The sequence below is a fragment of the Lygodium microphyllum genome, chromosome 12 (genome assembly GCF_053477565.2).
Source record: "Lygodium microphyllum isolate KBCC chromosome 12, Lygodium_microphyllum_v1.1.10, whole genome shotgun sequence".
NCBI classification, from domain to species: Eukaryota; Viridiplantae; Streptophyta; class Polypodiopsida; order Schizaeales; family Lygodiaceae; genus Lygodium; species Lygodium microphyllum.
The window spans coordinates 61190329-61262417 of record NC_141146.1 but is presented as its reverse complement, the minus strand read 5'-3'; the positions used below and the strand labels follow the sequence as shown (position 1 = coordinate 61262417).

General features: G+C 40.1%; 1 protein-coding gene across 3 annotated transcripts; it reads right to left on the bottom strand.

Annotated features, from left to right (window-relative positions):
* Positions 1-37470: 37470 nt before the first annotated feature.
* Positions 37471-60126, bottom strand: LOC148027816 (uncharacterized). Of its 3 annotated transcripts, XM_087689521.1 has the most exons (6): positions 59938-60126; positions 58798-59677; positions 57759-58037; positions 39672-39761; positions 38538-39258; positions 38306-38444 (listed from the first exon to the last, which is right to left on the bottom strand). In XM_087689521.1, coding segments are annotated over exons 1-6 (2088 nt in total). In that variant the 5' UTR covers positions 60054-60126; the 3' UTR covers positions 38306-38442. The 3 variants fall into 3 exon arrangements, with proteins under 3 accessions (XP_087545645.1, XP_087545646.1, XP_087545647.1); XM_087689519.1 differs by having other exon boundaries at positions 37471-39258; positions 59938-60125; XM_087689520.1 differs by having other exon boundaries at positions 37471-39258; positions 58798-59703; positions 59938-60077.
* Positions 60127-72089: the final 11963 nt, after the last annotated feature.

Below are 72089 nucleotides of genomic sequence, written 5' to 3'. Positions count from 1 at the left end.
TTTGCTTTGGTCACTAATGGAACAACAATCCTTGTACTCATCATTAGAGCCATCTTCATCTAGCTGCTCGTCATCTCCCAAGGCTTGATACAGCTCCTCCTTTTTGTTGGTGACTAAGGCCCAATTGTACATCAAGTTTAATTCGTGCACTCTGGTTCATCGCCACTTAGTTTTATCCAAGAGATCTACGAGAGGTTTAAGGTTAGCGGCCAGGTTGCCTACTAGCTTGTTGGTCAAATGCTCTAGGAACTCAAGGAGTTCTCACTTGTTGCTAGGGATATGAAATTTGACAAGGTGTGACCATTCATTTGAGCTCTTAGCCATCATGCAAATTGGCACTAAAGGTTTATCTCTGGGCTTACCAATTGCCTTAAAAGCCTGCTCATACTCCTCACCATCCGAGAATGGCAAATTGATAATGGCTAGCACATGCATCCAATCTTGCCCATCTTCTGGACAAGGGATATACTTAGTCAACATCCCATAATATTTTCTAATCTGGGCATTAGCTTTTAGCATGGTTGAGATGGCATTTAGGTCGACTCGTGTTGTCTTCCAAGTGTCCATCTCTACCCTCACTGCTTCTATTCTATTGATTAAGAAGATTAAACACTATATTAGGAAATTTAGGAATTTTCATGCACTTTGGGAACCCTCAATACCTTTATTATTTGACCACATGGTCAAATATTGTTGCCTTACTTAAAGGTGGAGTCTACCCTAAATATCATATAAGCTATCTTTCCAAATCCCACTTTCAAATATGAATCAAGATTTAGCCACGTGGTCAATTATTTATCGCTTATTTGAAATTGGGACTTGAAAATTTCCCAAAATATCTAATATGGTGTTATTAGACCATTACCCCAGTCCTCTATGACCCGTGCATTGCCCATCCAGGGCCAACCTAGCAGGATGTCATAGTCCATCCCCTTCATGACTATAAAGTCAACAAAGAATTGACTCTTGCAATCTTCAAGGGCCAGTTCTTTTAGTACTCCAAATGGCCTCACCTTCATTCCGTTAGCTAGTGTGATATTAAACCTAGCATTCCCAACATGTGGGTTACCCTAGTCCTGGAGCACTATGTGGCTTAGCACACTAACTCTTGCTTCCATATCCACAATTCCCTTTCTTGTGGTGTCCCCTAGAGCTAGGACTGGCAAGACTGTATGCATTTTGATGCCTTCCCAAAAATCATTGACGTGCAAGGACTTAGGCACTGAGTGTAGTGTCAAACTAGGTATCTAAGTTACCATATCATAATCGTGTAGATCAGTTGCCCCTAGCTCTATTGGTCCTTCAACACATTGCTTCAGCTCTTGCCATAGCGTCAGATGTTGCCTAAGAAAGTCCCCTAGGATTAGAGTCACTAGGGTGGTCACTAGTGTGGTGAGGAGGTCATTATCTGCTTACCTCTCTCCTAACTCTGGATTTCTTGGCCAATGGTCTCAATTGGTTTGCTAGCCTGTAGCTTGTAGACTCTATTGAGGCACTAGTTGTGGCACAACCGCGTCCCTCAACTTTGGTCATGGAGGCAAGGCTTGTGTGCTTACACTTGAGAGATCCTCGATCTCATCTTCCAATATGGGATCAACATCCTTCGGGTGCTCCTGGGCTTCTTTCACCTACTCCTTGACCTTTCCGATGGCCTCAAGTTGGTGTTTCGGTTTGGGGTACTCCTTGACCTTCGCACTCCCCTTCTCGACTGTCTTTGGAGCTGACGTTTTTACCTTTGCATCTGTCAACTTTTTGCGAGTAGGTAGTGTCATGGCATTCTCTATTTTTAGCGTCCTTTGCGTCAGCTTTCTTTATCCTTCACCTATACAGTTTTTCTTTTCAATTGAGACTACATCTAAGTTGTTGGGTCCAGGCAGCACTGATATGCCGGTCAACTTTGTCTAAGTGCAGGTTATGACATACAACAGGATTGTTGTGTCCTCTCCTTTAAATGTCTCAAGTCCAAACATCCCCAATGGTATAGATGCCTCGTTTACTACACTAGAGGGTGGTCTTCATCTCGAGCATTCGGCAAACATGTGAGTGATTCCACACTCCGGGCATCTAAGATCGTGTAATGTTTCCATAACTTTGTTTATTTTAATGTGCGTATACATTCCAAAGAAATTTGATTTATGTTGTACATTTTTTAAAAAACTAGCTCTCTAATTATGAAACAAACTCTCATTATAAATACTATTATTATTATTAATGATGTATTATATGCCAATTCACATGGTATCAGAGCCATCTCTAATCTCCTTAGCTTCCCTCAACCTCAGCTATCACTAAGTGCACATGAGCCTTTATCTCTTTCATCTTATCCCTCTTTCCTCCATAGCTGCCTGCAACCTACCTCCATTGGAGGACTTGGGGAGGACAAAGGAGGCCATATCTCCTTCTGGTTTCTTCTAGGAACTTCTTCCCTATCCCAGGGCGACTGAGCTTGGCGCAACAGAGGCGGACATTAGTCGACGTAGGAGCTGACATTACGTGTTTTCCAGATTTGGCACAAATTTTGCACGCGACTGGTTCGAGCTGAAGCACGTTTGATACAAGGCACATTAATGTTGGCTCATGGAAGAAAGACTTAGGAGACCCTCCCAAGACTAGCTTATTAAAACTATGTTTGTAGTATAAAACAACAAAAAGAGCTAGCCCAGTGAATAGTCACTTGGTAGTTAAGTGCACTTGTGTGACGACACTGCCGAGATGGGTGACCTCCTAGGAAGATTTTGCTACAAGCTTGTGGGAGCTTCTCGTGCACAACCAACGGCGCCAATGAAGCCTTCGTAGCCCGTTTCCAAGTATGCCAAGGTCTATGCCTTGGTCACCGCCTTAGTCATAAGCCTTAGAATGACGGCCGCCCAACGACGCACCACACAGTGCTCACCCATAGATTCGTAAATTTTTATTTTCGTGCTACAAAAATGGAGCTCCCTCTTTGATGTCATCAATAATGTCATCAGAAGCGCCAAAAGAAAGTGTTCTCTCTTTGTCATCGATGATGTCATCAAAAAACACTAAAAAGCAACATCCTCTCTTTTATCCCCCCTGCAAAACTATAAATTGAGGGCTTGGAGATGACCAGAAAAGAGGAGGCAGCAAGACCAATCTTGACAAGGACGAGACACTCATCGAGAAGGAGGAGACTCTATTCTGTGAGACAAAGAGACATCATTCCATTCAACCCAAAGAAGGGGATACGCTGAAGGCCTCTCATCCTCTTCTACTCTAATCCAAGAAGAGAAGACACTAAAGAACTTTATCCTATTCTATCAATCGGGTTAGAAGTCATACCTCTACTCTCGTCCCTATTATGACTACTAGAGAGAGAGAAGTATTGCTCTCCGTGAGGCAAGAAGAACCATCCACAAGGCAGCCTACATCATTGAATCCCGCAATAACCATCATCATCATCGACAACCTTACACCCTTGCCAACCGATATTACTACTGTGTTCTTCTTCTTCTACGAATCATATTTATGTCATGGCCCCAAAGAAAAAGAATTCAAAACCAAAAATCACAAATGAAACCTATTAACGTGGAAGCAACAACTGGAGTTACGAGCACGAGAGACACTAACAAAGTCATGGGCGTGGATAACAACCCTTTACCAATTTTGATACCACATGTTTTTTCTAAAAATTTATATCTGAATTCAATAGAAATAAGATAAGTCTCTTAAGAAATGTTATGATCTTAGAGTATTCACTTGGTAAATTATTAGCACATCTTATAGGTTAGAAACTCTTAGGGAAACTACGAAATTCTCGAACTCGAGAGAAATCATGAGGGATTTTTCAAGATGGAATTATTAAGAACAAACCCAGAAGAAATTAGTCAAGGATATAGTTTAATCTAGAAGCTTTGACACAAGATTTTAAGACCGAAAATATCTCTAAGTTGAAGAAAGAGACTTAAAGCCAAGAAACTTGGTTATAAGAATGTAATTATAAACCTTAAACTGAGAGGTTAGAGACCCCAAAAATATAGATACCCTAGGGAAAGAGCTCATTGTGTGAATTTCAAAGATCGATTGCTACAAGATTAATCATCACTTGAAAGTTGCATGAGTATTTGAAGTCGTAATTGCTTGAATATATCAATTTTATTTGTGATTTTCTATATTAGATCCTAATTGAATTAAGTATTGGAACATATAGAAATTGAGAATCCATATCCCTCCCCCAAGGATAGGTGTTAAATCCCCATACCAAGAGGGGATGTTTTTACCGCTGCGAAAGCATGGACCGACTTCGATGGCGAGAGGTCTCCCAATAGAGATCGTATTAAGTAGGAGGTGGTTAAGGTGCCAGGGGGCTCTAGCTAATAAATCCTTTACATACCTAGGAACTAGTTGGTCTCCTGTATGACCCAAGTTCTACTTGGGACACCTAAAAATACTAGTTATAGGTGGATTTGATCTTAGTGATGGGCAGATGCATCAGATAAGGCACCACTTGAAATTGTAATTTTTCTCCTATATGGGCAAGAGAACACACATTATGAAACATAATCAATGAATTTATTTTGCTATGATTGTATATCCATGAGTAAATTACGCAAACAAATAACTGTGCATAAAAGGATTCTTTTTAATTAATGAAGCTGTTTTTATATGTTTCACATTATGTGGTAGGTAACTAGATAACTAAGAACTTCGATAGAGAGAAGCGGGTGGATAGATTCTCGACGAATCCAGTCCTATGGAAGGGTGGTCTTGGTTAGCTTAGAGGTTTCCCCAAAAACAAACGCTTGGAAGAAACTCTAGGAAGGGCTAATTTGCTGACTTACCTAGGGTTTGGTCTCAGAACCTGAATTGTAAATTATCTTAGGGGAAAGGTACAGTGGCTATGCCAGAGCACTACGAGGAATTTCATAAGTCCTTAGTCTGCTACTAGAAAAAGGCATTGTACTTCATGAACCAGGGATAATGGCAATTGCTCCTTCCAAACAAGAAGGCTCTCGAATGACACCTCTGGATGTGAGCTAGTTGTTGATAGGTTACTGTTAGGTCAATTAGGAACCTTCAGGTTGATCCTCCATGGGTAACGGCAAGATGCTTTCCCTGCAAGGTAGACCTAGGGTTAACTGGGCAAAATCCAATCATTCTGGTTAGACTACGGATGGCGATGGCTGGAAGGTAAACTCTAGGCAACTACTAAAATGTTATCCATCATATAATCAAGGGCGGGTATGTTATAAATGGTATCAGAGCCAAAAGAAATCAAAAAACTTGGTAATTGTAGCGTAAGATATGAGTTGTTTTTCCCTTTTCCTTGCTAATATTTTTTAAATCTTACCCAGAGAGACCAAGATTGGGAGGAATTCCTAGTCTTTTGAGCAATGTTTACATCAACAATGCATTCTACGGATTATGGATGGAGAATTTAAGCAATGCAGATTCTGGATTGCATCTACGATCCTTCTCCGCTATACTGGGAAAGATGTTGGATCATAAGTGGTGGATATTGTTATATCAACACAAATTGTCTTGCCTTTCTTCATACCAATTTGAAGAGGATAAGATGGATGGAAAACCTTCAAGTCATAACGGTTTATTTATTCCATGAAGCCAGAGTGAATTCAACTTTATTCACTAGAGGCCGGGAGGTTAAACTAAAGCGATATATTTACAAGTGACAAAGGTCATCCCAATGGACTGAATTATAGTTGTTGGTCGCTCTAAACGCCATAACTATGTCAAAGATGGACTTCTTGATCTTCTTTTAAAGTATCTATTCTTAGATATCCATTCTTCAAAGCCCGATTATTACCCAATGGATGTATCCAAATGACATGCTTAGATTGTATTAAGGAAATTTCTCTTCCAAATAACCAGCCATCCCAAAATAAACCCTGTATTTTTTCCCTTCAACAAAAGAAATTATTTTGTCTATCCATTGAATATGAAATTGGTTACCATTCTAGCAATTAAGAATTATGAGTCAATAGATATATCTGAAACCCATGGTTGGATTCCTTAATTCAATTTAGAAAACTCTATCATGATGAAACCTTCTTTGAAAATTTAATATAAAGTATTTCTAACCTTTTGAAATGGTTTCTCTTTTTGAAAAGATACAAGTAAATTGTATAATAGCATTCGTAGAGCTGACTAGAGAAAATCTTACTATACCACAGAAAGTTGTTCCTACCCTTAATGCTACTGAGACCCAAGAAAAGAAGTTCCTACTTAAGCAGATCAAACCACCTAAGTTTGATGGCTAAGGCAAAAATGTCGAGGTTGAAGCAGAAATATGGGTCGAGTCCATGGAAGATTATTTCATTGCTGTTGGATTTACCCCAACTAATCAAGCAATGATCGACAAGTTAAAGGTAACAGGAGAAGCCCAAATTTGCTAGAAATAATGGTGTAAAGACCAAGGAATCTCCGAAGCGTCTGTTAGTTGGGACATATTAAAGGATGCAATGCGAGGTCGGTATCTTCCACCAGCATATTGCACGCAAAAGATGAATGAACTCTTTGATCTAGAGTAACTTTGAATGACATTGGAAGCCTGTTACTCAAAGTTTTGCAACACTTCTCAAGTATGCATCGTCTATGGATATTGTGTAGCAAGTATCCAAGTTTTGCCATGGATTGGATGATCCCTTGAACACATGGTTTGAAGCAATTTGTCCATCCGACCTCCACAACGCATTGAGCAAGACTGATTGTACAAGAACTCCAGTCCAAACTAAGAAACAATAAGCCTTGGAATGATTAGTTCCAAAACAAAAATATAACTAGGGGCTATGCAAAAACAGCCCAAGGTCAATTCCAATCTGCTAATAGCAAGAAGGCTAAGAAGTCGGTGGTGGAGAACTTTACTGATGGTAATAAGGATACTTTTAGGTGCTATTATTGTAACAAACCTACCCACATCCAAAGGTGATGCCCAAAACTCAAACAGAATGAATGCCAAAGCAAGTTCCATAATGACCAGAGTTGGAAAACCACAGCTAGAGGAAGAGTTGCCGTCATAACCCTCAAGGAAGTAGAAGATGATGAATGTCCCACTTTGGAAATCGACATGGAGAGAGCAAGAATTCACACCTCTCTCAACAAGAAGGGACCAAATCGACAGTTCTCAGTTATTCAAATGCCATCAATCTAGAATGGTAAACCCTTTAAAATTTTGATTAATTGTGAAAGCACAATTTCATTCATATCACCAAGGTGTGCTAAAAAACTAGGCATAGACACAATGCATGCACCTAGGCTGATAGCTGAGTTAGCTTATGGAAAAGAAGTTTCCTCAACACAACGAACCAATTAGGTGGAGTTTAATCTGGGTGGCAATCAGACCCAACATGCAATTCAAAGTGATGAACCTAGGAACCTATTAGTGCATGTTAGGAATGGACTAGTTAATTCCCAATGACGCTCATATTCATTATGAAAAGGGACAAGTCACATTCTTGAATCTTGTAGGACAACAAGTGACCACACAAGGAGAAGCAGGGAAACCAAAGATTCAATTAGTGAAAGCTTCTCGAATCGCTAAAGGTTTAAGAAAATGATCATTTGTATACCTAATCAAATTAAATAAGATTGAACAAGATAAAGAAGCCAAAGATGAACCGTCGTGGTTTAGGGAATATGCTGATGTATTTCTTGAAGAATTAACTAAACTTCCACCACCAACAGAAGTTGACAACGAAATCAAGCTAGTACCAGGAGTTGCACCAATTGCAAAGCAACCATATCGAATGTCCATTGCGGAAGCCATAAAACTAAAGTAACAACTCAGACAACTCTTAGATTAGGGATACATTAGACCCAGTAACTCACCATAGGGAGCTCCGGTGTTATTTTAGAAAAAGAAGGATGGGACTCTCCATCTCTACATTGATTATCAAAGGCTAAATCGGGTAACGCTGATCAAGAAGAAGGAGATTCTATTATGCAAAAGACGAAGAGACATCATTTCATTCAACCCAAGGAAGGGGATGCGCTAAAGGTCTCTCATTCTCTTCTACTCTAATCCGAGAAGAGAAGATACTGAAGAACTTTATCCTATTCTATCAATCCGGTTAGAAGTCATACCTCTACTCTTGTCCCTATTCCGTCTACTAGAGAGAGAGAAGTATTGCTCTCCACGAGGCAAGAACAACCATCCACGAGGCCTACATCATTGAATCCTGCAATAACCATCATCATTATCAAGAGTCTTACACCCTTGCCAACTGGTATTACTTCCGTGTTCTTCTTCTTCTACGAATCATATTTCTGTCATGGCCCCGAAGAAAAAGAATTCAAAAGTAAAAATCATGAATGACCCTACTAACATGGAAGCAACAATTAGAGTTGCGAGCACGGGAGTCACTAACGGAGTCACAGCGGGGATAACAACCCTTTACCAACTTCGATACCATAGGTTTTTTCTAAAAATTTCTATCCGAATTCAATAGAAATAAGATAAGTCTCTTAAGAAATACTACGATCGTAGAGAATTCACTTGGTAAATTATTAGAACATCTTATAGATACAAACTCTTAGGAAAACTACCAAATTCTAGAACTCAAGAGAAATCATGAGGAATTTTTCAAGACGGATTTATTCAGAACCAACCCTGAAGAAATTAGTCAAGGATATAGTTTAATCTAGAAGCTTTGATAGAAGATTTTAAGACCGAAAATATCTCGAAGTTGAAGAAACAGACTTAAGGCCAAGAAACTTGGTTACAAGAATGTCATTATAAACCTTAAACTAAGAGTTTAGAGACCCCAAAATCTAGATACCCTAGGGAAAGAGCTCACTGCATGAATTTCAAAGGTCGATTGCCACGAGATTAATCATCACTTGAAAGTTGCACGAGTGTTTAAAGTCATAATTGCTTGAAGACATCAATCTTGTTTGTGATTTTCTAGATTAGATCTTGATTGAATTAAGTATTGGAATAGATAAAAATTGAGGAGCCATATACCTCCCCCAAGAATAGGCGTTGAATCCCGATACCATGAGGGGACGTTTTTACCGCTGCGAAAGCATCGACCAACTCCGATGGTGAGATGTCTCCTAGCAGGGATCGTATCAAGAAGGCGGTAGTTAAGGTGCCAAGGGGACTCTAGCTAGTAAATCCTTTATGCACCTAGGAACTACTTGATCCCCTGTATGGCCCAAGTTCTACTTGGGACACCTAAAAATGCTAGCTATAGGTGGATTTGATATTGGTGACGTGCAGATGCACTGGTTGAGGCAGCATGTGAAATTGTAATTTTTTTCTGATATAGATGGGAGAACACATACATTATGGAACATAATCAATGAATTTGTTTCACTCTAATTGTATGCCTATGGCTAAATTACGCAAATGAACAACTCTACATAAAAGGGTTCTTTTTAATTAATAAAGGTGTTTTTATATGTTTCACGTAATGTGGTAGGTAATTATATAACTAAGAACTTCCATAGAGGGAAGCAAGTGGATGGATTCCCAACGAATCCAGTCCAATGGCAAGGTGGTCTTAGTTAGCTGAGAGGTTTCCCACTTTATTCCGGTCAAAACCAGCTACGAAGCCTCAGATATTGCCAAGTTAATTTTCAAAGAAATCTTTAGACTTCATGGAGTGCCAAAAAGAATAATTAGCAAATCGTGATTAGAGATTCACTTCACATTTTTAATTAATGAAGCTGTTTTTATATGTTTAACAAAAAGTGGTAGGTAATTATATAACTAAGAACTTCCATAGAGGACAGTGGGTGGATGGATTCCCAACGAATCCAGTCCTATGGCAGGCTGGTCTTGGTTAGCCGAGAGGTTTTCCACCTTATTCTGATCAAAACCAGCTACAAAGCCTCAAATATTGCCAAGTTATTTTTCAAAGAAATCTTTTGACTTCATGGAGTGCCAAAAAGAATAATCAGCAAATCGTGATTCTCTATTCACTTCATATTTTTGGAAGGGATTATTTGAAACTCTCGGTACACAGATTTGTTTTAGTAGACCTTATCACCCTCAAACTGATAGGCAGACAAAGTGTGTAAATCAGATCATTGAAGACATACTTAGGGCATATTGTTGCAAAGATCCTAGACGGTGGATACACTATCTACCTTTGGTGGAATTTTCATACAATGTGTCCTATCATCAGAGCATTTAGATGACCCCATTTCAAGCTCTATATAGCAAGAATGCCTGACTCCGCTAGACTTCTCCGACCCTACCTTGAAGGTTGAAGCTTCTAAGAAGATGCTTGAAGAGATGAACAAACAAGTCAAAACTATCAAGCAAGATATACAAGCTTCCCAGGATCAATAGAGAGCTATGCTGACCTAGGGAGAAAAGAGTGAATCTTCTAAGAAGGGGACAAGGTTTTTATGCCCAAAAAGGAGTTCTTTATCCTTGGGAAAATTCTAGAAGCTAAGCCCAAGATACTGTGGACCTTACAAAGTCAAAGACTCTTTGATCTAATTAAAAAGAGAGAGGGAGACATGCGCAACAGAGAGTGGACGGCATGGGATATGGAGGCTCAACCATTTTTCATGTTCATCTTCTTCTTTCTCTTTGTTCTTCCATTCTCGTAGTCTACTACAAGTGGTATATCCTCAAAGTGATAGATACCCTCAACTTAAGGACACTTTACATATGCTTCTACTTTAGATACATACAACCATAGGATATGACTAAGGATATGTCATATTTATCAACACTTCCCCTCAAGCTCAGAATGAGCTTACACACATGAGACTCCAAGTGCGCTCTTGAAGTACTCAAACTTATCTTTACCTAATGATTTGGTAAAGATATCAGCAACTTGATCATTTGTTTTCATATGGACCAAGTCAATCTCTCCATCAATGACTTTTTTCTCTAATGAAGTGATAGTGCACTTCTATGTATTTTGTCCTTGCATGGTAGACTGGCTTCTTTGCCAACATAATGCTGCTAACATTGTCACAATACATAATGACTACACCATCAATCTCTATCCCCATGTCAAATAAGATCAATCTCAGCCATGTCTGCTCACATGCTACCAATGCAATGCCTCTATACACTACTTTAGTGCTTGATAGAGAAACTGTAGGTTGCTTCTTATTGCTCCAACTAACCATGGCTAAACCAAATAAGAATTCATAGCCACTAATAAATCTTCTATCCATAGAGCTACCTTCCCTGTTTGCATTTGAGTATCTAAACAATGTAGGCTTGATTCCTTTTTCATAAAACAAGCCATAGCCAACTGTCTTCTTCACATACCTAAGAACCCTTCTCACTACATCCAAATGTGATTTGCATGGTCTCTACATAAACTGACTTATCAATCCAATAGCATAACTCAAGTTTGGTCTTGTAATGGTCAAGTAGATAAGACTACCAACCATCTTTCTAAACATAGTGGCATCCTCAACATAAGGTCCATCATCCATCAACTTAACATTTTGAACCAATGGTGTATCAACCGGTTTGCATCCTGTCATGCCATATTTTTCCAACATCTCCAATGCATATTGCCTTTGTATCAGCCATATACCATGAGGTGTGTCAATAACCTCAATACCCAAGAAGTATCTCAACAAACCAAGGTCCTCTGTATCAAGCTCTTTATGTAACCCATGCTTGACTTTAAGTGTACCTGTAATAATGAGATCATCAACGTAGATGATAGCAACAACTGTACCATCTTGTGTATGCCTCACATAAAGTGAATAATCAACTTTGCTCTGTTGAAGTCCCATACTGCATAAGAATTTGTTGATTCTATTGCACCATGCTCTTGGTGCTTGCTTCAGTCCATATAAAGCCTTCTTCAACTTGCATACATAATGTGGATACTTTGGATCTACATAGCCCTCTGGCTGATCCATGTACACTTCCTCTTCTAGGTTTCCATTCAAAAATGCATTTTTCACATCCATTTGATAAAGCTTCCAACTGTAAATCGAAGCTAAGGCCGATCTCATTATCATCATTTTAGCTACTGGATTGAATGTTTCTTCATAGTCCAAACCATAAGTTTGTGCATATCCTTTTGCAACCAGCCTTGCTTTATACCTCTCAAGGGAACCATCCGCCTTACATTTGACCTTATAAACCCATTTACATCCAATGGATTTCTTGCCATGAGGTAATTTCACCAAATCCCAAGTCTTATTTTTCCTTCGTGCATCCATCTCTCCATCCATTGCTTGTCTCCACTCTTTGCTCTCTACTGCTTCTTCAAAGCAAGTAGGCTCCACATGTTGTACATAAGAAACCATGTATGCATGATGCATCTTCATGAACCCATTATAAGTCAATCTATCAACTAGATACCTTACCCTTTCTGACCTTCTACATTGAGGTGCACTACCATGTACATTGAGATGCACTACCATGTATCTCAATTGATCTAGTGCGTGGTGAAACATACTTTCCTGCACTTCTAGTGCCAAGTGTTTTAGCATGTGGAATTCCATACTCATCATCTATAGATTCATCTTCTGAACTTTCAGCCATAGGTCTCTTTCCTTTCGCAACTTCTGCACTCCTTTGTTCACTTCTCAACCTACAACTCCATGGATTGTAACTGCCAATGCTTTCCACATTCTCTTGAGGTCCTGAAGCATCTTCCACATGCCGATTTTCAACCTTGTTGTTTGCTGAAATTTTCCTTCCATAGCCATCATCATCATTGCTTTCATAGGAATAAACATCCATTGCAATTTTGGGCTTGTACCATGATTCATATTCAATGAATTTGACATCCCTGCTTATGTATATACTTCCTTACTCACTAGATCGTAGCATATGTATCCCTTCTTCTCATCAAGATATCCAAGGAAAATGCATTTTATAGCCTTTGGTTCCATCTTCTTTATCAAATCATCCGGAACATGAACATAACAAACACATCCAAAGACTCTAAAGTATGCAACAATGGGTGACTTGCCATACATTTTCTCATATGGTGACATATTATGAGTTAAGGCTGTAGGTGTTCTATTCATAATGTGAACTGCAGTATGCACTACTTCTGCCCAATATGACAATGGCATGTCCATTTGGTTCATCGTTGCCCTTGCAACCTCTGCAATGATTTGATTCTTCCTTTCAGTCACACCATTTTGCTGAGGTGTGTACTTGCATGTTAATTGCCTTTTGATACCATGATCTCTCAAAAAGTCACAAAACTCATATGACATGTACTCTCCACCATTAATTGACCTCAAACATTTTATGTAGCATCCAAACTGCTTTTCATTCAAAAAACTTTTCAAATGCTTCACTTTTATGATGCATAAAGTACACCCAAGTCATTCGACTAAAATTATCAATGAAAGTGATATAGAATCTACATCTTCCACTCTTGGAAACATTCTGACATGGACCCCAAATATCTAAGTGTACCATTTCCAAAGGATAGCTGCTTATTCTCCCCCTCTTTGAAAATGGCAATCTAGACTGCTTGCCAAATTGACAAGCCTCACATACATGATCAAAATTCATATATCCAAAATGCGATAGACCACTGACTATCTATCTTGATTGCATTTGCTTCAACCTTTGCAAATCGACATAACCAATCCTTCTATGCCATAATTACACATCCTTACTTTGCCCATGTCCTCTCTCAACATACATAAAGTTTTGAATCAGTGGAGTACCTGCATCCAAAGAAAATAATCTCCCTTTCTTTCTACCACAAGCAATCACCCTACTAGGTCTTCCATTATGGAACTCCTCATTAAAACATCCAAACTTATTGAATCTCATCTGCAATCCTTGATCTATCATTTGACCAACCGATCCTAAGTTCTTAGTTATTATGGGCACATGAAGTACATCACCAAGCTTATTCTCAATCCCATCTTTAGTAACAAGTGGCACACTACCAATATGAGTTATTTTATGTAAAGTATCATCACCAATGGCAACATATTCCTCATTCTGCATCTACTCCTTGCTATCAAACCACTCAGCGTGATGAGTCATGTGGTTTGTAGCTCCTGAATCCAAAAACCAATCATTCTCACGAGAAGGGTGAGTCATGATAGTAGTCATTTGGGTCCTTCCACGAGCCCTATACATGGCATTCTGTTTGTGATAAAAATCCCTCTCAAAATGACAAAACTTCCCACATAATGACAAGTGCCATCTCTTTACGAAGGATTAAGACCGTCCTCTACCTCTAGGGAAAGATCTCCCCCTGCCTCTATGCATGAAGTCACCACGACCAAAGTTACCTCTTCCACAAGCAAAACGATCATTACCACAACCAAATGAAGAGCCTCTAGCTCTAGATGAGCTGCCATGACCTCTTTGGTGATAGAGCACAGTGTCTCCACCTGCATTTTTGCCACTGCTAGATGCATTCAATCCCAACTTGATTTAATTTGCAACAAGTAGCAATCCAATAAGATCCTCAAAGTCAGGCATAGAGTCTCCTCTAACTGAAATAGAGGTATCCAAAGATTTGAAAGTTGGTCCAAGTCCATTTAGTATCACTAACACTATATCATCATCATCAACAGGTGCATTAATGGATGCAAGGTCTTCTACAATTTGCTTGATTTCTGCCACATAGTCACTGATATTGCAATTGCCTCTCGATGCACCATGTAATCTCTGCTTGAGTTGTATCTTACGAGCCTCTGTCCATGTTCCATACATTTTTTCTACGATTTCCCATGCCTCCTTACAAGTACTTGCCTTTTTTATATGAGGAATCAAGGTTTCTGAAATACATATGGAGATCCAATGTAAAACCTTCTTGTTCTTCCATGTCCAATCCTTGTACACTTTCTTTTGCTCTTCAGTTGGATGTTCAGGAACTTCTAAACATTCATCATCACCTATTATGAGGTCCCATAGACCTCTATCCCATCAAAAAGTTATCCATCCTTTAAGACCAAACACTATAATTGCCTTTGGTCAATTTGTGTCTCCCACAATCTGAGTGATCTATGTTTTGTCAGACATTACGGCTCCTGCAAATTTAGAAAAAACAGCAATACAAATTGTCCACAAATGGTATTCAGCAGCATGCCCCAACCTGGAACATCAATGGTCCAATCTGAGACCAAAAAGCATCAAAAATAGCCCAAAAATGCATGTAAAAATAGCTTCCAAAAATATGATTGTCATACATGTGTCCAAAAACTGTCATATGCATCCATCCATGATGCTCACATGTCATACATTCAGTTCCCAACAAGAAACATCCAAATCAAATCCCAAACGATGTCCATATGACCCAAAATGCATCAAAACACGAGCTTAAAATCAACCAATTTTGTTGTTGTTTTTCTTTAATTTTTGTGCTAGGAATGAAGTCCCACTCAAACTGAAGCTACACAAATTTTTTTGGAACTTTTTTGCAATTTTTTTGCCTCCAAAATGATACTCGTAAGTTACATAGAAACCCACCTTTTCGACCCTCAAATATCCAATTCAGTTCTACAGCAATGTGAAATCTCTAACTCTGAACCAGTTTAGAGAATACCTAGGTCATGGACACTCCAATGTGAATGTAGCTCCTCCTAAAAATAACCAGTTTTGAATGTCCAATGTGAACACGGTAATTATTAATTATAAGCCTTAGTTTTTAAGGATTACTAAAGCTTATCCAAAAGGAAAAGGAAATCAGCATGAGCTGACGGTGACCATTCATGGCATCGATTTTTTGAATTAGTCCGTGTTGTTGCTTTTCTCTTCGTGAATTGAGCAATGACAATGTCATCTACCACCCAACTTGTTTATGCATACAGGTTTGAACCTCATGATTCACTGTTTTATGGGATTGTGAGGGGTTTGGTTTGCCGAGCTCTTCGTCACCTCCAGCTTCATCAGCTTTAGCTCCTCCTAGCCAGTCAATTGCTGCCCATATAGGCCTGCAGTACCACCAATTGTTGTTGCTCCCATAACTAGTGCTACATCTTGGACTAGTCACAACCCCACCACCAACCGTTGTTGCTTCCACCACCAGCATTGGCTCTATTCGTTGGTTGCAATGTCGCTTGCAGGGTCACTCATGCCACCAGTCGCGTGGCCCAATTGCATGCTAGCGCCACCTGTCTTTGCCTCCATTGTCGCCTTGCAAACCCCTGCCTGACTTTTCAGGGTCTTGCCAATCCTTCTTCTCCCACAATTTTGTCTATGACTCTTCCATATAGCTCCACACAGATGCAAAATAAGTAGGCATTTGCATCATGGGGTTTGAGCAACTCGATGTAGACCTCGATTCGAAGTGCTCCTCGCTCCAATCTTGAGCTCCTGCACTCGTGCTCTGATGCCAACTAAAAGAGAGTGGGAGAGATGTGCAATGGAGAGTGGATGGCATGGGATATGGAGGCTCAACCATTTTTCATGTTCATCTTCTTCTTTCTCTTCATTCTTTCATTCTCATAGTCTACTACAAGTGGTATATACTCAAAGTGATAGACACCCTCAACTTAAGGACCCTTTACTTATACTTCTACTTTAGATACATACAACCATAGGACTTAGGATATGTCATATTTATCAACACGAATGCTTATAAGTTGCAACTTCCTAAAACCCTAAAAGTTCATGATCTATTCCATGTAAGTCTCTTGAAGCCTTATGTACCCAATCTTGATCTAATTCTTGATGATCAACAAGTTGTAATGTCGAGCCAAGGTTTACTTGAACTTCAACCTGATAGAATATTGGATATAAAAGAAAGAATCCTTAGGAATAGGACCCTTAGATAATATCTCATCTAGTGGAAGGATTATCCTGAATAGGATGCCACTCGGGTCGATGAGGTAACCCTTATGAAAGAATACTCCCAGTTTCACTCAAGATGAGGACATCTCGATTTCTCTAAGGAGGGAAGAATGTAATGTCCCCATTACTTAGTTTATTTCAATGTGCGTATACAATTCGAAGAAATTCGATTTATGTTACACATTTTTTTTAAACAACTAGATCTATATATGAAATCAACTCTTGTTATGAATATAATTATTATTATTAATGAGGTATTATATGCCAATTCATAGAAGAAAGACATGGGAGACCCTCCCAAGACTAGCTTATTAAAACTATGCTTGTAGTATAGAATAACAAAAATAACTAGCCTATTGGATAGTAACTTGGCAGTTAAGTGCACTTAGGTGATGACACTGCACATGATGGGTGACCTCCCATGAACATTTTCCTACAAGCTAATGGGAGCTTCTCGCGTGCAACCAACGGCGCCAATGAAGCCTTCATAGCCCATCGCCAAGTATGCCAAGGCCAAGATGCCAAGGTCTATGCATTAGTCGTTGCCTTAGTTGTAATCCTTAGAGTGATGGCCACCTGACGACGCACCACGCGGTCCTCACCCATAGATTCGTAAATTTTTATCTTTGCGCTACAAAAATTGAGCTCCCTCTCTAAGGTCATCAATAATGTCATCAAAAGCGCTAAAAGAAAGTGTTCTCTCCTTGTCATGGATGATGTCATCAAAAAATGCTCAAAACCAAGCGTCCTCTCCTTTATCTCCCCTTGCCAAACTATAAATAGAGGGCTTGGGGATGACCACAAAAAAGGGGACAATAGCAATCTTGACAAAGACGAGACGTTGATCGAGAAGGAGGAGACTCTATTCTGCGAGACGAAGAGACATCATTCCATTCAACCCAAGGAAGGAGATACACTGAAGGTCTCTCATCCTCTTCTACCCTAATCCGAGAAGAAAAGACACTGAAGAACTTTATCCTATTCTATCAATCTGGTTAGAAGCCATACCTCTACTCTCGTCCCTATTCTGTCTACTAGAGAGAGAGAGAGGTATTGCTCTCCATGAGGCAAGAACAACCATTTGCAAGGCCTACATCATTGAGTCCCACAATAACCCTCATCATCATCGAGAGTCTTACATCCTTGCCAACCGGTATTATTTCCGTGTTCTTCTTGTTCTATGAATCATATTTCCATCATGGCCCCAAAGAAAAAGAATTCAAAAGTGGAAATCGCGAATAACCCTACTAACACGGAAGCAACAGTTGGAGTTGCAAGCACAGGAGTCACTAACAGAGTCACAGGTGCGGATAACAACCCTTTACCAACTTCGATACCACAGGTCTTTTCTAAACATTTCTATCCGAATTCAATAGAAATAAGATAAGTCTCTTAAGAAATACTGCGAACTTATAGTATTCACTTGGTAAATTATTAGAACATCTTATAGGTTAGAAACTCTTAGGGAAACTACGACGTTCTAGAACTCAAGAGAAATCATGAGGAATTTTTCAGCATGGATTTATTAAAAATGAACCTTGAAGAAATTAGTCAAGGATATAGTTTACTCTAGAATCTTTGATAGAAGATTTTAAGATCGAAAATATCTCTAAGTTGAAGAAACGAACTTAAGGCCAAGAAACTTGGTTATAAGAATGTGATTCTAAACCTTGAACTAAGAGGTTAGAGACCCCAAAATCAACATACCCTAGGGAAAGAACTCACTGCATGAATTTCAAAGATCGATTGCCACGAGATTAATCATCACTTGAAAGTTGCATGAGTATTTGAAGTCATAATTACTTGAAGACATCAATCTTGATTGTGATTTTCTAGATTAGATCCTAATTGAATTAAGTATTTGAACAGATAAAAATTGAGGAGCCCTATAGCTCCCCCAAGGATAGATGTTAAATCCCCATACCAAGAGGGGACATTTTTACCACCACGGAAGCATGGACCGACTCCGATGGCGAGAGGTCTCCCAGTAGGGATCGTATCAAGTAGGAGGTGGTTAAGGTGCCAGGGGGGCTCTGGTTTGTAAATCCTTTATGCACCTAGGAACTCCTTGGTCCCCTATATGGCCCAAGTTATACTTAGGACACCTAAAAATACTAGCTATAGGTGGATTTGATATTGGTGACGTGTAGATACGCCGATTGAGGCAACATGTAAAATTATAATTTTCTCTTGTATGGGCAAAGAACACACATTATGGAACATAATCCATGAATTTGTTTTACTCTAATTGTATGTCCAAGAGTAAATTATGCAAATGAACAGCTCTGCATAAAAGGATTCTTTTTAATTAATGAAGGTATTTTTATATGTTTCACGTAATGTGGTAGGTAAATAGATAACTAAGAACTTCCATAGAGGGAAGTGGATGGATGGATTCCTGACGAATCCAGTGCTATGACGACAGGGTGATCTTGGTGAGCCAAGAGGTTTCCCACCTTATTCCGGTCAAAACCAGCTACAAAGCCTCAAATATTGCCAGGTTATTTATCAAATAAATCTTTAGACTTCATGGACTGCCAAAAAGAATTATCAGCGATCATGATTCTCTATCATCAGAGCATTCAGATGACCCCATTTCAAACTCTATATGGGTAAGAATGCCTAACTCCCATAAAATTCTCCGAAACCCTACCTAGAAGGTTGAAGCTCCTAATAAGATGCTTGAAGACATCGACGAACAAGTCAAAACCATCAAGCAAGATATACAAGCTACCAAGGATCAACAGAAAGCCTATGCTGACCTAGGGACAAAAGAGTGAATCTTCCAAGAAGGGGACACAATTTTTATCCGTGTACGCCTAGAAAGCAGTTCTTTATCCTTGGGAAAATTGAAGGAGCTAAGCCCAAGATACTGTGGACCTAACAAAGTCATAAAGACTCTTTGACCTAACGCTTATAAGATGAAACTTCGTGAAACTAAAAGTTCATGATGTATTCCATGTAAGTCTCTTGAAGCCCTATGTACCTAATCCTAATCATATTCTTGATGATCCACAAGTTGTAATGTCGAGCCAAGGTTTACTTGAACTTCAACCTGATAGAATCTAGCATATAAAAGAAAGAATCCTTAAGAATAGGACCCCTAGAGAATATCTCATCCAATGGAAGGATTATCTTTAGGAGGATGCCACTTGGGTCAATGAGGTAACCCTTATGAAAGAATACCCCCAGTTTCACTCGAGATGAGGACATCTCGATTTCTCTAAGGAGGGAAGAATGTAACGTCTCCATTACTTAGTCTATTTTAATGTGCCTATATAGTTCCAAGAAGATTGATTTATATTGCACAATTCTTTAAAAAATAACTAGCTCTAATTATGAAACTGACTCTCATTATGAAGATAATTATTATTATTAATGAGATATTATATGCCAAGTCATGGAAGAAAGACTTGGGAGACCCTCCCAAGACTAGCTTATTAACACTATGTTTGTAGTATAGAACAACAAAAAGAACTAGCCTAGTGGATAGTCACTTGGCACTTAAGTGCACTTGGGTGACGACATTGCTCCGATGGGTAACCTCTCAGGAAGATTTTGCTACAAGCTAGTGGGAGCTTCTTGCACGCAGCCAACAGCACCAATGAAGCCTTCCTAGCCCGTTGCCAAGTATGCCAAGGCCAAGACTCCAAGGTCTATGCCTTGGTCGTCACCTTACTCATAAGCCTTGAAATGACGGCCGCCCTACGACGCGCCACGCAATGCTCGCCCAAAGATTCGTAAATTTTTATCTTTACGCTACAAAAATAGAGCTCCCTCTTTGAGGTCATCAATAATGTCATCAAAAGCGCTAAAAAGAAAGTGTTCTCTCTTTGTCATCGATGATTTCATCGAAAAATGCTAAAAAGCAAGTGTCCTCCCTTTTATCCCCGTGCAAAACTATAAATTGAGCGCTTGGCGATGACTTGAGAAAAGGGGACAAGAGCAATCTTGATGAGGAGGAGATGTTGATCGAGAAGGAGGAGACTCTATTCCACGACACAAAGAGACATCATTACATTCAACCCAAGGAAGGGGATACGCTAAAGGTTTCTCATCCTCTTCTACTCTAATTCAAGAAGAGAAGACACTGAAGAACTTTATCCTATTCTATAAATCTGGTTCAAAGCCATACCTCTACTCTCATCCCTATTCCGTCTACTAGAGAGAGAGAAGTATTACTCTCGACAAGGCAAAAACAACTATCTGCGAGGCCTACATCATTGAATCCCACAATAACCATCATCATCATCAAGAGTCTTACACCCTTACCAACAAGTATTACTGCCATGTTTTTCTTCTTCTACGAATCATATTTCCATCATGGCCCCAAAGAAAAAGAATTCAAAATCAGAAATCACAAATGATCCTACTAACCTGGAAGCAACAGTTGGAGTTGTGACATGAGAGTCACTAACGGTGTTACAGGTGCGGATGACAACCCTTTACCAACTTCGATATCACAAGTTTTTTCTAAAAATTTCTATCCGAATTCAATAATACAAATAAGATAAATCTATTAAAAAATACTACGATCTTAGAGTATTCACTTGGTAAATTATTAGAACATCTTATAAGCTAGAAACTCTTAGGAAAACTATGAAATTCTAGAACTCAAGAGAAATCGTGAGGAATTTTTCAACACGGATTTATTAAGAATGAACTCTGAATAAATTAGTCAAGGATATAGTTTAATCTAAAAACTTTGATAGAAGATTTTAAGATTGGAAATAGCTCTAAATTGAAGAAACGAACTTAATGCCAAGAAACTTGGTTACAAGAATGTCATTATAAATCTTAAACTGAGATGTTAGAGACCCCAAAATCTAGATACCCTAAGGGAAGAGCTCACTACATGAATTTCAAAGATTGATTGCTACGAGATTAATCATCACTTGAAATTTGCATGAGTGTTTGAAGTCATAATTGCTTAAAGACATCAATCTTGTTTGCAACTTTCTAGATTAAATCTTGATTGAATTAAGCATTGGAATAAATAAAATTTGAGGAGCCCTATACCTCCCCCAAGGATAGGTGTTGAATCCCCATACCATCATGAGGGGACATTTTAACGCCGCTGAAGCATGGACACACTCCAATGGCGAGATGTCTCCTAGCAGGGATCATATCAAGAAGGAAGTGGTTAAGCTGCCAGGGGGGCTCTAGCTAGTAAATCCTTTATGCACCTATGAACTACTTGGTCCCCTATTATACGGCCCAATTTCTACTTGGGACACCTAAAAATACTAGCTATAGGTGGATTTGATCTTGGTGACATGTAGATACGCCTGTTGAGGTAGCATGTGAAATTGTAATTTTTCTCCTGTATGGGCAAAAGAACACACATTATGGAACATAATCAATGAATTTGTTTTACTCTGATTGTATGTCCGTGAGTAAATTACACAAATGAACAGCTCTGCATAAAAGGATTCTTTTTAATTAATGAAGGTGTTTTTATATGTTTCATGTAATGTGGTAGGTAATTAGATAACTAAGAACTTCCATAGAGAGAAGCGAATGGATGGATTCCCAATGAATCTAGTCTTATGACGACAGGGTGATCTTAGTCAGCCAAGAGGTTTTTCACCTTATTTCGATCAAACAAAGCCTCAAATATTGCCAGGTTATTTGTCAAAGAAATCTTTAGATTTCATGGACTGCCAAAAAGAATTATCAGCAATCGTGATTCTCTATCATCAAAGCATTCAGATGACCCCATTTCAAGCTCGATATGGATAAGAATGCCTAACTCCCGTAAACTTCTCGGACACCCTACCTTGAAGGTTGAAGCTTCTAACAAGATGCTTGAAGACATCGACGAACAAGTCAAAACCATCAAGCAAAATATACAAGCTGCCAAGGATCGACAAAAAGTCTATGCTAACCTAGGGACAAAAGAGTGAATCTTCCAAGAAGGGGACACGATTTTTATCCGTGTATGCCTAGAAAGGAGTTCTTTATCCTTGGAAACATTGAAGGAGCAATGCCCAAAATATTGTGGACCTTACAAAGTCATAAAGATTCTTTGACCTAATGCTTATAAGCTGAAACTTCCTGAAACTAAAAGTTCATGATGTATTCCATGTAAGTCTCTTGAAGCCCTATGTACCTAATCCTAATCATATTCTTGATTATCAACAAGTTGTAATGCCGAGTCAAGGTTTACTTGAACTTCAACCTGATAAAATCTTGGATATAAAAGAAAGAATCCTTAGGAATAGGATCCTTAGATAATATCTCATCCACTATAAGGATTATCTTGAACAGGATGCCACTTGGGTCGATGAGGTAACCCTTATGAAAGAATACCCCCAGTTTCACTCAAGATGAGGACATCTCGCTCTCTAAGGAGGGAAGATTGTAATGTCTCCATTACTTAGTTTATTTCAATGTGCCTATACAGTTCGAAGAAAATTGATTTATGTTGCACATTTTTAAAAAAACAACTAGCTCTAATTATGAAACTCTCTTTTTATGAAGATAATTATTATTATTATTGAGGTATTATATGCCAATTCATGGAAGAAAGACTTGGGAGACCCTCCCAAGACTAGCTCATTAAAACTATGTTTGTAGTATAGAACAACAAAAAGAACTAGCCTAGTGGATAGTCACTTGGTAGTTAAGTACACTTGGGTGACGACAATGCCTGGATGGGTGACCTCTCGCGAAGATTTTGCTACAAGCTAGTGGGAGCTTCTTGCACGCAGCCAATGGCACCAATGAAGCCTTTGTAGCTCATTGCCAAGTATGCCAAGGCCAAGATTCCAAGGTATATGCCTTAGTCGCCGCCTTACTCGTACGCCTTGGAATGATGGCCGCCAGACGACGCGCCACGTAGTGCTCGCCCAAAGATTCGTAAATTTTTATCCTTACGCTACAAAAATGGAGGTCCCTCTTTGAGGTCATCAATAATGTCATCAAAATCACTAAAAAGAAAGCATTCTCTCTTTATCGTCGATGATGTCATCGAAAAATGCTAAAAAGCAAACGTCCTCTCTTTTATCCCCGTGCAAATCTATAAATTGAGCACTTGGGGATGACTAGATAAAAGGGGACAAGAGCAATCTTGACAAGGAGGAGACGTTGATTGAGAAGGAGGAGACTCTATTCCACGAGACAAAGAGACATCATTCCATTCAACCCAAGGAAGGGGATACGCTAAAGGTCTCTCATCCTCTTCTACTTTAATTCAAGAAGAGAAGACACTGAAGAACTTTATCCTATTCTTTCAATCCGGTTCGAAGCCATACCTCTACTCTCAACCCTATTCTGTCTACTAGAGAGAGAGAAGTATTACTCTCAATGAGGAAGAACAACTATCTGCGAGGCCTACATCATTGAATCCCACAATAACCATCATCATCATCGAGAGTCTTACACCCTTACCAACCGGTATTACTGTCGTATTCTTCTTCTTATACGAATCATATTTCTATCATGGCCCCAAAGAAAAAGAATTCAAAATCAAAAATCGCAATGACTCTACTAACATGGAAGCAACAGTTGGAGTTGCGAGCACGAGAGTCACTAACGGTGTCACGGGCACGGATAACAACCCTTTACCAACTTCGATACCACAAGTTTTTTCTAAAATTTTCTATCCGAATTCAATCATGCAAATAAGATAAATCTCTTAAGAAATACTAGAATCTTAGAGTATTCACTTAGTAAATTATTAGAACATCTTATGGGCTAGAAACTCTTAGAAAAACTACCAAATTCTCGAACTCAAGAAAAATCATGAGGAATTTTTCAACACAAATTTATTAAAAATGAACCCCGAATAAATTAGTCAAGGATATAGTTTAATCTAGAAGCTTTGATAGAAGATTTTAAGATTGGAAATATCTCTAAGTTGAAGAAACGGACTTAAGGCCAAGAAACTTGGTTACAAGAATGTCATTATAAACCTTAAACTAAGAGGTTAGAGACCCCAAAATCTAGATACCCTAGGGGAAGAGCTCACTGCGTGAATTTCAAAGGTTGATTGCTACAAGATTAATCATCACTTGAAAGTTGCATGAGTGTTTGAAGTCATAATTGCTTGAAGATATCAATCTTTTTTATGATTTTCTAGGTTAGATCCTGATTGAATTAAGTATTGGAAAAAATAATAATTGAGGAGCCCTATACCTCCCCCAAGGGTAGGTGTTGAATCCCCATACCAAGAGGGGACATTTTCACCGTCGCAAAAGCATGGACCAACTCCAATGGCGAGAGGTCTCACCGCAAGGATCGTATCAAGTAGGAGGTGGTTAAGGTGTCACGGGGCTCAAGCTAGTAAATTCTTTATGCACCTAGGAACTACTTGGTAACTATGTTTGTAGTATAGAACAATAAAAAGAACTAGTGTAGTGGATAGTCACTAGGCAATTAAGTGCACTTGGGTGAGGACACTGCGGAGATGGGTGACCTCTCGGGAAGATTTTGCTACAAGCTAGTGGAAGCTTCTCACGCACAACCAACGTCAACAAAGCCTTCGTAGCACGTTGCCAAGTATACCAATGCCAAGATACCAAGGACTTTGCCTTGGTTGCCATCTTAGTCATAAGCCTTGAAGTGATGACTTCCCGACGACGTGCCACGTGGTACTCACCCATGCATTTGTAAATTTCAACCTTTGCACTTCAAAAATGAAGCTCCCTCTCTGAGGTCATCAACAATCTCATTAGAAGCGCTAAAAGAAGGCGTTCTCTCTTTGTCATCAATGATGTCATCAAAAAATGCTAAAAAGCAAGCGTCCTCTCTTTATCATAAATTGAGGGCTTAGGGATGACTAGAAAAAAGGGGACAAGAGCAATCTTGACAAGGATGATATGTTGATCCAGAAGAAGGAGACTCTATCCCGCGAGACGAAGAGACATCATTCCATTCAACCCAGGGAACGGGATATGCTGAAGGTCTCTCATCCTCTTCTACTCTAATCCGAGGAGAGAAGACACTCAAGAACTTTCATATTCTTTCAATCTGCTAAGAAGTCATACCTCTACTCTTGTCCCTATTCCCTCTAGTAGAGAGAGAGAAGTATTGCTCTCCATGAGGCAAGAACAACCATCCGCAATGCCTATATCATTGAATCCCGCAATAACCATCATCATCATTGAGAGTCTTGCACCCTTGCCAACCGGTATTACTATCGTGTTCTTCTTCTTCTACGAAGCATATTTCTGTCACATCATGGCCCTTTAAAAAAAGATTTCAAAAGTGAAAATCGTGAACAACCCTACTAACGTGGAAGCAATATTTGGAGTTGCGAGCATGCGAGTCACTAATGGAGTCACGGGTGCGGATAACAACCCTTTACCAATTTTGATACCATAGGTTTTTCTAAGAATTTCCATATGAATTCAATAGAAGTAAGATATGTCCCTTAAGAAATACTATGATCTTAGAGTATTCACTTGGTAAATTATTAGAACATCTTATGGGCTAGAAACTCTTAGGGAAACTACCAAATTCTAAAACTCAAGAGAAATCATGAGGAATTTTTCAACACAATTTCTTTAAGAACGAAATCCAAAGAAATTAGTTAAGGATATAGTTTAATCTAGAAGCTTTGATACAAGATTTTAAGATCGAAAATATCTCTAAGTTGAAGAAATGAACTTAACACCAAGAAACTTTGTTACAAGAATGTCATTATAAAACCTTGAAGTGAGAGGTTAGAGACCCTGAATTCTAGATACCTTAGGGGAAGAGCTTATTGCGTGAATTTCAAAGGTCGGTTGCTATGAGATTAATCATCACTTGAAACTTGCATGATTGTTCGAAGTCATAATTGTGTGAAGACATCAATCTTGTTTGTGATTTTCTAGATTAGATCCTGATTGACTTAAGTATTGGAACAAATAAAAATTGAGGTGCCCTATACCTCCCTTATAGATAGATGCTGAATCCCCATACCAAGAGGGGATGTTTTTACCGCATGGACCCTGACTCCGATGGCAAGAGGTCTCCCAACAGGGATCGTATCAAGTAGGAGGTGGTTAAGGTGCCAAGGGGGGCTCTGGCTAGTAACTCCTTTATGCACCTAGGAACTACTTGGTCCGTGTATGGCCCAAGTTCTACTTAGGACACCTCAAAACTCTAGCTATAGGTGGATTTGATCTTGGTGACGTGCAAATGCGCTGATTGAGGCAACACGTCAAATTGTAATTTTTCTCCTGTATGGACGAGAGAACACACATTATGGAACATAATCAATGATTTTGTTTTACTCTAATTATATGTCCACGAGTAAATTATGCAAATGAACAACTGTACATAAAATGATTCTTTTTAATTAATGAAATTATTTTTATATGTTTCACGTAATGTGGTAGGTAATTAGATAGCTAATAACTTCCATAGAGGGAAGCAGATGGATGGATTCCCAATGAATCGAGTCCTATGGCAAGGTGGTCCTGGTTAGCGGAGAGGTTTCCCACCTTCTTCCGATCAAAACCAGCTTCAAAGCCTCAAATATTGCCAGGTTATTTATCAAGGAAATATTTAGACTTTCTGGACTACCAAAAATAATTATCAACGACGATCGTGATTCTCTATTCACTTCGCATTTTTGGAAGGGACTATTTAAAGCTCTCGATACACAACTTTGTTTTAGCACACCTTATCACCCTCAAAGTGATAGGTAGACAAAGCATGTAAATTAGGTCATTGAAGACATACTTAGGGCATATTGTTGCAAAGAACCGAGACAGTCAACCTTTGGTGGAATTTGCTTACAATGCATCCTATCATCAGAGCATTCAAATGACCCCATTTCAAGGTCTATATGGGCAAGAATGCCTAACTCCCCTAAACTTCTCTGATGCCCTATCTTGAAGGTTGAAGCTTCTAAGAAGATGCTTGGAGAGATGGACGAACAAGTCAAAACCATCAAGCAATATATACAAGCTACCAAGGATCGACAGAAAGCCTATGCTAACTTGGGCAGAAAAGAGTGAATCTTCCAAGAAGGAGACAAGGTTTTTATCCGTGTATGCCCAACAAGGAGTTCTTTATCCTTGGGAAATTTTAAGAAGCTAAGCCTGATACTCTGGACCTTACAAAGTCATAAAGGCTCTTTGACCTAATGCTTATAAGCTGCAACTTTCTGAAACCCTAAAAGTTCATGATGTATTCCATGTAAGTCTCTTGAAGCCCTATGTACCTAATCCTGATCATATTCTTAATGATCAACAAGTTGTAATGCCAAGCCAAGGTTTACTTGAACTTCAACTTGATAGAATCTTGGATATAAAAGAAAGAATCCTTAAGAATAGGACCCTTACAAAATATCTCATCCAGTGGAAGGATTATCTTGAAGAGAATGCCACTTGGGTCCATGAGATAACCCTTATGAAAGAATACCCCTAGTTTTTCTCGAGGTAAGATTATCTCGATTTCTCAAAGGAGGGAAGAATGTAATGTCCCCATTACTTTGTTTATTTTAATGCATATATATTTTTTAAATAAATTTTAATTTATGTTGCATATTTTTTTTAAATGCCTCTAATTATGAAACTGACTCTCATTATGAAGATCAGTATTATTATTAATAAGGTATTATATGCCAAATCATGGAAGAAAGACTTGGGAGACCCTCCTAAGACTAGCTTATTAAAACTATGTTTGTAGTATAAAACAACAAAAAGAACTAGCGTAGTGGATAGTCACTTGGCAGTTAAGTGCACTTGGGTGACGACACTGCCAAGATGGGTGACCTCCCGGAAAGATTTTCCTACAAGCTAGTGGAAGCTTCTTGTGCGCAACCGACGGCACCAACGAAGCCTTTGTAGCGTGTTACCAAGTATATCAATGCCAAGATGCCAAGGTCTATGCCTTGGTCGCCACCTTAGTCATAAGCCTTGGAGTGACGGCCACCCCACGACGACGTGCCACATCGTGCTTGCCCATGGATTCATAAATTTTTACCTTCGCGCTACAAAAATGAAGCTCTCTCTTTGAGGTCATCAACAATGTCATCAAAAGCACTAAAAGAAGATGTTCTCTCTTTGTCATCAATGATATCATCAAGAAACACTAAAAAGCAAGCGTTCTCTCTTTTATCCCCATGCAAAACTATAAATTGAGCGCTTGGGGATGACTAGAAAAAAGGGGACAAGAGCAATCTTGACAAGGATGAGATGCTGATCCAGAAGGAGGAGACTCTATTCCACGAGACGAAGAGACATCATTCCATTCAACCCAAGGAAGGGGATGCGTTGAAGGTCTCTCATCCTCTTCTACTCTAATCCGAGGAGAGAAGACACTGAAGAACTTTATCCTATTCTATCAATCTAGTTTGAAGCCATACCTCTACTCTTGTCCTTATTCCCTCTAGTAGAGAGAGAGAAGTATTACTCTCCATGAGGCAAAAACGACCATCCGTGAGGCCTATATCATTGAATCCCGCAATAACCATCATTATCATCGAGAGTCTTACACCCTAGCCAACTGGTATTACTATCGTGTTCTTCTTCTTCTTCTACAAAGCATATTTCTGTCATGGCCCTAAAGAAAAAGATTTCAAAAGTGAAAATTGCGAATGACCCTACTAACGTGGAAGCAACATTTGGACTTGCGAGCACGTGAGTCACTAATGGAGTCACGAGTGCGGATAACAACCCTTTACCAATTTTGATACCATAGGTTTTTTCTAAGAATTTCCATTTGAATTCAATAGAAATAAGATGTGTCGCTTAAGAAATACTATGATCTTAGAGTATTCACCTGGTAAATTATTAGAATATCTTATAGGCTAGAAACTCTTAGGGAAACTACCAAATTCTACAACTCATGAGAAATCATGAGGAATTTTTCAACATGGATTCATTAAGAACGAACCCCGAAGAAATTAGTCAATGATATAGTTTAATCTAGAAGTTTTGATACAAGATTTTAAGATTGAAAATATCTCTAAGTTCAAGAAACGGACTTAAGGCCAAGAAACTTGGTTACAATAATGTCATTATAAACCTTAAACTAAGAGGTTAGAGACCCCAAAATCTAGGTACTCTATGGCAAGAGCTCACTGCATGAATTTCAAAGGTCAATTGATAGGAGATTCATCATCACTTGAAAATTGCATGAGTTTTTGAAGTCATAATTGCTTGAACACATCAATCTTGTTTGTGATTTTCTAGATTAGATCCTCATTGAATTAAGTATTGGAGCAAATAAAAATTGAGGAGCCCTATATCTTCCCCAAAAATAAATGTTGAATCCCCATACCAAGAGGGGATGTTATTACTACTGTGGAAGCATAGCCCCCAACTCCGATGGCAAGAGGTCTCCCAACAGGGATCGTATCAAGTAGGAGGTGGTTAAGGTGCCAAGGGGGGCTCTGGCTAGTAAATCCTTTACGCACCTAGGAACTACTTGGTCCCGTGTATGGCCAAGTTCTACTTGGGACACCTAAAAACACTAGCTATAGGTGGATTTAATCTTGGTGACATGCAGATGCGCCGGTTGAGGAAGCACGTGAAATTGTAATTTTTCTCATGTATAGATGAGAGAACACACATTATGGAACATAATCAATGAATTTGTTTTACTCTAATTATTTGTCCATGAGTAAATTACGCAAATGAACAACTATGCATAAAAGGATTTTTTTAATTTAATGAAACTATTTTTATATGTTTCACATAATGTGGTAGGTAATTAGATAACTAAGAACGTCCATAAAGGCAAGCGAGCGGATGGATTCTCGACAAATCGAGTCCTATGGCACGGTGGTCTCGATTAGTCGAGAGGTTTCCCCAAAAGCAAACACTAGGAAGAAACTCTAGGAAAGGTCGATTCGTTGGCTTACCTGTGTTTGGTCTCAGAACCCAAACTGTAAATTATCTTAGGGGAAAGGTATGGCAGATGTGCCAGAGCACTGTGAGGGATTTCATAAATCCTTAGTTTGCTACTAGAAAAAAGCGATGTACTCCATGACCAAGGATAATGGTAATTGCTCTTTCGGACAAGAAGCCTCTTGAAGGACACTTCTGGATGTGAGCTAGTTGTTTATAGGTGACTTTTAGGTCAATTAGGAACCTTCAGGTTGGTCCCCCATGGGTAACAGCAAGACGCTTCCCTTGCAAGGTAGACCTAGGATTATTTGGCCGAAATCCGATCATTCTAGTTAGAGTACGGATGGCGACGACTGAAGGTAAACTCTGGGCAAGTACTAAAATGTTATCCGTCACATAATCAAGTGCGGGTACATTACAAATCGGTCTTTTCTCGATTAGCCTGCTCCCATTCCGGGCTGCGTGAGGAGATATGTCTTAAGTATCGACAAGTCCAACACGAGACTGGTTCTTTGGTATGCCCCCCAAAGCCTCCGCCTCTACCTCTACCTAGCGCCATCACTGATACAGGTCGGTAATCCATAAGGATTGCATTTTCCTCTTCGTCATATGACATGTAAGGGTGCACATAAGGCTCTTTGTCATTCAACTCCTTCACATAGTGGACGGGAGCATCATCATGTAGGGTCCAGGTGGTCTAGGTATGCCTGTAGTGTTTATCTGCTTCATAGGAATGGCCGGTTTGGTGTCATGAGGTGCCGGGAGAGCCAATGGGGCTCCCCTTCACAGAAGCTTTGCGGCCTATTTGCTAGGTAGTAAGACTATCTGTATGGTTGTGAATATGGGAGTCTCCTCGGTAGTCGGCAATGCATGACATCGTGACCAAACCTACTACAAGGTTTGGGGCTAAAGTGTTGAATGAATGGCAAACAAGGTATCCACATATCAAAAGAGAATTATCGGGAGTAGTTATAGTCTTGAAATGTGATAAGTAATATTTTATTGGAGCACAAGTTATTGTGGAAACATATTCTTTTCCTCTTCTTGGGATAATCCTTTACATTGCTATGCTACAATGGATTACCTACATTAAGTCCATGCATCCCAAATATCCACATATAGCAAGAATGCTATAAGCTTTGGGGCTAATGTGTTGAATGAATGGCAAAGAAGGTATCCACATATCAAAAAAGAATTATGGGGAGTAGTTACAACCTCGAAATGTGATAAATAATATTTTATTAGAGTACCAAATATTGTGGAAATATATTTTTTTCCTCTTCTTACGATAATCATTATTTATTCCACTCCTAACATTGTTATGATGTGGTGGATTACCTACATTAATTCCATGAATCCTAAATCTCCACATATAGCAAGAAAAGAGAATCTAGTGGTTGGTTGACACGCTTTCCAAAGCAAGGTATGAAGATGAAGAAGATATGATTACATACGATGAAGAAGCTAAAGTTACAAGGATGGCACTTAACCATGAATGTTCCATCCCTTTAGTAGAAGCTTTCTCAGAGGAGTTATATGAAGTGAATAGTTACAAATTGGGTAACACTTCAGCACCTTGATAAGAAGTGAAATATGGACAAATGAACTTGACATTGAGACTACATGACAGCATAGAAGAAGAGGAGGAGGAGGATGCGATGAAGATGAAAGAGATGACCTTGAACTTGCTAAAATAAGAAATGTGGCACATGCCAAAGGATGTGCAAATTTAGAGGGGGTGGATGTCATGTGGATACATGTCCAATGATTGAAAGCTCTAAAAAAATCTAATGGTGGCAGTATCTAAACTATATGCCTATAGTACTAGAATTGATTATCTACATGTTGCATACACTTTGCATCCATCTATCATGAAGTTTTGTGTCTATTTCACACCTCAATCATAGAGGCAATTCATGTGCCTATTCCTAGGTATAATTTTTTATTGTTTTAGGAACTTAAGGCATGATTTATACAATGATTGATGTCCATATGAAGAATAGGACATGCTAGGGTGAGCAATTTAAGGCACTCAATCTACATGCAAGGAGATTATAAGGAGAAAATAAGGAGAAAGAAACCTTATGTGTGATGGAGTTCATGCATGAGGCTTCTTACTATTGTAAATTGATCTGAATTGAGATTTAGTGCATGCCTCTATTGCTGATAGAATTCTCTATGTGGTCTATCTCTAGTCTATGCTAAAAGATTGCTCTTTGCTATCCCAAAATAGGATTTTTTGAGGACTATTTTGATTTATCTTTGTTTATAGTCGTAATCTATATGGGTTGCATGGGTTCCAAGCTATTCTCATGGATATACTAAACTGTTTTGGAGCTACATACCTATTATTTGCAATCCAAACTCATATATGTTGCATTATAATGCATACATGTTGAATATATTCAAGTGTATAGTGAGCCATAGCCTCACTTCTTGGTTTATGTGCTCAATGAAGAAGGTTTTATGCATGTGATTTGGATCTGATATTCATAGCAAATGGTCCCAAGAAGAAAATGAAGTTTGGAGGACTTGGTCCTTATTGCATGAGACAATCAACTTATATAGCAATGTTGAAATCAAAGACCTAATAGGAAAGACATGGGCTATTATAACATCATTCACATTAACCCAGTTGAGATCCACAACCTCGAGGAAGCCTTGCAAGAAGACAAGGAGGAGATCAAGATCAAAGCTATATATATTGGATATCTAAAAGAGGAAAACAATGTGATCGTATCCCATGCTTATATGGAGGCTAGGCTTATCACTAAGAGAGCGAGAGTTCCATGATTGTGCACATTGATGAAGGGCCATATAAGAACGTCCTACTTTACAAAGTCTAAACACAACTAGAAATCCTGGAACTTGTGCCTCTACTAATGTATGACCTAATACTTAATGCAGCTAGTCCTACCCATTCTTAGGAAATGCCAAATGCAGTTAGTCTTGTCCATTCTTAAAAAGACTCCAAGTGTCAAGGATAATTGAAATTGATATCATACCTGATACGTTTTATGTGCTTCTTAATTGGGAGGGTGAAATAAAAGAGGTTTTGATTGGTTTTAGAGCCAATATAGATTGCAATGTGGGAAATAAGGGTAAGAGTGCAGTTTTGCCTATTAAATGCCAATGGTCACTCCCTTCAAAGAAGCATGTCCCCTCTCCCCCCAAAAGTGTTTATTTAGAGGTAGGGGGGCTCACAAGAACCCCCCGACCATCTATGTGTATGCAAACATGCAAGAGGGTGAAGCAAAAACCCCCCATGCCATGTGAAAGATCTTGGATAAGGGGAAACCCAAATGTTGGGTGCCCCCTAATAGTTGTTCTTTACAAGTGGGGGGCAATACATTAACTTGAATGGAGTCTGACCCATTTCTATTTGTTATGCCATTTTGTATGCCCCTATTAGCTTTTTCTCCTAGTCCCTTATTTAAGGGGAGATTTTTTTAATTAGCACCATGATAGGAATTTTGTTTGTTGACTCAACATGGTTGTTAGCTAGAGGATAGTCAAGCAAGGACTTTTTGTATGATCGTGAAAGTAGACAAAAGGTGCTCTATCACTTTGTTCAAGACATGGATGCCTTGATTATTGACTAATTGAATTGACAATCAAATCATGAGGTACCCTACTCCCAAAGGAGTTTAGCTAGCATTCTTGCATTTTCGTATGGCTCTAGCCTCCCTCACCTTGATTAAATAGTCAGTTGTGACTCTGATGTACTTTACCTACATGTACTATGCAATATGACTTATAGAATTGACATTTCATGGATGATTGTCTAACTATGAGAGTCAATTGCATTTTATCCTTAGTCACTAGCAACTTGGTCCTTTGATATTTGTCACAATGCTTGACAAATCCTATGACACCTTTGAATAAGGTAGACCACAACAACTCACATTGAAAAATATTTATTGTCATCATCTTAAAATTGAAGTGGCCTCTTGCAATTCCTCCATGAGCTTCTTGAGTTACATCATGCAGTTTGTGCTCACATACATGTCTTTTCAGAAAGTTGTTCTATGGAAGTTCACATAGTTGTCTAGTAAGGTTGCATCATAACCAATAAACACCTCAATCAAGCCTTTTCTAATTGTATTTTTAGGAAGCATTTTAATTAGATTTTTATGTTATCATTAGTCCAACGTTGTGCAAGTATAATTTTAACAATTTTACTCTTGACTAATGTTGAATGGTTAAACATCTAAAAGATCATCGTCAACTTTCATGGTTGGTCCTCCACTACTGAAGTGTAATGTATGATCAACCATGTATTTCGTTTTCCCTTTCTTATGATCACTAAGAATTTGATCTCTAGTAACAACAAAAAGTCCTTGAGCTATTCATCTTGTAGCACAAGGCTTATTCACAAGATAGAAGACTACTTGTTGATGGTCAATAATAAATGTGAATGGTATTGCTAGAAGCTTGTAATGATAGAGCTTTTTGACCTCATACAACATGCCTAGTCCTTCTCTTTTTGTTGTTGAATAGTTCATCTTGCTTTCGATGAGCTTCCTACTTACAAAGCTCTATAGAAAGTTGAGCTCCTGCTCACCAGGTTAAAACAACATTGTCCATATAGCAAAGCTTCATAATCCCTTTTGCACTCCTTATTCCATACAATATTATCAACTTGTAAAAAAGTTTGGTGATGATCACATAATTCAACACAAATCACTATAGTGACCTACAAAACACTAAACTCCCTTTGCAATCCTCATAAGTGAAATATCAATTATGGACCTAATCTTGATCATGTTTGTGGCAATTCCATCCCTCGAAATTCTATGCCTTGGGATACATTTGTATTTAAACTAGAATTGGCACTTCAAGGAGTTCAATGAGAGTTGATAGCCTCTAGATCTCATGAACATATAGCTTGTCAAGATGTTCATCCCATCCCAAATTCACACAAAGATTGTCTATAAAGACTTCAACAAACATTCCTTAAAGATATGCAATGAAAAGTTAGAAAGTGATCATTGCATCATTTAACCTAAACAGCCTGAGTATGTACAAAAACCCCCCATTTGGTGACAAAGGCTATCTCATGCTTTTTGTCTAGGTGGACCTACACTTTGTTGTATCTCAAAATGCTATTCAAGAAGCTACATGCTTCTTTGCCTACCAATCTTCTAGCATGTGCTCCCTCCTTTAAGGTTAGAGTAATCCCAACCAAGCACGTCTGTGAATTCCTCTAGTAGGGTGATTAGCTTTGCCTCTTCTTTAGGTGCTAAGTCATGAGCTATGTAAACACAAATTTTGCCTCTTCAGCCTCCTACTGAGTTCACTTCCTTGGACCTTTGTTAGCCCTTCATAAATTCGCTCATTAAGGATTGACTATTGGCTGCTAACATAAATGCCATTAAATCTCCTTTCTTGTGCTCAATAAAGCTTTTAGATGGATCCTGTGGCTATTTTTTGTCATTTTCATCTTTTACCTTAGTTTTCTTTTTCTTTCTTCCCCTCTCTTGACCTTCTTAAAGGCACTATGGATCCCTCTCAAACTTCGGAACTCCTCCAAGCTTTGGGGTCTCCTCATCACTGTCATTATTAACTTCGAGTTCTAAAGAGCTACTGGTTTCAAAGAGACATCATGATTTGGGAAGCCCAACCTTCCAAGTAGGCATCCTCCATGTGCTCGTCTTTTCACTATAGCCTACCTGTGTCCACTCCCTCATGCTCCAGATATATCTGAAAGCAAGTTTGCAAGCACATCCACTTGCAAAGTTTGTTTGGCATACAGACAAGTTTTTGATGCATAATGAATAAGGTATTCTCCATGAGAACTATAACAATTCAAATAATGTTTCTGAACCATAAAATGAACCAAAAAAATTGTTTAAAAAATCATAACACTTGTGATATGATTCAAAATCTTAGAAATTGAAGTTCTAGTCCAAAACCATATCCATGAAGACGGCTCACTACTCTCAACACACAACAATGACTAGCAAGATCTTGTTTCATGAGTTTTAAGTGTTACAAATTATTAAGCCAAAACAACAAGAATTCAAGAAACAAACTAGTCATTCCTAGCTGTACATGTAATAACCAGCCAAGCTTCGAGCTATATAGAACTTCAAGGTGCAGCAGTAATCTTGAAGACCAGCAAAGTTGAAACTAAACAAATACAATGAAACTTGGTGGTGTACAATCAAGGACACCCGTGCCTAGCTGCACGTGTAATAACCAGTCGAGCTTGGGGCTATGTAAAACTCCAAGGAGCAAAAGGAATGTTAAAACACATCTACACTAAAACAATACACGTGAAACTATGAGGACACCCAAACCCAGTCACATACAACAATTCGCCTAGCCCTGCTGCTTCTTACTCCTCAATTTACTTCAACATCATCCCTTGTGAAAAGGCCAGTACTAAAAATGCACAACTGGTCAAAACTCGCGATTGTTTTTGTCCACAACCCCCAAAAGCTAATTTATGTGTGTACATGTTATACCTATATAGGTTATCACCAACTCAATTCATGTGTATATTTTTCATCCACACTTTCCAGAAGGCTACCTAGTCCTGCTGCTTTATACTCGATTTGCTTCAACATCATTCCTTGTGAAAAGCCCAGTACTAAAAATGCACTAATTTATGTGTGTACATGTTATACCTATATAGGTTATCACCAACTCAATTCATGTGTATATTTTTCATCCACACTTTCCAGAAGGCTACCTAGTCCTGCTGCTTTATACTCGATTTGCTTCAACATCATTCCTTGTGAAAAGCCCAGTACTAAAAATGCACTACCAGTCGTCAAAAACTCACGATTATTTTCATCCCCAATCCCAAGAAACTAATTTATGCATGTACGTTATTCCTGTCCATGTTATCCCAACTCAATTCGTGTGTATTTTTCATCCACACTTCCCGGTGGACTAATTGATGCGTAAATATGTTATCACCGACTAAATTATATTTTAACAGAGCCACATCACCAAGAACCCATCTTCTTGCCATATCATTTGGATTTGAGATCCAACAAGTTCAGCACAAGACTCCATGAAAGGCAAGAACTGTCAAGGGTATATTACTCAGCTACCTTGCTAAATTCAAGCCAAGTACAAATGTATACAGCCCATCGTGAGAGAAAGAAGTATGAAGAAACAATGTACACCAATAGAAGTTCAGGTTTGACACAGTTGAAAGACAAGGATGTGATGAAGCTCAACCTCAGCTTTCAAGTCTTACAATATCCAGAATCAGAAAAGCCCGGTTCATGAAATGGCAATTGGCTGTTTTGAATGCCCTTTGCAGATAAGAGACATAAATCTGCAAGGGTTTTCTCAAGTAGATCTTCTTGGTTCAGTGCTCTTTCGTTTTCTCTTTGAAACCTCACTGGGCAGTTTTTGGGATCGTGAAACCTCATCACTGCCAGGAGCAGCAGAACCCTCCACAGCATGCACTTTTTGCTCTTCACAAGTTGGACAAAACCAGGTACCTTCAGGAACACCTTTGAGAGGAGGTCTCAGACAGTATGTATGGTAACCCTCATCGCAACCATCACACAGTAAAATACTGTCGTCGTTTTCATCTTTTCGGCATACCCTGCAGAGACACGAGGGACAGTACCAAGTCCCCCGTGGCACTTTTTTCAAAGAAGGCCTAAGACAAGATAAATGATATCGCTTATCACATGCAGAACAATTGATGATGGTTTTCTTGCCTCTCTCTCCACAAACTTTGCAGCCATCCTCATCTTTTAAAATGAAAGCATGCTCTGGAAGTTCATTTACAATGACAGGTTCTTGAGATTCAGAAACAGCAGGATGATCTAGAGAGAGAGGAACCCCTGCAGAACTGTTTCCACCATCCTCTTCAGGAGATTCATCTTCCACAGGAGCCAGGGACTTCTCAACATCAGGCTGGTCACTTGATGGAGTACAACCTTGACCCTCATCAGCATGTTCAATCTCATCTGAAACTACAGGTGCTTTCTCTACCTCTGCACAGGTTGGACAGTACCAACATCCATCAGGAGCTGTGTCAATTGGAGGATTTAAGCAAGCCAGATGATAAGCTATCTCACAAGACTCACATAATAGAAGATCATCATCATCTTTTTCACATACTGCACAAACCACTCCTTTCCTACTATCTTGTGGTTCCTTGGTGATTTCACTTGTTTGCTGATTTCCTTGTTTGAACATCAGTGACAAAGCTTCAACATCATCACTATTTCTTGTTCCCGTGCATATATCTTCATTAACAGACGATGCAGAACAAGCAGGACAAAGCCACTTAGCTGAAGGAAGACTTTTTGAGCGAGAAGCTGTACAGTAAGTGTGAAACTGGGCATTACACTGCATGCAAACAATATGGTCTGTCCCAGCCTTCAGCCCACACACTTTACATGCACCTTCAGAAGGATCATCCTGTAGCCCTTCAGACTGTATCCTTTTGTTGTGTTCATTGTTTTTCTTTCCTTTCAGACTTGTGGCAGGTTTCTTCACTGGCGAACTGAATTCCTGAGAGCTGGTCTCCACAGCCTGCAATGTCACTCGACCTTGACCTAACAAATCCTCAGAAACAACAGCCTCTGGTTCACTTCCAGGCTTGTTACCCTTTTCAGCTACCCCTTTGCATGACATACCTTGGTGTTCACTCTTTGAACGCCTATTGGAACGAGGCCATCTCTTCTCAAGAGTGTCTCCCTTATCTGGAGGCGCTTCCGTCTCTTGTTCAGGAATGTCAATTATGGGATTGGCAGTGCATGGGAATGTTTTCTCTTCAGACTCAACTTGAAACAGGCTCATCACCTAGAACAGACAAAATTTTAGGTTTACAGCACTTTACAGCCTCTTTACTATCACTACACTCATAACAGGCCCTTCAACCTGTTGAAAGAGAGATACAACAGATGGAATAGCAGAAGAGAGCAAAACTCCTGATTGCAAGGAGGACAAACAAGCCCATCCAACTTTGTATTCCCATCCCTAAAGCTGTAATAAGTATGCTCAAAGCATACTGCTTGTCACATGTTTATTAACAACCCAACAACACCCTTCCCTCTTAAGAAGGAAGAAACGCAAACATGCATATAGAAAAAACTTAAGCAAGTAAAGGATCATCATCCCTTCTTGATAGAATTGTCAGCTACATCAAGAAGGCTTTATTGATAACTATGATGAGCATATTATGTGAACTATCAGCCAAAAAGAACACGTATTACCTGTTTACTGTAGAGGTCATTAGAAAGCTCCGAGAGATAAGTTGCTAATGTGACAAGTTCATTCCCCACAGAGCTAACATTCTTCCAAACCTTCAGTAACAAAACATGCATAATCAGAAACTATTCATACTTGAGAAAGAATGTAACTTCTAAATTAAGTATTGGACTAGCTTAAGTGATCATCAATAAGAAAAGACAACTTCACATAAACAGTTCAGGTTAACTAGCTTCCTACTAACACTGGAAGCAAATTAAGCTGTATTCCACCGGTGGTTTGTAATCAATGGCTTAGCGACTCATGTCACGTAGCCTGCACAAAGTATTTTGATCAACAAATATGTCAGGCTACAAATGGGTTCCTAGCCTCAGTTCCTGAGTTCAATACTAATGACAACAGTAGTTTGTAAGTGTTGTATACACCCTAGCATAAAGGTAGTCTAGCTAGGGCATGCACCTAACCAAGGCACATAGAGCTCCTCACTCTTGGACTCCGGGCCCTAGGACACATACAACTGACTTGGACTGCTCTGTAGGAGTTGTTAGGCCAACCTTGTCTTCATGAGTTTAGGGTTCAGTAGAACATACGCGCCCACGTACTCACAGTGAACAAGTGAACAGCAGGAGAGGAGAGTGCTGGAATGTCACATCTGCTACATGAGAATGATATGAAAGTACAATCCCTAAGGTACTAAGTACCACACCCACTAACAGGTGTTTACATGGGGATAAAATCCTTCTCTAACTAGAAGGTAATGTGGACAAGGAAGCATTCACACCACGACTTAGGAGGAACACGATAAGTGTAACAACCCCCCCTCGAGTAAATGATGTGTACATATACAAGGAATAGGCAAATTAATCCCCAAATGGTATCAAGCTTGGAACCTTGCGAAAGGCATCAAACTTCTCCTCTGAGAGAGCTTCGTTAACACACTTGCCAAGTTGTCCTATGTGGGGACATACACTAAGTCAATCTCCCTTGCATGAAGCCGCTCTCTAGCATAATGATAATGCACCTCAATCTGCTTAGTGGAATGAAAAATTGGATTCCTCATAACTTCCATGGCCCTCTAACCGTCAATATAGATAGGAGTGTGTGACTCTTGTCCCACACTAAGATCAACCAAAAGGCATCTAAGCCAGACACATTCCAATGTAGCTGTAAATGATGTCCTGTATTCAGCTTCACAACTAGATGTGGCCACAGCAAATTGCTTCTTGTTCAACCAAGAAATACATGAATCTCCAAGCATGAAACAATTACTACTAGTGGAGAACCTCATGTCAAAACTACCAGCCCAATCACTATCTGTGAATGCATGCAAAGAGAAGTGCCTTTTTAGAAAGGCCCAATGTTTGAGTGCCTTTGAGATAACAAAAGACACATTTTTAACTACTTGCGAATGAGTAGTACCAAGGCTATGCATAAACTAATAGACCCCAAACTGAATATCGGACCATGTATTACACAAATACAATAAACAACCAACAGCCTACTAGTAAAGAAAAGCATCAGATGGTACTCTTGCATCCTGAAGTGTAAACATATGGCCTATCTCAACTAGAGTAGAGATAGGCTTGCAATCTTGCATTTGAAAGCGGTCAAGGAGCTGCCCAATGTACGTAAGACTGTTGCAAAATAATATCCCCCTCAACTACAATAAATTGTATGCCAAGATAGAAGTGCAAGTGGCCAAGATCTATCACATCAAAAGCATGTTGCAATTCAGCTTTCAAGGCTAAAATATGTCTCTCGTGAGATCCAATCAACAATCCACATAAAAACTAAAAATCAAAAGGTTATCCCCATTTTTGTGAACAATAAGTGTGCTTTCAATGTGTAAATTACTAAAGCCAAGAACAATCAAGTATGCATGTATCTTTTCATACCATGCCCTAGGTGCCTACTTTAAACCATAGAAGGCCTTCTGCAAATAGCACACCTTGTTTTCTTACCCTTTTTTAACAAAGCCAAGAGGAGGTGTGACATAAACCTCCACACGAAGATCACCACTCAAAAAAGCAGTCTTGACATCTAACTAATGCACATGCCAATCAAAGTAAGCAGCCAAAGCAATGACACTACCAATGGCCGGTCATACATAAGTGGATGCAAACATCTCATCATAGTCAATTCCATAATGTTAAGCATACCCTTTGGCAACAAGATGTGCCTTGCAGCAATTAATGCTACAATCAAATCTACATTTTAATTTGTAAACACACTTTGTGCCCATAGCATGCATGTCAACAGGCAACTCACATAGCTCCCATGTGCCATTTTTATGAATAAAGTCCATTTTTTATTGTATAACTGCCATCCAATGTTCATTTCGTAAAGCATCATACAAAGAGAGAGGTTCCTCATTGCATGCAATAGCTATGAGTGCCTATGCAACCAAGTTACCTTGTGCATGGGGAGTGGCTATTCTAGTTCTATCAAGAAGAGAAACATATTGTTTGATGTCCCATAATGTATCTGACAGCCATTGAGGGACACTTTAGCTTCTTGAATAGCAACCTCTCATCAACCACTCCATCATCAACAATGCCTTGATCAATGGGCTGAAAATCTAGCTGCTGTTCAGCGTGCATTTGCTACTGATTTTGCGACTGTAAACCCTCAATGGACAGCTGAAATTGACCAATGACCATCCACTATCAAAAAAAAGTATAGCGTGTCGTTCAAGGAAACAATAGATATAGGGCTCACAAAGATCAACGTAAATCAATCTAAGAGGTGCCTCAACTCTATGTGTAGACTACTGAGGAAATGGGATATATTGTTGCTTCCCAAGCTGACATGCTCTACAGACATCTCAAGCTAGCTTTAGGCAAGGAAGGCCTCGTAGACTTTCGAGATGTGGCTAATGCCTAGAAGCTATTCAACATAGAGTTCTCGACTGTTGGCTTGGTAAGAAAATGAATCATGTGGTATAGGCTATTAGGTTGTGCCTCATCGTGAGCAATCACTAAACCAATCTAGGAGTCAAAAACCTTGATTGTGGTCGTTGTAAAAAAAACTGCTCACCCCAACCAGTAAAGCTACTAAATAAATAACAAGTTTATCCCAAGCTAAGGAACATAGTATAAATTGTCTAGCGAAGCCAGATCTAGACCCTTGTCAATGGCAAAACTAACGCAACCTTAAGCCTTGATCTTGACCGAAAAGAAGTTTCCTACGCGAACCTGCCCGACTGCAAGGCCTCAGATACAGAAGATGTCCTCTATGGGAGTCATGTGATGTGTAGTTTCACTATCCACAATCCAAACAAGTGTTGATGTGCTCGTTGTTATAAGTGGGCCTCTGCAATAACCTCATCGAGAGGCAACTTATAGATGTGGATGAGACTCGCATTAGATGCCTCTATGGAGACAATGTGGACCTCAGTAAACTAGTTAAACAAGCCCTTTAGAGTTGAGAACGTTATCAACTGAGATGGCTGACTGGTGGCAATGTGGGTCTGATCTTTTTACTGCCCCTTGCCATCACACTGCCTCCCCTAAGGGGGATTGCTCGACTGAGGGGTGAGGGTCTGTGACTTGGATTTTAGTATTGTGCATTTTGCCTTTGATCGATACTCATCAAAATGGCCAGCCTATTGACAATCTTGACAATACCTATTTTTCTTAGGTACATTCTGCCACTTGGCTTTGAGTTGAGACAAGAAGATCCCTTGTAATTCCCTTGCTTGATTTTGATTTTCATTTGAAGTTTGATTTCGTTTACCCTTCCCTTGTTACCTCTTCTAAGAATAAGTAATAAGAGTCCCCCTCTGAAGAATTATTAATATCAAACCGATCAAACAACCATGCGTAACGCGATAGCTGACATTCAAATTCATAGAATGTGGATAAATTGGGCAAAGAAACCACTTGCTACACAAAATTGAAGTATTTACGCAGCAGCTTGTTAAGAAACAATGTAACCTAATCGTCACAGAACTTAAAAGCCCCTGCAATGGAGAATTCGGCAAGGAGACACCCATACTCTATTGTAAAGCTCAGTTGCAAAGTGACAAAAGTTCGAGGAGTGAGCACCAGAGTTCAACATTTATTGGCTGTTGTAAGCCATTTTCAACATGTTGTTCATGTTGTACAGCACCTTCATTTTCATTATCAACACCTGCATTTTCATAATCAACAAGCCTATCTTGTTGTCCGTGACCTCCTTGTGCTCTTATTTGCTGTCCATCATCATCTGGCTCAAAAATAATCGGTTCATCATCAATTTCAGCCTGTGGTACAGCACCATGAGGCTCATTTTCTGAAGTAATAGGTAGCTGCAAACTCTGAAATTTCACCTTTTTCATATCTTCATTAGAGGCTAAAGTATCTATCAACAATTTTCCCTCATTAAACACAACATTACGGCTGCAAATAATTTTCTTGGACTGAGGTAACCACACTCTGTAGCCAAATTCACCCTCATCACCATAGCCCATGAAAATGCCTTAGGTGGATTTTGGATCAAGTTTGTTCCTAAGCTCATCCCTAACATGCACAAAAGCATCACAGCCAAATATGTGTAAATGGTCATATGAGGCCGATTTGCCACACCAAACTTCCTCAAGGATGCCATTATTTAAGGACCTATTTGAAGAGCGGTTGCAAATGTGAACCGCGGTTTTGGATGCCTCTCCCCAAAATACATGAGAGAGATTAGCAATGGACAGCATGCACCGCACTCTTTCACATAAAGTCCTATTATATCTTTCAACCACCCCATTTGAAGAAGGGCCGTAAGGGGTTGTAAGCTCCCTCTTAATACCATGCAAGTCACAAAAGGACTTGAATTCAATTGATGTGAACTGACCCCCATTATCAGTTCTCAAGCATTTCAACTTTCTACATGTCTAAGTGGTCACAAATGCATGAAAAGTTTTAAAAACAGCAAATACTTCACTTTTCTTTTTCAACAAGTATACCCAAATCTTCTTGGAACAATCGTCAATAAAGGAGACAAAATATGCAGCACCACCCAACGATTTCACAAGCACACTACATACATCACAATACACTAAGTCCAAGACATTGGACTTACGAGAGACACCAAAGTAAAATGAATTTTTTATTTGCTTTCCAAACTGACGCTCGTTACAAAAGTCAAGTTTAGAGTCTTTTCCATCAACCCTCTTCAAAGAGGTAAGGACATCAAGTCCTTTTTGGCTCATATGGCCTAATCTCTTATGCCATAAATCCAAGTGGCTGCAAATTTCAGCAACTACAAGAAACTTGCCATTCAAGGCTTTACAGTGCAAACAATACAAAGTGCCCTTCTTGGTTCCCTTTGCAATCAGCATGAAACCCTTTTTCACTTTCCACAAACCACCACCAAACAATGTGGTGTAGCCATGCAAGTCAAGCTGACCAACAGATAGTAAACTCTTTCCAATGCTAGGCACATACCTGACATCTTTCAACACAAGCTCTTGACCATTGTCTAAAGACAAGTGTACAGTGTCAATCCCATCAATGTTGCAAGCATGGTTATTTCCAAGATACAAATTTTCATAACTGCCTGCATTGAACATAGCAAAACTCTCCAAGCAAGGAGTTACATGGAAAGAGACACTAGAGTCTACAATCCAAGTCTGAGTGACACCATCATCAACTGACAAGAGTGCATCAATCACATCAACCTTGGTAATCTGCATATCCTACATGTGATATACAAGGGCATCATAATCATCTACACATAATACATCAGCCTCTGTATCTGAAAGCTCCTCTATGACCACACTAGAGGCCACATTGGCCTTTTCTTTGCCTTTGGTTGCCTCAGATGCATCTATCTTATCTTCCTTCTTTTTATCTCCTGCATTCTTTTTTTTCTCTTATTCCTTCTTGTAATACCTGCAATGAGGTTTCTTGTGGCCCTTCCAACCACAGTGATAGCAAGGAAGGTCACTCTTTTCCTTTCCTTTGCTCTTGCTCCTGTTTCTCTGTCCTACATTTGCATTTTTCTTTCCAGCCCTGCCTCTCACATTATAAGCTAAGTTGTTGCCTTCTCCACTAGACATACGTCTAATTTTATCACTCAAGATAAAACCCCTCACCCCATCATATAAGAGATTGGGATTATTGCTGAGTGAAACCACCAAGGTCTCCCAAGAGTCAGGCAATGTCATGATCAAAAAGATCGCCCTCAACTTATCATCAAAGTCCAAATTTGCATCTTTGAGCTGATTTAGAATCCCTATAAATACACTCAAGTACTCAGCTGTAGGCTTTGACTCATCCAGTCACATATTCACCAACTTGCACATTAAATGCACCTGATTAACAGGTGTGGTGATCTCATAGGTAGTTTTCAACTTCTCCCATATTGCATAACCTGTATCTAAACCCTTAATGTCTGTCAAGATGTCATCAGTGGCACCTATCTTTATGTAAGCCACGCTCTTTTTATTTACTCTGGCCCAATCTGCATCAGACATTAGTGCGAGTTTATCTTCTTGCAAAGCATCCTCGCAATCTTTTAGAAACAAAATGCCTACATGCGGTCTTTCCAAAGGTCAAAGCCATGGCCATCAAACCGTTTGATTTCCATCAAACTCTTGATGTCTGAACTTGAAGAAGTTGCAGCCATTTTATCACAAACACAAGAGTAAATGCACTAAATTGCAAAAGCACAAGCTGAATCAGCAAAAATACATTGTTGTTTTCAGCTAGGGATAAATCTCAACTATTTGTACATGAACCAACCACCATACAAGGAAAAAATGCAGAAATTTACCAAATTTTGCGCAAATCCCCAAAATTTCAAGTCCAAAATTGCATCGATGTCAGTCAATCTAACCCAGCTGAGCAAAGTTTTGCCGATACATGAAAAGCCCCAAATTTCCGGGATCCAATGTCAAGAAATTTTGCTCAAAGGAGAAAAATTCTGACTAATTTGGTAAAATCCCCAAATTAATTGAGGTCACCACACGCAATGTCTGCAATTTCTGACTTCAAAATCACTGACGGGCATAAGAAATGTCAAATCTAGGAGAAGCCCCAATTTTTCGCGCCAGATTTACACAGATCTGTGACTTGTGCCTCCAACGCCTGAACTCTTGCCAAGAGTAAGTGGTGATTGAAAGGATTTAGGGAAATTTTTTATTTTTTGCTAAGAGACCTAACATGGGGGTCCATTGACCCATCAAGGTCGCATCGTCTATCTGCCGACAACTTGGCCGTCACTCCTCGTTGCTGCCGACAACTACAGCATGGCCCCCACTAAATGTGTGCCTGCTAGACCCGCTGCTAGACCCCAACGACTGGTCCTGATCACGAAGAGTCTGTCAATCCTGTTGATCCTTGGGGTCCAACAGCGGGTCCAGCAATTATCGACGACTGTAAACTGTGTCTTATGTCAGATGTCAATCACGTGTGCATCGAGAAACGTACAGAACCTTGCTCTAATACTAGTTGTTGTAAAGCTCAGCTGTAGAGTGACAAAAATTCGAGTGAGCGTGAGTGTGACAGTTGGAGAGAGAGTGAGAGAGCAGAGTCAAGTACGATTCGATATGAGAGTACGAACAATGTATTGATACACAAAGAATAAAATGTATTTATACTTAGGACACGTAAGGATACATTCACATGTACAGTGTGTGTGTACTATACACGGGGGTTGAACCGGGCCTTTATTCCAACATACTCAGCCAACTTAACTTTCAAGTCATCCCAGTCAAAGATTTTGAAGTATTGAAACTCATGGTCAAGATTTATTCGATGGGTCCTATCCTAAGCTGCATAACGATCAATCAAGAGTGCCCATCACTCTGACGCTACATCAAAATAAAAAGTTGAGAATGAAACTCAGACAATAAGCCATGCTTCAGCTCGACAATAGCGGAGACATTCCTAGCCTTCCATGAGCGGACAACCTTGTATGGAACAAGTGTGGGATTGGGTTGGGGTTCCAATCTCTGCACAAGATTCCATATGTTTTGTGAATCAATGACATGTCTCATCAAGTTTAACCAAGTTGTAAAGTTTGATCCATTAAAACGAGTCTTGTCATTGAATGCATGCTTAACAAAAGATGAGGTAGAACCATGAGGTGTCAGGAACGTGGGGTAAGATGCATGTGAAGGATAAGATGGTGATGGGGGTGCTAGTGGACATATCTAATAAGAAGGAGAGGGAGGAAGAGGTGGATAGGCAGAAATAGACTGTGAGTGTCCAATGAGTGCCGATCAATATGGAGGCACTAAAACATGAATGTTTCCATAAGGAGCCAATGGAGGTGGAGACACTAGGACACGTAGGCCCTATCCAAATGTCAATTGGAACACAACATAATGACTAGAGGGTCCACTAAGTAATGCCATGGAGACAAACTGTGACTCCAACTAATCTACACTCAGAAGAGATTGCGGGAAATACCCAAGCTGCAATGATTCCGAAAGTGTGTAAGAAAAAGGTGGAATACCACCCAACTGAGAAAGAGATGAGGTCCTAACGATTGTGCCTAAGTTTGAAGAACCCCCCGATGTGGTGAATGAAAACACATGCGATCTTACATGAAAGGCAACATACGGTGCACTTAATGGAGGCTCAAAGGATGTGGCAACGGAATAAGAGGGTGGGATGGAAGAAAGATTAAATGCATTTATGATAGATGTAGATGTGAAAAAATAATGTGGATTCCTTTTGTCCATTAAATGCATTAAATTGAAATCATGATGATTAAGATTTACCTACTTCATTTTAACCTTTGAAAACAAAATTGTTTGAAGAAAAAAAAGAGCAAGGAGTACTGATTGTTTCTTGTTTCAACTACTTACCTGGTCTTGAGTTCATAAAGAAATATCTGTCTTTCTCAATACTCATAAACCGGAAATTGTTTTGCACCCATCCTTTACTATGAAAATCCTCCATACGAATACAAGAATGAAAATCATCATTAACAAAATCTGAAATGGTAAGCATTCCTAGCACTCGAGAGAATAAGTATAAAGGCAATGAAGTGTACTCTAAATCAGTTTCCACTTGTGGATAGTCAGTCATAAGTGGAGATTCCGTCCTTCATACATAGTCACAGTAGATCGGTGCACTGAATCTAAAAGGTGAAATTCAAACTCACCTTCTATCTACTATAGGGCTCTATGCATCAAAATGAGATCGTACTCAGCTGCAGTGATCTCACAAGGTCGTGGAACTCCATGGTAGTCCAATGTCCGTCCGGCCATGTCAGAAGCTTATGAAGCAAGCTGTGAGATCCACTCCAGCTCATTCCTTCATGGATTTAGATAGGATGTGAAAAGTGATGTGAAAGTAATATTCAAAGTCATCTACCCTTCTGTTATTCTTGCTTCTTGTGTAGAGCTTTCAAATCAAGGCCTAAGTCTCACAAAACTCAACTCTAATACCATGTGAAAAATACTCAAACATAGAAATACCGTACAACAAAGCACAAACTAATAGAAGAACATAGTTACTGTTGGAGTAACTCAAAGAAAACGAACACATAGAATAAGTGAAATGATATGACTATTAGATATACAATACTCATGCAGCAAACACACTATGTAGAGGAATAAATATTGTACCTCAAACTCCTGTATCTCAAAGATCAAGGCACAAGTAATGAGCTAAAGAGTATGTCATACTTCAAACGGATCTTCAATCACAGCAACATAGCCTCCGAATGTCGAACAAACGCAACCAAGGAAGGCTAAATCTAATGGAAACAACAGTGGAGGAGAGAAAAATACTAAAAACGCAGCTCAGAAGAGAAAATAAAAAACACAAGTGAGAAGCAAGAAATACTAAAAACGCTGGCTGCAAGAGAGAGAAAACAGCAAATGCAAGCTACAGGAGAGAGAGAGACTATGATGCAAGAAAAACTAGCAGTAGCAGTCAGAATGCTAAAATCGGCTCTAAACGGTGTATAGCAAGCTAGAAACAAGCACGAGACTGTTGTAGACAACAATGGCCAGCTTGGACCGCAATGTTCTTTGCGTGTCCAAGGTATGGGCAATAAGCTGAAATACCTAAAATCTACAAAAACCAGATTAAGGCTGAATGGAAGGTAGCATACCTACTTATGGAAAGTTTTGGCCCTCTCAAGTGGGTTTGTGCTTATGAGATGCAGACACTCTAGGAATATATTTCTTTTTAAATAAACAAGGTTTCTTCCTTAGTTAAGCATGTTTTGGGGCTATTTAAGTGAAGCTAATACATTTTAAGCTCAACAGAGACATCGACCCTGAAGGCCTTTGATGTTGCCTTGACAGCCCCATACACTCCGGGGTGGATTTTTGACAATGGTGCCTCCCGGCACATGACTCCTTTAACAACAAGTATTGTTCATTTGCGGCCTTCACATGGACAAATTCTCATTGGTGATAATTCTTCTATTCCTATTCACGGATGGGGTAATATGCATCTTATTTCAAATGGGTAGAGTGGTGCCCATACATCCGAGGTGCTTTATGTGCCAACCTTGGGATACCATCTACTTTTGGTACACAAGCTTTGTACCCTCGGCCTCTTACTTGAGTTTGATGTGGATTCCTTTCAGATTCTTAATGGTGAGTCTAGAAAGGTCCTTGCTTCAAGTTATGAGGACCTTCACATGGACAGATTCTCATTAGTGATAGTTCTTCTATCCCTATTCAAGGACGGGATAATATGCATCTTATTCCAGATAGGTAAGGTGGTGCCCATATATCCGAGGTGCTTTATGTGCCAACCTTGGGATACCATCTGCTTCTGGTACACAAGCTTTGTGCCCTTGACCTCTTTCTTGAGTTTGATGTGGATTCCTTTTGGATTCTTAATCGTGGATTCAGAAAGGTCCTTGCTTCAGGTTATGAGGAGAGTGGAGTCTACAAGTTGCCAACTTCTTCTGCCTTAAATTCTCTTCTTTTTATCTCTCGAACACAGTTTGAGCTTTGGCATGCTCGGTTTAGTCATCCCAACTATGATTACCTACAAAGGGCGTCTACTAAGGGACAACTTGTTCGAGTGCCAAATATTATGGTGAGCCAGCAGTCGTGTGTATCTTGCATCCGTGGAAAGCAAACTCGTGATGCTATTCCCCACAAGGCTTCGAGGTGGTCTTCAACACCCTTGAAGCTTGTTTCTACTAATCTTTATGGACCGCTGAGGGTGGAGTCTCTTAAATGGAGCTTGTATCTCAAGCTAATTGTGGACAATTACAACAGGATGACATGGGCTTATTTTTTAAAGATGAAGTTGGAGACTTTCTCTCACTTCACAAACTCGTTGCTCTTTGAGGAGAACTGATCAAGCCGGAAACTAAAGACCTTACAATCGGATAAACGTGGAGAATTTATTTTTAATGAGCTTGCTTGTTTTTGTACAAATCACAATATTCAACAGGAGTTTGCCAACACAAACACCCCTCAGGAGAATGACATATGAAAGCGAAAGAATCGTAGTGTAATTGAGATGGCCCGTACCACGATGGAGCATCGACAGACACCTCAATGTCTATAAGCTGAGGCTATGGCTATTGCATTCCACATTCTTAATCGATCCTCTACTTCCGTTGTTGTTGGGCACGTACCATGATGGAGCATCGACAGATATATGGGCTAAGTTGTGGCTACCGCATTCCACAATGTTGAATACAAAAGGACTAATCAGTCCCTGCACACAGCCCACAGCATCAGTGAGAGCACCAGATCAAGCTGATGATGACGGCAACACCGAAGACAGAGAAAGATGACAGAGCTGGAGTGTGCACTTGCCAAGGAAGGAGGAAAGATCATAATCTATCTGACTACCAAGTGTAAATAGCCAAAAAACCCAAAAATTAACCGACCTGAAATTTGAGGCCAAATATATATCTAACCAACATTTAATGCTGATAAAAATGCCAAAAATACTCACAAAAATCCCGAAAAGAATAGACAATGTCCAATAGATGAGATAGGTTGAAGAATGCAAAAACTACCTTGAAAAATGCAATAAAATCTTAACTAGAGGAGAAATGCAATGAAATGCAATAAATTGAGTGCTCTAGAATGAGTTACCTTCTCCGTCAAAACAAGTGATAGACAAGTCAAAGCTCCTAAAGTCCTCATCTAACTCAAACTAAGGCTCACAAGCAAGAGATGACAAGGCATGACAAACATGACTGCTAACACCCCCTCTTAGATCCTAGATGTGGCAGAAGGCCAAGGGAGAAACGGATCCTGGGGTGGCAAGGGGAATGCCAATGTCGATGAAGTCCGTCAATGAAGACTGTCGATGAAGAAACTCCTTGCGATCCTGGAAAGTCCCCCTCTAAAACAGTAGGGATCAAGAAATCCACGGCCGCATCACCAAGATTGTCCCCCTTTAAAACGGATGGGGGGTATGAGGAAACCACTGGAGAAGAGGGTGGGGGACGAGAAGGAACCTGTTAAAAAGAGGGTGCAAAAGCAAGAACGGGTGTAGCAATAGACAACTACCTCATAGGACCCTGCATAAGAGAAGGGGAATGGAGCCTATGAAGCCCGCTCTCCTACCAACATGTCGCAATAACAGTCCCTGTAGAAGAATCCTTAATACAAATAGCCTGCTCAGTGAAGACAACCCAAGTACCAAGCCTATGAGGCCATAAACTGAGAGGAGTGGAAAGCCCAAATCCGAAATATAAAGAGCTTGTGAAAGGAAGCTCGAAACGCAGTCGAGAAATGAAGGCAAAGTGCCAACACCACAAATAGGCACCGAAACAATGTCACCAACAATGACTGAACCCTCAAAAGGACATAGATCCTGCAACAAATCACCTCGTGGAGTCATATGACTAGAAGCTCCACTATCAACCAACCAAGGTCTCTCGGAGATGAGGCAACCACTGAAGAAGGCTCCTCCAAGTCAACAATATGAAGGAACGCTAACTCATGGTGGGTAACCGCCGGAGTAGAGCTAGAAGGCTCATAGGTTTTAGCTCCATCCTTCGCTCCCGGACGAAGATGAGGGTATTTCTTCCAAATTTCTCCTCTAGATGTGTCTCCTTCCCATAGTATGGGCATTTAGGCTTCTCCGAGTCGGGGTCAAAACTTGAAGAGCTCTCTTATCTTTTAGCCTATGACGTCCCTTTCTTCTGTGTCCCCCCTCCCGAACCTGCAACAAAAGCTGTAGTGGAGTGGGTCTATTGGCTACCTCTTTGGCATACTCATCATGCTCCAAAACAAGAGAAGCAAGCTCCTCCCAAAGAAGCTTCTTACAGGTCCTCGATATAAGAAGGCTGGTGTAAAAGACATCAAACCAGGGAGATGGTAGCTGAGTCAAAAGAATCATCCTGCCAAGGGACGCAAGCTCATCCCTCATGTCCTCCAGCCTGTTGATATGATCCTTCATGGAAGAAGAATCATCAACAACGAGCATCCGTAATTTCTTCTCGAGAGTAATCAGATGGGGAAATGTCTTCTTATGGTACAAAGAAGCAAGCTTTGTCCACACTTCCACTGCTTTCCGCAACCTGCGCACATGCACTAGGGCCGAATCCTATAAGCTCATAAAGGGGAAAGATCGAGCTCTCGAGTTCAGCCGATCCCATAAGGCCACGTGATCCATCGATGATCCAACAGTGGGATCCTCCATTGGACAGGGAATAGGGTGGGTAACAAACTCCCAAAGATCGAAGGTATCAAGGATACACTCCACCTTACACGACCAAAGCGAGTAGTTAGAGCCATCAAGCCGGTCTTCTTTGGGCAAACAAGGGAGGATGGACACCTGTATAGAGGGTGCCATGGAAGGCATGTGAAGGCCAGCAGAACGAGCCTTCTATCAAACATGGAGAGAACGAGGAGGAGAGGGATCACGTACAAACAGGCTAGGTGACCTCTAGTCATTGCATGAACTAGCATGAAAATCTCTCCGTCTCTCAGAGGAAGAAACAGAGACCCCATCCTCTAAGTCCGCAAAGACATCTTCGTGTATATCAACAAAAACACCCACAAAATCTGTCTTTTATGTGACAACAATGACAAAATAGGAGGACGTCAACTATAATTGGTGTAGACATTGCGCTGGATATTGTCGCATGATGTAGCAACCTTGTATTTACATAGGAAAATGATTGTGATATTGACGACTCATCCACAGAAGATGACGGTTTGAGCAGAGGAGCAAACGCCAAGGAAAAGAACAATCACCTTGATGTAGATGCCAACAGAGCCCCAGATGGTAACGACTGCCACCTTGATGTTGCCACCAAGCCTCACAATGAGGTCGCCAAGCTATGGATGAAGTTGTCTTGTCTCAAAGAGGATCGCCTCTGCACAGGAAGAGTGTGGATACAAAAAAACAAAACGCAAGTGATTTTGGCTATGTTTTGGGCAGTCTAGGTGATCTCCGCAAGAAGTCAACTTTGTGTCACTCTTAGGCAATGATACCATACTCTCATACATGTGAGAGTGCACAACGAAAGAAGAAACTCGAACACAGAGGAAGAGAGAGACAATGTGCAAGAGAAGAAGAAAAGAAGCTTGCACTGAACAAGGAACAAATGCTAAATACAGAAGAACTGATCAATCCCTGCATGCAGCCCTTAGCGTTAGTGAGGGCACCAAATCACATTGATGATGACAACAGCATCAAAGATGGAGGAAGATGATGGAGTCAGAGTGTGCACCTGCCAAGGAAGGAGGGAAGATGATAATCTAACTGACTGCCAAGTGAAAAATAAATAGCCAAAAAATCCAAAAACTAGCCAACCTAAAATTTGAGGCCAAAAATATGTCCAACCAGCATTTAATACTGGCGTGACCAGCATTTAATGCTAGTAAAAATGTCAAAAATGCTCAAAATTTTCCCGAAAAGGGTAGACAATGTTTGGCAGGTGAGGCAGGTTAAAGAATGCAAAAATTGCCCCGAGAAATGCACATAAAATCCCGATTGGAGGAGAAAATGCACTAAAATGCAATAAACTGAGTACTCTAGAAAGAGCTACCTCCTCTGTTAAAACAAGTGATAGACAAGTCACAGCTCCTAAAGTCCTCGTGTGACTCAGACCCAAGGCTCACAGGCAGGAGATGACAAGGCATGGCAAACATGACTGCTAACAAAGGGGGCTACTCTTTCTAGATGGAGTGGCTCTAAATGGACAAGTGATGTGGATTCAAGACAGTCCACTACAAGTTTTGTTCTCTCCCTTCGTTTGGGAGCTATCTTATGGAGCAATAAGGAGCAATCTACTATGGCACTTTTTTCTACAGAGGCAAAGTACCACACCCTTTGTTCAACTCCTATGAAGGTAGTGTGGCTCCATCGTATGTTGGCAAAGATTAGCTTTTCCTAGACTAGACCCACTCAACTACTCATGGACAATCAGATTGCCTTAGTTTTGGCTAAGAACCCTTTATTTCATGCTCGCACAAAGTACATTGAGGTTCAGTACCATTATGTTTAAGAGCAAATCATCAATTCTAAGCTATCAGTAGTTTATTGTCCCACAGAGCACAATGCAACAAATCTCTTCACAAAGTCTTTACCCAAGGCTTCCATGCTTCATCACATGAGATTGTTGGGTTTATAGTTACTCTTAGGATTTGAGAGGGGATGTTAGCCTGTCTATTTTAGAGTTGTCAGTCTATCATCATTTGGTTGTGAGCTCCTGTCAAAGTCTGACAAATATATGGGAGCTCTAACAGCTTAGTGTACTTTTGATGAGTGTTTTCTGGTTTTACATCATTCCACTGCCCTCAATCATATTGTGGCAGCCTCGTCATCATCGAGATTGTCACATCAACATTCATACTGCGACCATCTTTTTTCATAGACACCCTATGCTATTGGACTACATTTATTGAATAGGTAATACTTATGGTAGGTCAATCCATTTTGGCCACGTGGACAACAGGTCAGCTAATTTTGCCACTATTCAACTTCTGTAGTTGCTTATTCGCTCCTCCATCTTTGGTATACTCCTCCGTCTCCGGTGTTGTTGCTGCCATCGTCATTCTCAGCCTGATCCAGTGCCCTCACTAATGCCTCGAGCTGTGTGCAAGGACTGATCAATCCACACTATTGTATTCAACATTCATATTCAGTCAATGCTGATTTCTTTCTTCATCTTCCTATTGTCTCTCTCTTCCTTTCTCTCGGTGTTCATGTCCTATGGTGCTCTCTCACAAGAGAGTCACAACTCACATAGTGAAAGGAGCCTTGTACAACATCTATAACTTCTCCCACACATCTAAAGATGTCTCATAGGAGGTAACCGGCAGAAGGGCCTCTTTAGAAATGCAATTGAGAAGAGGAGAGTAAGCAAGAGCATCATTTGTATCTCAAGTAAGAACTGCTTCTTCATAGTCGTCATGTTCCCAATCTACTGGAATGGGATCTAGAATTCAAGGACACACAATAGCTCCTCACACAACATACCACATGGACTTCTACACAAACCATGCTTTAATCACAGCACTCTAGGTGAGATAATCAAAACCTTTAAGCTTACCATCAGCGGAACAAGAAGGAGGTGCTGTTATGTAGGATAGGAAGTGAAGAGAAAGAAAAGAAGAGAGAAATAGAGCGTATGGCCCAAACACAATGTCAACAACGGCTGATCACAAAATGAATATTGTAAACAAAGTTAATCTGATCAAACACAGGCGACAAATAGGCAGCCACCAAACACAGGAATCAGCCTGAAAATTGTCACTCAGCCTGCAGAGGGTCAGAAACCTGTTAATACAGACAGCTCAAGCACAAACGCAGAGTTGAAAGCATTAAATGCTGCCATACAGCAGGTGGAATAATTGCCCAAGCTAGCTGAAGGTGGAGGACAGGTAAATGCAGGTAGAGCTGCTCGAAACACAGACAATCAGGGCAGGAAACAGGCCATTTTGGCTGCTGAGATGGTCACCCAGACTGTAGACAGGTCACAGCAGACGGCCAACAGATCTGCAGCAATGGAAGGAGTGTCTGACACCATGTCAGAAGTGGGTGCAGCAATGGAAGCGTGTGCAATAGACTGCACAAACACATGAGAGAACAGAAACACTGCATGAAAAAGAACCCAGAGAAGAGACACTCGAGAAATGGAATCCATATACCAAGACGAGACTGTACAAACTCGATGGTGAGTCACTGGCTATGAGCACCGACTCCCTCTCCACCAGAACCTGCAAGTATGGTGTATGCACAGTGACTGCAGAGGACAGAGCACCAGCCTGAATATAGGCAATAATCATGATCAGGTCGGTAAGTAAACATATGACCCAATAAGATCAGTTGGCCAAAAATATGTTAGTAGGCCATCAATAAAAAGGCACCAAAATAGTGCAGCTAGTACAAATAAAATAAACAGCCCAATAAGGTGCACAAACTCACACATGAGCTAATTAATTTGCTAACAAGATCATCAAAAACCTAGATTGACCAAACACATTCAACCCGTAAAACTGTCCAGAGTGCAAGGTTACTGTAAGATATGACACTCTCCTGCATGATTCCATCTTATTCTTTAAAGATATTATCGTAAACTATCATTCTTTAAAGATATTATCGTAAACTATCAAATTACCATAAAGCAAATCCGTAGATGAAAACCTTCGCAATGTCTCAATCCTCAAGCAAAGGTCTTAATACTACACACATGGGTGTAAAGCTCACAAGCAACATACACTAACAAGCTACCCTAGTTATTCCCAAATAATAAGGCTTCAGAATTAAAAACAAGATCAACATCAGGCCCCGTTTGGAAAGTAAGAAGCTTTCAAGCTAATCAACAAGTAATGTGCAAAAAAGTCATTAGATGCTAAAGAAAACCTAATTGAAAGAAATCTGGTAAACTAGCCTATCTATGTTACAAAAGAATTGGGCCTTGCACAATGCATGAACCACTCTTCCTATGCTAGTCATCAACATGATCTAGGCAGCAAAAGGCATGTACTTCAACTATTAATATTCCTCAACTGAGACCTTGTATTCCAAGACCATCAGCATTGTTAGCACACAAAGAACAATTTCTTCAATGAAATTCTTCACTACGAGAATTTTCCTTAGAGAAAAACAAGAAAAACCATGCAAATGCATAAACTCAAAACATGAAACTGCCCTTCCTGCATAAGGCTTCATCAGGATTTAATGTTCAAAAGTCATTCTGAGGGTAGACACAAAGCACACCTGTTGCATGTCTGCAGAAAACATCTCTGGTTTTTTACCATAAGCTCCCGTGGACAGTCTCAGATAAATCAATTGCAGATCTAGAGAACCAGAAAAGGTAGGCGTCTTATTTTGAAATGCAGCTTCCAAAACCCCAGATGATGATCCGCGATTCAACAAGTGACTGAGGGCTCCAAATTTTTCAGCTGAAATAATGCTCCGAAGAACGTCTTGGCATCGCTGTGATACCATGTCTGCTTCTGGGGGCTCTTTTCTGGCTATGTGCAGATTGTCACCACCCTGACATTATGTGCACCAAGGAGAAGTTATTGAGATACCAAAACTTCTATTGTGACATAATGAAGCTAAGTAGCCAAAGGGTATCAGCACATTCTCAGAAGGCATACAATGGTAATGATCAAATTCCGCAAAAGAAAAGCATCACGTGCAAGCTTTCATTATATTTATCAAATCTTACATCTGGGAAAGACACAGAACTGGTTAGGATCACACTTCAACCATGAAATGAGATGTTAAAGTTATCCTTATGCGCAAACTAAGATAAAGGCACTAGTTACTTAGCGTGGGCAAAGTTTGACTGTGCACAGGCTGAGCTACTGTCATTTTTGAAACCAGTGAAAGAAGGAAAGCCCTGGTTGATGAAAGGTTTGTAAGGTGCAGATTTGTCAGGTGGAAATTACCAGAATATGCCCCGCTTATGTTTCTGAAAGAAAAGATTACAAGAAGCACAGCTATATATTCTATCAATATAATTCAGAGTTCTTGCACCACCACCACTTAAGCAATTCTCCATCAGACAGTGAACCTTACTAGTTATGCTGGATTGGCCACATAAGAAAACTCTTGCCTTCACCCGTTTGCTCTGCTGTGCAAATCTTGGTTCCTATCGATCAATTTTTCTGAGTTTTGCACCTTAAGACCTTCTACAATGGCTGTTTCCTATTTGAGGTGTAGGGATAGGAGAAACTTGAAACAATTGACCTGATTTTTGACCAACATTATGAAAGACATTACTGGAAGAAGGAAAATGCCTATGCACCTTTTTCCCATCAGCAATCTCTTGGCCAGTCTGTATGTTCGGACCTTGACTGTAAGAGGTTTGGAATGTTGGAACCGAAGAGTTGTCAGTTTCAATTTCACCAATATTGGTCACTTTTTTGACAACTTTGCCATTGCTGAGATTGGCCTGCGACTGTCCACCTTGGGCTTGTATGCGGCTTGTGCTTCCAGAATGCTTCTTCATACTTCCCAGAAGACCAAGATGCCTGGCAACTTCGAGACGTGACCTGAATTTTTCTTGTGCAGGGGAGATGAAAAGCTTAGTCACTTTAGACGTTCCATTCCTCTTCTGGATCTCAACCTGCCAGCCATCTTCAAGTTCCCCACCATATCTCTGGATAAACTCTTTCAAGTTCTCTATGGAGTCTTGCTCCTGAGAACTGCTCATTTGTTGTCCAGTACCTTCTGCATCATCCAGTGAACCCATAGCTGACTTGAGCATCAACTTGAAATTGGTATCATCATTATTTATCATGTTTGTGTTTCTGTCTGAATCTTGGAGATGATGCAGGGACATAAGCGAGTCAACTGCTTTACTTCGATGCTCGTCACTCTCTAGTGTCCTCTTTCCCTGTTCATCCATGTTGCTTTCTTTCCCTGAAACAGAGCGAGGGCGCAGCATCCTCTCTGGTTTGACCATCAAGGGACCATCCTCTGCAGCTTCAAGCACCTTCAAAACTGGGTCATCCTGTTGAGAACCCTGCTTTTCTTGTTCATGGGGCACCTTCATGTCAGAACCCCCAAGAGATAACTCATGACCTGCATCAACCCTTCGCTGACGCTTTCTCTTATGGTCTTCAGTCATTCTCGCCATGTCTTCCACGGCTGAATAGCCTCTTTGAACGGTGTTGTCATGCACCCTACAAATTCTCAATCAGCATCCCCCCTGGAGAAATCACGAATTCAGGCTTATTTCTTTGGCGCAAAGCCCTTCACAATTAGGCCCAATACGCACAAAGACAGAGACTTAGATGTGAAAAGATGTCAGGCTATACATAGGACGCCATGCATAAACAAACCCTGGGGTGTGCGAAACCCTCACTCGTACGGCAAAATGCAGAAATGCAATTTTAGCTTCCCGCAGCTTAAAGGGGGCAGGAAAAGGCGGGAGAAGAATTACCTGGAGTTCATGTGACACGCCAGGCGGAGCCGAAATGGAGTCTTCGGATCTCGCACGCATGCAGAATCGCCAGCCTCCTTTCCAGCTTCTAGGGTTTCCTGAGATAAGGTGACCATAAATTTGCGCGCAGAGAGAGAGAGAGAGAGGGAGAAAGAGAGAGACGATCGAGAGAGTTTTGAGAATGTAGAGAGTTTTTTTCTGGAATAACTATGCCTTTTTCCGAGTTCTGGTCATTCTTTCCTTTTCATATAAACGGTACTCTTTCAAACTTTGACTACCTTAGTAAAAGCTATTTATAAGAGAACCCCTTATATAGCTTCTCTTAATGGGTTTGATTATTACTATATATAACACATCAAAGCTATAAAACATTAGTTAATCATTATTGATAAGATCTAGTCAACTCTTACAAGGTTGTCATCATGGGTCATGTGTATGCATCTCATTGACTTTGAGTTCGAGGAAATAACATTTTGGTTCTATGAAAAAGAATTAGGTATCCCTTACAGCTTCTCTTAATTGGTTATATTGTTATAACATAGCCTATCAAAGCTAAGAAACATTTGGTTAATCACAATTGATAAAAATCTAGTCACCTCAAACGGTTGTCGCAATGAGTCATGTATACGGACCTCGCTAACTATGATATGAGGACATAACATTTATGGTTCTGCATGAGTTTGCACAAGTCTATCTTGTACTTTATCATCGTGAGTTTGGACATTGGATTTTGGCTATGTATGAGTATACATACATCTACAATGTGAGCTAATAGAGAGCATGTATAACTAGAGACATAAGTACTAAAAGGCATGTACAACCACAAACTATATAAGCTACAGACATGAGTGATAAAAAGCATATCCCAAGATGGAACTCTAGAGATTGGGCAAGATTTAGAACATGCCCCACAAATTTAAACCAAAAGGGTGTGAAAATAGAGTATTCCTAAAATGTACAGAGATAAGCACTAGAGATTGAGTAGATCCGAATCATTGATCACATTATAGTGCACTTGGATGACATAATGAGGTACCCTAATAGTAAAGGAGGACTCAAATGCATCTATCATACGATATGGTCTTTATGATCATATAAGTGTTTTTGCATAAGGAGTATGTTGGTGAGATTGAGAATGGTGCTTAACTTCTTCTTTTGCTCTTATATTTGAGGATTTCAACTTGAGATTTAAATCATAGACTCAATTAATGACTCTCTCTTACTCTTTTATGAGGGATGGAAATACCGTACTATTTGGTACTAGATAATGGAGCACATGAGTGTTTAATGGCCCAAGTTAGTGGCTAGGTTCTCCTTTAATGGATGCATCTTATGTACTACATCAACTTATACACAAGCATGTATATGTGCAAGTATGCATTCAAAGAAACACATTTGCAAGTATGCATTGTCTAAAAGATTTGGGTTCTCATTGTATATTGGTCTAGGCCAAAGCTAATCCTTAAGCATTTAGCCCCTCAAACTTCATAAGTTAACGCAAACTTCATGAGATGCCTTACTAATAGTGAGAGAAACCATTTTCAATGTACTACATTTAAAAGTCAGTACACAAAAGCATTTAGCCCCTCAAGCTTCATGAGTTTCATGAGATTGACGCCTTACGTAGGTTACTCGATCTTTTGAGAACAATTTGATTACCAACTTGAACCATTTATCTTATACATGCAGCTTAACTAGACCTTGAACTTAAAATTATTTTAGGCAAATGAAGATTACAGTGATCATGACGAGTTGGACTCATATGTGCCAAAAATGTGTAAAAAGCACAGATCTAGAGCATGCAGGAGCTACGGAGGATGGAAGATGAAAGCTAAATTCATGTTCACATAGAGACTATAGAGACATCAGTTACACAAGTGAATTAGGTTCCAAGATGGAAGCTTAGACTCATAAACACAATCTTCCGTAATGGACTAACAATGACACTAACTAAAAGAGGAAAGCATCATGATATTGCATTACTCAGCTAGAAAATGATAGTCAAGTACAATGCTTTATAGTAGTTGGGTTGTTCCACTCTCCTCACAATGCATATGGGATTCAGGACATCTCTTCCGAAGCATACATCATTTGTCATTTCTCAACAAAATGTCCAATCTATCCAATACATTATGAGTTAAACAAATTGTTGTGTGTTTGTCATTTCACTCATTGATGATGAACTTGGAGTCCAACAAGTGGCTATAATTGGGTATTCTTTGCATTTTTGATTCTCATATAGGGTGGCTTTGGGTTATCGCAATGGTTGGAAGAGTTATGAAATGCTTAGATGAGTCAATGGGCCACACTTATCTTTCAAGCTCCCTTTATGACATGCTACTTACTAAAAGATGCTAACTTTATGTAAATTCATCCATTGTTGCCCTTAAAATTCTAGCAATAATTCAAATGCCATACATATATATGGCATAAAAGTATTGATGTTCTCTTCTTCTCATGGCCTTCATCTATTTGAGCTTTCATTAGGTGGGGTAGAACTAGGATACTCTCTTATTCTTTTGACGTTGATTTGATTGAAACTTTGAATTTATGCTCGATGGGTAAAAGTTAACTTGATTGAATGTGAATTTTTAAGTGATCCTTGGAGAAAAATTTCGGCTTGCCTTCTCTTTGATTTCTTAATATGTGAAGAGGTAAGTTCAATGGGGGGTTTGGTCTAAGATTTTAGTTTATCTAAGAGCAACTCTACATTCCTGTACATCATGTGCTCATTTATCCTTTAAGGTTTTGGATCTCAAGGAGCATGTTGTGTAGTTTAATGTCTAATAGACTTTCATGTCAAACTTAAAGGATTCATCTAATATTTGACTTAAATGGCATCAACATTGAGGTTGAGATCATTGGTCTACAAATTGCTACACCATAGTTGATGGCACTATTGTGGCTAGACGATAGATTCTACTTGAAAAGCATTTTAGTCTCATTTACACCCTTGTTTGTTTGCAAAAATGTATTCAATGCCAATGTTAGCTACACTTGGGGCTAGTAATCCCACAATTGGCCCATTCTAGGGGCATGTAGATGAATTGCTCTTTATTTGTTAATAGGGTATCAATGGTATGATATGATGTTGCTAAGCATACCACTTGCTCTAAGCTTTCTTTTGGGCCAAATTTTTATGTCCATGTTTTCCGTAAGTCAGTAAAACAACTGTTGGCTTGACCTACTCCTTAGTAGAGTTGATAGAATGTCTACTAGCTCACTAAAAATCTTGCGATTGTTGTTTGGCATAATATACCTTGCATTAGATGTTCAAGGCCAAATACTAGCTCTACTCCCCAAGGAACTTACAAACTTTTTTAGCATTCCTTAGGCTTAAAATTCTACTCTACAATGTTGTCAAAAGGTAGAGCAAAATTTTTCATTGTTTATAGAGCATGTAGGAGGATTAGTTTTGGGGGTTCTTGCTATTTGAGCTTTTGTAACAAGGGTTACTGATGGCATCTAGACTATGGATCAAAACTACATAATCATGTGGAGCCAAATTCTACTATGTTGTGTATCGAAGTGGACTTGTGCACACCTAACAGAGTAACCTATATGAATAGCTTAGTGTACTAGATCATGCAATAGTGTGAGTTGAGAGGGTATATTACCAATCACTCAATATCTTAGCTTAGACTAGCTTGAATGGAGAAATACACCTTTGGTGAGTTGGGAGAATGCATGAGGTTTTAAGCTTGGAACAATTGATTTTTATTGTTTGTAAATGCTTGCCTCATAGGTCAAGTGCTTTTTAAACACTAAGGCTGGGTTGAGACGAGTAGTGGCAATGATACATCAAAGGGGCATGCTTTTGATGTGGCATATCCCAAATAGTTGAGACTTTCCTTCTCTTTCCGCCGGACCTACCCTCTTTCTACCGACCCCTCCCCCTTGGAAGAGCCTTGGCACTAAGAAAAAACCTCTCTTTAACTTTTTTAGCACATTGTGCCTTTGACTTTATTGAAGGGAGGTGAAAGGTTGGTCATGCTTTGCAATGCTGCCACCTCCGTCTGAACCTAGCCTGACTATACTCATTGCCATGAGTCAATTGGTGGAATAAGCCAAGCATGATGTCACTCCATCACTTAGGCGTCAATGATCTTAAAGCTTGTAAATACCTTAAATTGGAGCCAATTACATAGAAGCATTAAAAAACAATATAAGAGCCCTAAAAATCATTCCAATATCTAAAGCATTAAAGCTTCTTTTAATCATTGATACCAATTACTCTAGTTAAAATTATTTAGTCTATAACAAAGAACACGTAAAGAAGTATGAGTAATCTAGCTTTATAATTACATCCTTTTGCTAATCTATTTCTTCAACATGTCTAAAAATTTAGTTGTGGTGAGGTCAATGCTACATAAACTAACAATAACAACATGATAAATAACCGAAGTCACCCAAAGCAAGTAATTAATACAATCTTCTCCAAGTCACTAATCTCAAATACTACTCATTGATATTCTTGGCACGAGCATTGAACAAACATGAAACATAAACCATGCTAGCACGGCAAAGTGTTGGCACACTACTCTTTGAGAATTTATACTTATGGGGGGAGTGCCCTTCCATGTAAGGCAATAGAAATTTTTGTATTGTACATAAAGTGAAAGAAATGCTAATGCAAACTTACTTTATATTGATTGAAGAATCACAATGTCATGGATGAGTGCATCACCAAGACGCATGATAAAATGTCCATATCAACTCGCACAAAAAAGAAACAAAGAAAGACAAATGGTAAATAAGGAAGTGCAAAACAACAAGATTGATATATATAAAGGGATAAGTCTAGACACAAGCATTGAACAAACATAGAACATAAATCCATGCTAGCAAGCTGGAGAGTTCTCACAGTAAGCTTTGAGAATTCCTAAATATGGGGGATGGTGCCCTTCCCCGATAGTGTTGTATTTTACTGTATTGTTTTGTTATGCATTGCAATAGAAACCAAGACAAATAACAAATAGTTTTACCTAGATATTTGGTATTTGATTTGTTAATATATTGTCTACTTATATATTGGTTTTCATTCACAAAATAAATAAATCTTGTTAATCTACATCAATACTAAACCAACATCAATATATTATTTGAAATATGGCTTAATGATTCAAATGTATCACGCTAAGAAGAGCTCCATACTACTTGGAAAGTAAAAGAATTTGAGCTTCTAAGATTGTAAAATGTTTAGGTACCCATGCATATAAGCCAAAACTTCCATCCCATATAAATATCCCAAATGTACACGATGAAAAAATTTGTAAAACCCAAACAAGTAGTCCTTTAGTTGCAGCCTAATAGGATCCTAAACTCAAAAGGCAAGCATCTTTGTAACCACGCCATCACAAAACACTTGGTGCAACATAAAGACTATCTAGAAGAGGATGCCACATGGGTCTTGCAAAATAATAGGCGTAGTTCTTGTTGAGATGAGGGCATCTCAAGTTCTTCAAGGAGGGAGTGGTTGTAATGTTCCCATTCTTCATGTTAAGGTCTCATATTTTGTGCATGAATTGTCTTTATCCCCCCCCCCCCCCCAAGAACATCAATAATAACTATCGACTTTACTCACATTGATAACAATTCTCAACTTTAGTCACGTACAAACCACCCTTTAAGCTAGATTATGTTGAGCTTATTCATAAATAGTGCAACCAAGACAATGTTGAACCTTCAACAGATGAGATAATTAACTAGATCACTAAGTGATTTATCTCTAAATCAATAACTATTTGTACAAAAAATCATGTAGAAATTGGGTTTAAAATGACAATAATAAAGCTAATTATCGTGATGTAAAGTAATAATAATGGAAAGTTCCATAGACCAGTGTCCTAAGGTTTAAATCTTTAGTTACTAAGGTGTAAAGGATTATTTACAATTGAATATGTTGAGCTAGGGCCACCATTAACACCAACTTTCAGTGTGTTAGTAATGAGTTGTTGTTGATGACTTGCCATTACTAATCTCGATTGCATTCTTAATCAATCCACTAAAAGTCATTAAAGCGGCAAATAGCAAACTCTCAAAGCTTCTAGAAGTAAACGAAGGCGCCCTCAAATGTAGCTTATTGATTTGCACTGTGTAGTAGATTTTACATTAAAATCATGATACCTTTAGAGTTGATGCTTTTGCTTTTAACAAAAGGCTTGTCTACAACATTCACAACTATTACGAATCTTCTAATCTAACCTCACAAGAAATCACAATTTGCATGGAAGTGAGCTTGGCTTTTGCTTAAATGTTACAAAAGTATACATAGCTAGGTGGCTTTCTAGATTGCTAGGATTAAAGCTAAAGTGCATAGAGCAATGGAGTTGACAATGTCAGTGCATGTATAGAGAGAGAGAGAGAGAGAGAGAGAGAGAGAGAGAGAGAGAGAGAGAGAGAGAGAGAGAGAGAGAGAGAGAGAGAGAGAGAGAGAGAGAGAGAGAAGTAAACACAGACACAGTATGTGGGTACAATGATAGTGTACCACTTAGGTTTTTTAGTTAAGTATATGAATATGGTACAATCCTAAAGGGTATATTCACACCTAGTGTGGGTGTGAGCATGGTGGCCCTTTATGCAACATGCCTAAAGGTAGAGGAAGGAATCACCTAAGTCTATGTATGTACAAAGCTGAAAATGTATACCTATCCAATTCCCATCATCTGTGATTGGCAAAACAAGCAAATTGCTCAGCTGGAAAACCATTCACGAGAAGGTATGCAAGGCTATCATTGGTATGTACCTCAATAAGCTCAATGCTCTTATTGTCAAGTACTTCCCTAATAAAGTGATACTTTACCTATATGTGCTTTGTCTTTGCATGAAAGACAAGATTCTGTGCTAACATGACAAGACTTTCACCATCATTATGGAGGACAGGGACCTCTGTGTAATGCCAATCTCTCCCACCAAACGTGAAAACCATAAAGCCTCTTTGCATGCCTCTATAGCAACCATGTACTTTGCCTCTATAGTAGACAATGCAACACACTTTTATAGCCTCGATATCCAAGAGACCGATCCCTTGTGAAGGTGAATACATACCTTGAAGTAGACTTCCTGCAGTTCGAATGACTATCAAAGTGTGCATTTGTAAAGCTGATGGCAGATGTCTTTTGCTTTCCAAACTAGATGCACATATCCTTTGTGCCCTTGAGGTATCACATGATATCCTTCACTGCTTCCCAATGCTTCTTGCTAGGGTGTGCCATGTACTTGGTAACCACTCTCGCTGCAAATGCTATGTCAAGACGTGTAACAACCATAGTATACATCAAGCTACCAATAGCTTGATGTATAGCTTGTGCACCAATAGACGTGTAACAGCCATAGTATACATCAAGCATATGGAAACTTGGCCATTTGAGCCTTTTCATCATTGTTGCCACACTGCTAAGACCCACAGACCACTTATTGCTTCAAGCATTTCAAGTTGAGAGCTATGGCTACCTCTTGGATAGTTGTGTGCACTCTCCCACACACAAGTATAGTGAGCTTACCTTTGAATCCAATCAAGTTACATCCTCCCACAAATTTGGTGATAGCTCCACGATCCAAGATGTGCTCTCAAGCAAGCTCCATCTCTAAGCTCCAAGCTTTAAGCTCCATAGCCACACACTCGAGAAAGGAGAAGAGAATAAGATAAAGATGAAGAGAGGGGAAGAAGAGCTTCTCCACAGTCATTCACTCACACACACACACACACACACACACACACACTCTCTCTCTCTCTCTCTCTCTCTCTCTCTCTCTCTCTCTCTCTCTCTCTCTCTCTCTCTCTCCCTCTCTCATACATAAGAATGAAGCAAGAAGCAAGAAACAAGAAGAGAGAAAGTTTGGCCGCACACCAAGAATGAGCTTCTTCATTCACTTTTTGACTTTGATAAATGCCCTATCTCCTCCTTGAGCAGCCTTCCCCTTTTTGGTCTAGTCTTTGTCCATTCCTCAACTCTTTTTCCTCCTCCTTTCTATTAGCATGGCCTTAACCCCGTCTCTCACATTCTTTACAAGTTACACGGAAGAGAGCCTGGTGCTCTTTTACAAAATAAATAATGTGCCTGGCACTCTTTTTGCAAAAATATGAAGGTGCCCTTATTCTTGTGTGTTTCCCTCTTATATTTAGAATGTTTTCTTATGCTTTGTATCTTTAAAATTTCCTTAGTGTGCCTTTGTTCTCTGTCTTCCTCTTGCCTTAGGACTGTCTTTCGCTTTCGATTTTTTGGATTTTTCATATCGGTCTTTTGAGGATTAATAATCATTAGATATAGGGATGTTCTCTACGTTGAGTTCCGCATATGGAGGCAATGGAACCCCAATGGCTTCCACCCCTCCATATTGAAATGATGCATAATCTTGGATATATGCTCCTGTTGTGACAGATAGAGAAGCCCCTTTGATCTATCCTCGAGTCGGCATCCCAAGAATATGATTAGCCTCACTAAGATCCTTCACATCAAAATTACTAAGTAGACTCTACTTCATGGTGTCCAAAGCATGAACATCCCTTATTGCAATTAGCATGTCATCCACATACAAAACCAAGATAATCAAGCTACCATTTGCTACCTTCTTGTTGTACAAGTGAAAGGTGAGAAGGATCGAAACTTGCATGCGAGCTATGGCAGGAGAGCAAGAGTAAGAAAAGAGAGAGACAAGAAATGGGAACTCCAACAGTCACAATGTGTGACCGGGCCTTCCTTTATTCAAACTGTCACTAAAAGAATAAAGAATAAAGTGATGTGACGGGCGCCCACCACCTGTAGTGTGCAGTGGCGGGTACTGTCAGTGTAGTAATACACGGGGCGGCACTGTCAGTGTAGTAATACACGGGGCGGCACGGCGGAGGCGCCTTTACCCCCAACAACCTCCCACTTAAAGGCGAATCTGCCCTAGTGAGAGAGAAAAGAAAAAGAAAAGACAGTACAAATGTATATAGGTACAAGGGATGAGGAAAGGCGACATCTCATCCAATGCCCATCAACCTCATGAGGAAGGCAAAGCGCTCAGTAGTGAGGCTCTTCGTGAGCAGATCTGCAGGATTCTCGTCAGTGGAGATCTTGACAAGGTCAACAGACATGTCCTCCACGACACCACGTATGAAGTGATACCTCACCTCAATGTGTTTCATCTTCGCATGGAAGACCGGATTCTTAGCCAACTGAATGGGACTCATAGAATCCGAATGCAGTGTAGGTGTAGCATCAATCCCAAGGTCAGAACAACTAGACGGCCTAACCATACGGCCTCCTTGCAAGCCTCAGTGGCTGCAATATACTCGGCCTCAGTTGTAGACAAAGCCGTACACTTCTGAACCCTGGACATCCAAGAGACAGCCCCTCCAGCATAGGTGAATACATAGCCAGAAGTGGACTTCCTACTATCTGCATGTCCTGCATAATCGGAGTCAGTGTACCCCACGACCCCTATATCCTAGCTGCCATAGCAAATACACATATCTGCTGTGCCCTTCAAGTACCTCATAATACCCTTCACGGCATCCCAATGTCTGCTGCCAGGTGTAGCCATATAGCATGCCACAACACCAACTGCATGCGCAATATTTGGACGAGTGGCTATCATGGCATACATCAAACTGCCCACGGCTGAAGCATAAGGGATCTTGGCCATCTCGACCCTCTGCTCATCTGTTTGTGGACAATCGGCCTGTGATACCTTCACATAAGAAGGTAATGGACAGCCAATTGGTTTTATGTCCTGCATGCGGAAGCGCTCAAGGACTTTATGAATGTACTCCAGCTGTGAGAGATACAAAAGCCCCTGATGCCTATCGCGCTTAATGCGCATCCCAAGTATATGTGAGGCTTGTCCCAAATCTTTCATCTCAAAGCTCTTCTTCTGCTGAGATTTAAGAGCATCTAGCTCATCATGAGCTTTCCCTTCTATCAGCATATCATCAACATAGAGTACCAAGATAAGCAAACTGCCATCACGGGCTTTCTTCGTGTAAAGACACGGATCCATAGCACTCCTGCTGTAGCCCTGTGACTGCATAAAGGCATCAAACTTATGATACCATTTCCTAGGTGCCTGCTTCAAGCCATACAAGCTCTTTTTCAACTTGCACACTAGGTGCTCCCTGCCAGGTTCTGCAAAGCCCTTAGGCTGATCCATATAGATTTCATCATGCAAGTCCCCATGTAGAAAAGTCGTCTTGACATCCATCTGATATAGATCTAAGTCAAGCTGTGCAACCAAAGCCAAGACTAAGCGCAGGGTGGTCATCTTAACCACAGGAGAGAAGACCTCATCAAAGTCCACACCATGTTCCTGCTTAAAACCCTTTGCTACCAATCTAGCCTTGTATGCCGGCTTGGGGTGTCCAGGGGTACTTTTCAACTTGTACACCCACTTGCATGGCAAAGCCTTCTTGCCCTTAGGCAAGGCAACCAAATCCCAAGTCTCATTCTTATGCAGGGAGTCTATCTCAGACTGCATAGCCCTCTCCCAGGAGTGACTGTCACCCCTGCGCATAGCCTCATCATAAGTGAAAGGCTCTCCTGCATCTGTAACCAAAACATAATGCATAGAGGGCTGAAATCTGTCAGGTGGACGTCTGTCTCTAGCAGACCGTCTCACCGCAGGCTCTGCTGCCTGTCTAACTACCTGTCCAACAACCTGGCTCTGTGGAGGAACTACTGTTGCAGGCTGTACTACTGGCTGTGCTGGAGCTCTAGGCTCCTCTTGAAAGATCACTCTGCGGATCTCAACCACCTTCTCAGGCTGCCTGTGCATCTTGTCTTCATGGAAGATGACATCATGGCTGCGTACTATTTTTCGCGCCTGCGGATCCCATAGGCGATAGCCCATCTCTCCTGACTCACCATAGCCAAGGAATATGCATTTAATGCTCTTTGGATCCAATTTACTCCTCTTGTCTTTGGGCACATGGCAGAATGCCTCACATCCAAAGACACGGAGATGCGCATAAGAGGGTGGCTTACCAGCCCAAACTTCCTTTGCAACCTGGAAATCCAATCCACTAGAAGGCGATCGGTTTATGACATGCACTGCCGTACTAACTGCCTCAGCCCAAAAGCTCTGTGGTAGGCCTGCATGGCTAAGCATAGAGCGGACACGCTCCTGAATAGTCCTGTTTATGCGCTCAGCCAAACCATTCTGGGTGAGGGTGTAAGGGGCGGTCAACTGACGCTTAATACCCCTGTCATCACAAAACTGCTCAAAAGCACGTAAGACATATTCTCCCCCATTGTCACTCCTAAGGCATTTCAGCCTATACCCAGTCTGGTTCTCAACAAGAGCAAGCCAACGCTGAAAGACTGCCAAGACATCGGACTTTTGCTTTATGGGATAAGCCCACACTTTCCTAGAAAAATCATCAATGAAGGTAACAAAGTACTTCGCGCCACCCATAGACATACACGGCATGGGCCCACAAACATCTGAATGCACCAAAGCCAAGGGCTTACTCATGCATGGCCTACCCGATTTCTTATGCGTAGACCTATTCTGCTTACCATAAAGACAATGATCACACGAGTCAAAACGTGCATAGTTCAAAGGCGAAAGATACTGCAAACCAGATAACATTTTCATTCCCTTCAAAGACATATGCCCCAAACGGGCATGCCAAAGTGATACATGTGGGATAGAGCCCACTGCCAAAACATGGTCTACAGAAGACCCAGATACAACAAGAGGATAGAGGCTACCAGCCTTGGCGCCTCTAGCAAGCACAAGTCTGCCTTTGGTGATCTTCCAGGCAGAATCCCCAAAACAGACATGAAACCCTGCATCATCCAACTGTCCTGCAAACATAAGACTGCACGTAAGCGCAGGTACATGATGTACATCCCTTAGCAAAAAGGAACTGGCAGTGGAAAACTGCAACTGAATATCTCCACAGCCCACAATATCAAGAGACCTGTCATCTCCAAGTCTGACTGATCCAGATACAGTACGGTAAGAGTGAAACCACTCACGGTAAGGCGTCACATGGAAGGACGCACCTGAATCCAATAACTAGCACTGTGCATACATACTAGGTGTCTCAGTCAAGTGTGAAGTATCAGAAGAACTAGCTGCAAGTATAAACTCATCACCACCATTGGACTCCTCAGTCTGCGTGACATTAATTTCCTCAATCTTGACGCTGGACTTCGTAGGTACTA

Coding starts and splice junctions, on each gene's coding strand:
- LOC148027816 (XM_087689519.1), bottom strand. CDS start 60,053: ATGGTCACCTTATCTCAGGAAACCCTAGAAGCTGGAAAGGAGGCTGGC. Junction 39,762..57,758: donor TTTCTGCAGACATGCAACAG/GTGTGCTTTGTG, acceptor TTGTTACTGAAG/GTTTGGAAGAATGTTAGCTC. Junction 39,259..39,671: donor ATGACCTCTACAGTAAACAG/GTAATACGTGTT, acceptor TGTCTGTTCTAG/GTGATGAGCCTGTTTCAAGT.